The 72089-nt window shown below is 39.2% G+C and overlaps 2 protein-coding genes, 1 long non-coding RNA gene, 1 other non-coding gene and 1 pseudogene across 4 annotated transcripts; 3 read left to right on the top strand and 2 right to left on the bottom strand.

Moving 5' to 3' along the window:
- Positions 1 to 20236: 20236 nt before the first annotated feature.
- Positions 20237 to 20343, top strand: LOC126789709 (small nucleolar RNA R71). Its single transcript, XR_007671621.1, has one exon. It is a non-coding gene; the product is annotated as a small nucleolar RNA R71 (small nucleolar RNA).
- Positions 20344 to 39495: 19152 nt separating this feature from the next.
- On the top strand, positions 39496 to 41072 carry LOC126787214 (aluminum-activated malate transporter 2-like). Its single transcript, XM_050513130.1, has 4 exons — positions 39496 to 39796; positions 40462 to 40605; positions 40705 to 40977; positions 41026 to 41072. The coding sequence occupies exons 1-4, from the start codon at positions 39496 to 39498 to the stop codon at positions 41070 to 41072; spliced, it is 765 nt and encodes a 254-aa protein (XP_050369087.1).
- Positions 41073 to 41077: 5 nt separating this feature from the next.
- LOC126786451 (uncharacterized) lies at positions 41078 to 42002 on the top strand. Its single transcript, XR_007671194.1, has 3 exons — positions 41078 to 41195; positions 41413 to 41556; positions 41645 to 42002. It is a non-coding gene; the product is annotated as an uncharacterized LOC126786451 (long non-coding RNA).
- Positions 42003 to 47768: 5766 nt separating this feature from the next.
- Positions 47769 to 50027, bottom strand: LOC126787213 (aluminum-activated malate transporter 2-like). Its single transcript, XM_050513129.1, has 6 exons — positions 49745 to 50027; positions 49530 to 49670; positions 49153 to 49425; positions 48916 to 49025; positions 48601 to 48744; positions 47769 to 48239 (listed from the first exon to the last, which is right to left on the bottom strand). Exons 1-6 carry the CDS (start codon positions 50025 to 50027, stop codon positions 47769 to 47771), a joined length of 1422 nt encoding a protein of 473 aa, XP_050369086.1.
- Positions 50028 to 56301: 6274 nt separating this feature from the next.
- On the bottom strand, positions 56302 to 67016 carry LOC126787212 (aluminum-activated malate transporter 2-like; annotated as a pseudogene).
- Positions 67017 to 72089: the final 5073 nt, after the last annotated feature.

The following is a 72089-nucleotide window of genomic DNA, read 5'->3' as shown; positions in this document are numbered from 1 at the left end:
ACTGTCTGAGCTCGTCGTTCAACCTACAGGGAGGAGTGCGGCTACTACGTTTGGTCCCTCTTATATGCTCTTTATTCACATTCTTCAATTGATCCTTTCTCCATTTCTTCTTTACTTCCTCCAGTTGGCTTATTTCATTTCAACATTCGAAGATGGATATTCTGACTCCAAGTTGCAGTCTTTGATGAGGTTAATGACAACTCTTAATTCATTCATGTGTTGATCCATAACCTTAACCTGTTAGAATAAGTAAGTGTTGATAAATTTACATAAGCAATATGAATTCTCCTATATAATTACTATATATTATAGAACATATATTGGACAGTCCAAATAAGAGATGTAGTACCTTTTCCTCATGAAATTTCTCTTTAGTATAACCATCACTGCAACACTTCATCTTTTCCTCCACCAGAACTTTTAAAAGCGGTACTGGGGGAAACTTGTTAATTAACTTGAAAGTACAAATGAATCCAATGGCCTCCATCAACTGCTTCTTTTCAACAAGATAGTGGATAAACTCTCCTATATGTATAACAAACATGGTGGATACATCAAATTGAACTAAGTAACTTTTTTAATTAGAATGGAAAAGTAGCTTAAATATGGTAATTGTCAGATAAGAATTAAGAAATGATATATCAGATGAAAATGAATAAAATCGTCAACAAGAAAAAAAAACATATTTCAATATGAAAAGGAAAAAAACATAAGCAACAATACTATGCAGGAAAACAAAGATGGAACTTTGGTGAGTTAAAATATGCTGACATAGTACTTTCCATTATTAAGCCAAGTAGAAGACCAAGTATCAAACCAATTAGAAATTCATTGAGGCATCCAGACCACATATACAAAATTTTGTTCCTACTTCATTTGTCAAACAATAGATACAGATAATATCCTGAATATGTTAGTGGCACTGAGAGATTAATCAACCAATCTCGCCACCCTTACAATGCCACTTCTTTGATTAAACCATTTGATTTTTGACACCATTAATTAATACACACTTCAGTGTAATCACTCCTCAATTCATCATGAATAGACAAGGCCTATAACCAAGAGCTTAAAACAATAATATGATAGCCATATTATGAAATTCACTTTTCCCTTAGCCAAATTATTCTGAACCTTAAAGCAATACTCAAAGAAATCAAATTTGAGGCTTAGTAAGGAACAGAGTCCAATTCGTAGTATATGAACACCAATTTTCAATTACAGGGAAAAACCAACATTCACAATCCACATATCAATATAGAACTGAACCTTTACAACGTAAGATTACTCTAACTTCATCATGACAAAACCACTGCAACTGTAGTCTATTCCAAATCAAATTAACCTTTAAAATCTCAAATTACGGGAGGCTCCTTGATGGATTATATAACCAGACATTGCTCCTCTGACTCTCCCTTAATTATACTGCTTTGTAATTGAATTGAGAGAGTTTGGACTTTGGACTTACCTCACTATGGAGAACGTCGTTGTGCTGGTGGCGACAGAAGGAAGAGCCTAGGTGGCAGCGACAGCGGTGGGGCGAAGTGGTCGGGGTTGGGGTTGCGTTGTCTGTGTGAGAGCCTGAGAGGGATTGAGAGGGACTCAAAACAATGACTCCAATGAGGAAAGGAGGCAAAAGGCTGGTCGGCTTAGGTCGAAAAACAATTTGAGGACAAAAATACCCTCCCGTGTCCTCTTTAATTGCGTGTCCAACTGGACACGCACGTGTCCTTTTCGTATTGAAACGTGTCCGAGACGTGTCCAATTGTAGTTCGCGTGTCCGGCGCGTATTGAGGCGTGTCCGTGTCGGACACGCGATACGCCATTGCAATGGCGTGTTCGTGCAACATAGGTCTTAGCCTATTTAGGTTTCCTTATTGGAGTAGATTATGCTTTATGTAATAGATATGAATCATTGATTCATCGTAATGCCTATATATAGGCTCCATTGTCAATCAATAAAGGGTTCGGTTATGTTCCATTATATTGTTATTATTCTCGTTCCATTATCCTGCAACACGTTTTCATGCAATTTGTTATAAAGTGTCTGAGCGACGAGGCCACCACCAGAAAAATAAATCTTAACCCTAAAATCCTTAGCTCCGGCAACCTTTTTGCACTTTTTTCAACGCCGATAAATTGTTGTCGGATAAGCAAAAAACAACCCAAATCGCAGTTGCTATGGGCACCTAGAAATCTAATTTGGGCACCCCCTCCTTTTCTCCTACCGCAAAGGTCGACCCCCCTGTGTAGCCCCGCCGTTGTTAAAGCGATCACCATTCCAGATTTTCACGACTCCAAAATTTTGAGCATAAAAATTCAAATTGCAAACTCATGAAATACACTAAAACAATCTCAATGAATAGAAATCATTTTAAATGCCACAACGGATCATTACTGAGTTCACAATAAAACTCAGACAAACCAATTATTACAAACCAAATTTATAATTCAACATTACATCAAATGGAAATATAATAATACTCACAAATTCTCACAATAATCCACAAATAAATCCTCACAACAAGCTGTGAATAAATAACTTCAAGTCTTCTGAGCGGTCCGTCACTTCCCGCTAATCCACACCTGCGTTGTTATCCCCTACACCATCGAATTGGTGCACCGGGATTGTAAACACAAACCCGATAAGCTTTACAGCTCGTATGAGTAAAAACATCAATAAAACTCGTATATCACCATATACAAAAATCCACAAAAACATCAATTATAAATACACTCATGAGTCAATGGACGGCACATCTCGTTGTCCATAAATAATAAAATGAAAGTACTCATGAGAAATTGGGCAACCCCTATGTTTACCCAAATGCATTTACAACGAAATCATGACAGTAAATAATATAGCAAACTATATATATGTACTAATTTACCATTAATACGAATATATATATATTCCACTATATCAAATACATGTCACGTTTCTTCCTTTAATCTTTTGCATAATTTTGAATCTCCGCAAGGGTAGATTCGTAAATAAGTGAGATTTTACTCACCTTATCAACTCGAGCGTAATTCCACAATTTCCGAAGGTAATTCATTTCCTTGATTTATCGATCACCTTGAAAAGATAAGAAAAGAATTTAGAATCGTTTCGTAAACCTTAAATGCCGAAACAGTAATAATAAGTTACTGTTCAGCAATTTCTGATTTTACGAAATTACTATTTACGTATTTACTATTCACGTATTTCTGTACAAATACACATCAATTACGTATCCATATACATATACATATTGTTCACGTATTTATGTATGTATGAATACTATTCAATGTAAATACTATCTCAGTAAATATTAATTACTGATTTACTCTTATGAAATTACTTTTTACATTTACTAAAAGTAATTTATATTTACATTTACCGTACGTAAAATAAATTTTACAAATTTACTGTGTCGAATCACTATTCACGCGTTGCCGCACGTGGCGGCGCGTGGGGTACACACGTCACCTCCAGTAGGCCGTGCGTGGGGCCCACGCGCCGAGCCTAAGGCCGGCGCGTAGCACGCCAACGCCGCCCCCAAAACCTTCCTCTCCTCCTTTTCCTTCCCACGGCCTCACGCCGTCTCCTACCTCCTCCACGTACCCACATGCGCTGCCTAAGGCGGCGGCATCTCCCCCAAATCCCTCCGCCTCCTATCTCCTCCAAATCGAAACCAAACAACCACAAATCAACAACCAAGCATCACAACAACCTAATTAAGCTAACCCTCACCTCAATCGAACTTGGAAACCACCGGAGATGGGCTTTCATACGGCGGAGGAAAACACAGCAACTTGGAGGCATTGGTGGAGATCTGGCGCGACGTGAGAAGGTGCGTCGACCTCGGGGTCGCCTGCGGGGGGTGCTGCGACGCCTCTTAGGCCAGCGGTGAGGGCCACGTCTCCCTGAGATGGGAGATCGGTGGTGAAGCCGAGAGGGAGAGAGGAGAGATAGGGTGAGAGGGAGAGGGAGAGGGAGGCGGAGAGAGAAGAGAGAGAGAAGGGGTTTCCAGAAATGGAAACCCTAATCACAAAAATGTCCTTTTTATACTCGTTTCCAAAATCGGAAACTAACTTCCGACGTTAATAACTTTCACGTCCGAAGTACGATTGAAACGCATGACATGTCCACATACTCGTATCAACGAGCTCTACAACTTTCGTGAAGGAAGTTTTCGCAACCGAATGACAGAATAAAAGTCGATATTCACGTCGCAGAAACGTAACATTTTTCTAAATAAACGTTCCGAGAACGTTTCCGTTCTTGTTTCGAAATGTCGCAAACAACTAAATTTCACTTTAAATGAATTTCACAACTTTATAGAAATTAAATCAACCAAATATCGTTCCGAAAAATCGGGTTAGTACAATCTACCCCCCTTAAAGGAATTTCGTCCCGAAATTCAAGTTCACTTAAGAAACAACTGTGGATATCTTGTCTTCATGTCCGACTCTAGCTCCCAAGATGCATCACCCTCATCATGGTGACTCCACAATACCTTGACTAGCTCTACTTCTTTCCTCCGAAGCTTCTTTGTGGATCTATCCAGAATACGAACCGGCTCAACAACAAAGGTTGCATTTTCCTTCACTTCAATGGTGCTATGATCGATCACATGTGACTCATCTGGTACATACTTCCTCAACATGGAAATGTGGAAGACGTTGTGAACGCCCGACATGCTAGTAGGCAAGGCTAGTCGATATGCTAGTTCTCCCACCTTCTCAAGGATCTCAAAGGGCACAATCTCGGAGCCAACTTTCCTTTCTTGCCAAATCTCACTACACCCCTCATAGGTGAAACTTTTAAGAACACATGATCGCCGATCTCAAATTCCACATGTCTCCTCTTGAAGTCTGCATAGCTCTTCTGCCTACTCTGGGCGGTCCTGATTCTATCTCGAATGATCGAGATCTTCTCTGTGGTTTCCTGAACCACATCTGGACCCATCAGTGCTACATCGCCTACTTCGGCCCAACAGATCGGTGATCGACATGGTCTACCATAAAGAGCCTCATAAGGTGCCATACTGATGCTAGAATGGTAACTGTTGTTGTAGGCGAACTCAATCAATCTCAAATGATCTTCCCAGCTACCTTTGAAATCCAACACACAAGCTCTCAACATATCTTCCATCACCTGATTCACCATTTCCGTCTGTCCATCAGTCTGAGGATGAAAAGCAGTACTCATATCCAAGGTAGTACCCATCGCCTTCTGTAAACCACCCCAGAACTTCGAAGTGAAACGTGCATCTCGATCAGAAACAATAGAAACTGGAGCTCCATGAAGTCTCACTACCTCATCCACATATAGTTTCCCTAACACGTCCACTGAGTACTTCATTGATACTGGAAGAAAATGAGCCGACTTCGTCAACCGATCGACAATCACCCATATAGCATCGTGACCCTTCTTGGATCTAGGCAGTGGAGTCACAAAATCCATAGATATCTGCTCCCACTTCCAAAGAGGAATAGTCAATGGCTTCAACATGCCAGCTGGTCGTTTATGTTCTGCTTTCACTTGCTGACACGTAAGGCACTTCGATACAAACTCCGCTACATCTTTCTTCATACCGTTCCACCAGAATCGCCTGCATAGGTCCTTCTACATCTTGGTGTTCCTTGGATGGACGGTATAACGTGATCGATGTGTTGTGCGAAGGACCACCTCCTTGAGATCATCACAATCCGGGATACACAATCTTGCCCCAAACCTCAACCCTCCATCGGGTCCAACTCTCCACTCGGAAGGACAGTCATCAAGCGTATCCACTACAAGATCTGCCAACTTAGCTTGTGAGAAATTATCTTGCGCCTGACCATGTATGATCCTTGTGATCAATGTGGGTTGCACCGTGACGCTACCGAGAAAGACTCTTGGTTCTCCTCCCAATGGTACCAAGTCAAACTTTGATGCAGTTTCGAGCATGAACCATTCCTGAACCATAAGTGAAGCCACCACACCTCTCGGTTTTCCGCTCAAAGCATCGGCCACCACATTTTCCTTTCCCGGGTAATACTCCAATGTGAAGTCATAATCCTTGAGGAGTTCCATCCATCTCATCTGCCTCATATTCAGTTCCTTCTGTGAGAATAAGTACTTCAAACTCTCATGATCTGAAAAGAGTTGAAACTTCTCACCATACAAGTAATGTCTCCAAATCTTCAGGGCAAATAGAACTGCCGCAAGCTCTAGGTCGTGAGTGGGGTAGTTCTTCTCATGAATGTTCAATTGTCTAGAGCCGTATGCAATGACTCCTCCATGCTGCATCAACACACAACCCAAACCTTGGAGCGAAGCATCATTGTAAATGACATAACCGCCTCCACCAGAGGGAATCGTCAACACTGGAGCTGTGGTCAAACTGGTCTTTAGTTTGTTGAATGCCTCTTCACAAGCTTCCGTCCACACAAACGGAATATTTTTCTTGGTCAACTTGGTCAATGAAGATGCAATACTAGAAAACCCTTCGAAATAACAACGAAATCATGACAGTAAATAATATAGCAAACTATATATATGTACTTATTTACCATTAATACAAATATATATATATATATATTCCACTATATCAAATACATGTCATGTTTCATCCTTTAATCTTTTGCATAATCTTGAATCTCCGCAAGGGTAGATTCGTAAATAAGTGAGATTTTACTCACCTTATCAACTCGAGCGTAATTCCACAATTTCCGAATGTAATTCCTTTCCTTGATTTATCGATCACCTTGAAAAGATAAGAAAAGAATTTAGAATCGTTTCGTAAACCTTAAATGCCGAAATAGTAATAATAAGTTACTGTTCAGCAATTTCTGGTTTTACGAAATTACTATTCGTGTATTTACTATTCGCGTATTTCTGTAGAAATACACATCAATTACGTATCCATGTACGTATACATACTGTTTATGTATTTCTATACGTATGAATATTATTCAATGTAAATACTATCTCAGTAAATATTAATTACTGATTTACCCTTCTGAAATTACTTTTTATATTTACTGAAAGTAATTTATATTTACATTTACCGTACGTAAAATAAATTTTACAAATTTACTGTCTGAGCCTAAGGCCGGCGCGTAGCATGCCATCGCCACCCCCAAAACCTTCCTCTCCTCCTCCTTTTCCTTCCCATGACCTCACGCCGTCTCCTACCTCCTCCACGCACCCACACGCGCCGCCTAAGTCCACGTCCGACGTCCGATTCAAACGCTTGACATGTCCACGAACTTGTATCAACGAGCTCTACAACTTTTGTGAAGGAAGTTTTCACAAACGAACGATGGAATAAAGGTCGATATTCACGTCGCGGAAACGTAATGTTTTTCTAAATAAACGTTCCGAGAACGTTTCCGTTCTTGTTTCGAAATGTCGCAAACAACTAAATTTCACTTTAAATGAATTTCACAACTTTAGAGAAATTAAATCAACCAAACATCGTTCCGAAAAATCGGGTTATTACAAAGATCGACCAACGCCACTACTCATAGCATCCCAACGTCGTTATGCCTTGGTTTTCTACATTTCAACCCTGATCCCGGCGCCACTCTCCTCTTTGACGTTGCCGATCGCATCGCCTTGTTGTGCGCCTCTTTGAACGACCCGCGCAACTCCGATGACGTTCCCCAACATATCTAACAGATTCGGGCGTCGAAACCCCAGGACTCGGCAGCCTCGAAGGTCGCTGTCACCACCTCCTTCCCAAATTTGACGCGAAGTAATGACCTAGATGGCTTGACTTGGCTAAAGGATTTGGACCCAACCATATCTATTGGACATGCTCGCCCAACAACCCCATTTGGGCCTCAGCCCTTCTGAGCCTACTACCCTATGGCCCTAAGCCCAATTTCTTCACTCGTTAATGTGGTCTATTTAGTAGACCAACAAGTATGTTTTTCCTAAAGTTGCTACTTTTGAACATCTATATAAATTATTGAGCACTATTAGCCATCTTCATGTCTTCTTTTTTACCATTCTTACAGCGCCAATGAGACCAAAGAGGGATATGATTCCCCTCTTTGTTGATATTTTTCGTGTGACGGTTCTGGGAGAGTCCCGTTATTATTTAAAGGGAAGAAATTGATTTCGTGTAGTCACCTGCGTGCACCATTGTTTTGGGTGCGATCATGAAAATTGCCGATATGCATCGATTATTTTGTGTGAATATACATCACAATCATTCCTTAATGTCTGACAAAGATATTCCTTTCCATTCTCAACATATGTATTCAGATGAAAATTATTGATATGTATGACCTTTAAAACTTAGCAAGGCACGAAGATATATAAAACACAATCTCCGCACGATATCTGTAAAACAACTACTTGTCCCAGAGAACAGTGTGGGTGGTTATACAATCAACAAGACACTCGACTTCGCTGCGGGACATCATCAAAATAAATTAAGAGAGTCAGCGACATGGGGAACAATTCCAAGCAATACCTCATAGGACATTGTCAAAAAGAGGATTGAAAACAAATAGTACAATCCTATCGAATGTATCACAAGGAAATAGAACTACATTCTTCAACTTAAGAGCTGGAAAAATATGGTATTGGAGCAGTTAAATACCAACCAGTTAGGGTGGTAAAAACCATCCAATTAGTGCGGGTGGTGACCAATAATAATAAAATTGTTTGAGCTATAAAACGACTTGAAGAAAACCGGAAAAGATAACCAGAAAACCATGTCCAAATAACTCAAAACCGATTGAAAACTTTGGCAGGAAAACGCTTCAATAAAGAATGTTGGAAATATGCTGGAAAAACAATGAGAAAACGACGAAGAATCACCGGAAAACTCACTAGAAAAACCAACGGCACCGGTGACCGGAAAATCCTGTGCCGTTAGTTGGAATCTGGCCGATTAAGGGACCGGACTTTATATCCGACAGTAAGTGCCGGCAGAAACTGGGCAATGGTGCCGAAAAAGACGGAAATAAGCCAGAAAGCGGCCAAAACGGCCAGAAACTTCAGCAAAACATTCTGAAAACGTGCCGTAAACACCATGGTTCATAATGATGTCAGATTTTAACATTCCGAGATTCGTTTTCCAAATAGTAAGTGTCAAATTCATAATGTAGTGCTATTGGGGGGTCCCATGTAATATAAAAGCGGTCAATTTAAGAACCACAATGAGTTGTAAACGTTGACCATTCATGCCAGGTTTAAAGGAAATAAAATTCTGACGAGGTCATCTTGTTAACAAGGAATACGAGAAATTTTATTGAATATGCCAATCTTTAATACATGAAAATGAAACTTCAAATTCCAAAAAACGACCTAAGTTAAAGTCGAGTAATAAACATGAAAATGCCAACATCATACTTGAAAAATATTAAACATAAAACATAGTCAAATAGATTAACTAATCAAAAATTCATAACAAACAAATCTTGCGTATGAGATGGGCTCCACCTTAGCCTGAGACTCAAAAGCTGTTATCTGGAGATTGGAAGAATGTTATGTTTCCATCTCAAATGTTCCCTCAATAGATAATAGATATTGTAGCCAAAAAATGGCTTGTGTTTCTTGGATGTGGAGCATGCATCAAGGTCAACTCCGGTAAAACAACTTCATAGATGGTTTTTGAATCACTAGAAGTGTATCATAAAGAATTTGCTATTTTTTGAATCTTTTGTCAGCAAATAGTGTTGCTTAAGAGTAATGAATTTCAACGCAAATAAATGAGTACGTAGACCTTGGGATCATCGTTTATATTCATGAGTTTAAGAAATCTCAAACATTTAAATAACATTCGCGATGACGACGCATCCAAAAGAAACAAGGGTTGTTTAGGTTTCGAATAATCGAAACTATTCAAATATGTAACCGGAATTAGAGAGTTCACCTCCAAAATCTTTGATGATTTCGTATTGCATGTCTTTTGGGATCGTCGTTGAATATTTAGTTCCTCATGTTCATTCACATAACAATCCAGCAGAGGCTCGGACTTAGTAATGGGTACTAACCTACTGGTCTTTGCATAGGGATATGTAATGATGTTGCATGCAGCAACACTTATTCATTTCAGACCCACAACTAATCAAGCGTTTAGTGCGTACCAGATAGTGACGGGATACGATCCCAATGCTCTTTTTCATTAAACGCCTACTTGGTTAAGTTGTTTATGTGCCTCTATTTTAGTATCTCAAATGGGTATACATGAGATGATTAAGTATTTTGGTTGGTTATGAATCACTAACACTTGTCCGCTATTTCCAATCTATAACCGTGGATCTCTATCTTGCGATATTAGCAGACAGCCACTTTGATGAGACATACTTCCCGTCATTAGGGGGAGGTATGAAATGCTCTCATTCCGATTTTAATGCCAGAAATTGACATGGTGTGGCACTATGTCTCATTAAGATCTTGCACTACTCAAAGTGAGCAAAAGTGCAACGAATTATCAACCTCCAGAAAGTCAAAGATTCGATGCTCAATGAATTTACCGATATTGCGAAAGTGATAAGATTGCACATAAATGCCGTGATGTGCCAGTAAGATTGGAACTCTCAGAATATAGGAGAATTTCATATGACCTGGTCCTAGCAATGTTGGCACCATCACTAACAGTGGGAAGGAAGCCAGCAATGGCACCATTGTACGCTGTGGTGTTTTCGGCACCTGTGGTATTGCACCACAAAACAAGGGCGGTAAATGCAAAGATTGACTAGTAAGGGTCATAGCTTCGGTCTTAGCTCATACGTAGATGAGGGGGAGACTATTATTCTCTGGAATAAAAAACTAGAAAGAAGCGAGGTGCGTAGGCACAAGTATTTTGCTCATCATCAAGAGATATTCTCTGAACATGTCTATCAACTAAGTTTTTGTGGGACACTACATACTCCTTTTGTTGATATCAGAGAACAACAAAATTCTCTCAATTGATCCTATAAGCGTGCGCGTGTGTTAATGGATTGATCTCCCATGATTGATGATGTATTCACATATGCTCTTATTCTGTTGTAAAGAATCAACAATGAGCAATTTGACTGAAGTTGAAAGAATCAATACAGACTGAACTAGACTTTTTATGTTAGTCATTGTTCGTAATTGTAATAAGAAAGATGAAGTCATGCGATTTGCAAGACCTATGGCGCAAAGATTGTCTTATGATCCTAGTATTGACTATGATGAGTTATATTCTCTCGTTATGGACATAATTGTTTTCTGCTATTTGATCAGTAGTAGTGTCCATGAAAACTGATTTGTAGCATATGATAGTGGTCATATCATATCTGTAAAAGGATCTTGACACAGATATGAAAGTGCCTGAATGACCTTAATTGCTTGATTAAATGCTTCCAGACTACAGAGAGCTTTTGCAGTAAGATTGCGATGTTCGAGTGAACGTAGTACAATCGGTTGCAAGAACTTATACCCATACGTGTCCATATGAAAGACAATTCTGGATTTTCTATTCCGTGTAAGTTAAGATAATGAAGAGTTTCAATGAGTTATAAATTCATATATGTAAGTGTTGTTGGGACACTATTACTTTCATTATGATGTAATTAACTATGCACCTATGCATTGTCATTGGACTTGAGTTGTTCCATTGACATGGGTCTAGTTCTAGGGTCTCCACACCAACGCCGCCAACAGCTCATACACACTAGCGTACGCATTAGTATTGTTGTTGACACTAGTAGCGTAGATGAAACGTATAATTCTGTTTCGGATCAAAATCAGTCATTCATTGGTCCATTCTCCCATTCCATTGTGAAAGACACATTAAATGTGACAAATCAGAATATGTCCAATTTCGAAGGTTAACTTCAATGAGACCTACAAGATAGCTCAATAAATGAAATATGGTGAATTTAGTACCGTTGGAAAAGTCTATGTGTCTACTTTCAAGAAACACTAAGCATTTGTTCATAGCTATCGTATCGAGTGAATTATGGCCATTTTAGCAAAGTAGGACAGTTCTGTCGGGGAATTTGCAAGTCAGTCAACTTCGACAGAACACTGTTGATGAGTGCTCGATTACTCGACATCAATATTTAACCCTGAACACATCATAGTAGTATAAAGCAAGAGGGTATCGTTCACAAACCGGGGATCCAGCCAGGGCTGAGGATCACAATACTTACACGAATTCATAAAGGGTTTTAAAGTTTGATATAGATTTTGGATTGAATCATAAGAACAGTAAATAAAACCTAAACTAATATATACATGTGATCAACCAACCAACACATAAACAATCACCAAAACAACTCACACAAAGGAAATCGAAACAAGCTCTATGTCTTTCTTATAGCATCATGCCGAGACTATGCAATAAACAACCAAGGATGGATCATGCATTTAGGGTTCTAAGCAGTAACCTAAACACATAGACACTTAACACATTCAATCACAACCAAGCAGCCATAATCGAAATTCTAACATGTTCATCTTAATCATGTAATTCCAAAGCCATGCACATTGAATTCATCAAGTATGTCACTTACTTAACCAACAACCATGCAATTCGAAAATCACATGAACAAGAATAAACATGTTCTTAGCATAAGTCTTTAATCCAACAACCTAAATATCATACTACAAGAATAGTCATAACACCTAGGAATCGAAAATTGTTCAAGCACACATTCGGCAGAAAACCAAAACAGAAAATCATAAAACCAAAACATAATTTTCGAATCCTCTATATAAATTGAATCAAGTAGCTATTTCATAGACAAAATTGATACAAGACTACACTAAACAAATCGCAAGCTTCATCCAAGCACAAGAATAAAACCAAAACCGAAATTAAACAAGAGTGAATCATGGTTACACTTTATAAATCAAGCAATCCACAAGTGTAGCCGAGACTTCTATGGATGAAACCTTCTTCACAAGCGTGTTTGAAGGCTATTGATAGGTGGGGAATGATGGAATCGGTTTTAGGATTTCTTGGAATGGTGAAGGATGAATTCGGCAGAGCTTATGGCTGTGTTTTTGTGTAGGGTTGATGATCTTGCTGAATGGAGAGGCCGGCCTCTATATATAGAGGTGTAGGAAGCCTTCTTGCGTGCCTAAAGGAAATAGAATCCAATTGGGAAACTGAAATCCTCTTTGTTATGGATTTGATTTATGTACTCCATATCCAACTTGATGTAGGAAACCAAGTCCAATAGGGAGATCTCTTTAAGGCTGCACGGCAATCTCTTGGTCCAACTAGGAGTAGCTAGGCCGGCCTCCTCTTCTCCTTTCTTCAACTCGAATATGATTTCCTTGTTCAACTAGGAATGCAACTCGGCAACTCTCCTTTCTTTCCAAATATGATTTGTCGTTCCTGAAAAGAAATCGTCGATTAAGGAATAGGAAAGTAGAGTCCTAGTTGAGTAAGGAATCCTAGTTCAATCAGGAGTTCTAACACTTAGCACAATTTCATCATCAAATCATCTAAAATCGAAATAGCTTTACCTAGAACATACATGTGACAAATATGAACCTAAAACAACTAAATAAGAAGTAACAAAGCATAAGAATAGGGCACATATACATTAAGAACGTCACACTTTGTGTTCCTATCAACAACCCCACACTTAGACTTTGCTAGTCCCTTAGCAAACACTAAGAGTAGAAATCAAAACATAAAACAAAATCAAAGCAACTATAACTAACGACACAACATTCTAATGCCTTCAACATTTTGTCTCAGAGATCCTCAAACTCATAGCATCAAGAATAACACTCAATCGAAATAGATAAGATGAATTCAATGGTTAATAAACATGAGATTTTGTTTAACAAGTAAGACATGGCAGAAACAAAGATGATTTTAAGCTCGACATGTTCAAGACAAGTTCAAATTCAACTCACAAGGGATATGCACTCCAAATCTTTTCTCTAAAGAACATGGCATATGCTTAAAAGCTTTTCACACACAAGAGTTATGAACATAGTGAAAATCGAAAACCTCATGAAAGATACCAATCATATGCACAAATGAACCCAAACCATAAGCTTACTCATGAAACAAACTCCACAAATCAAGAGCTACTCATTTTAAGAATCATGCGGATCTTTAGAAAAGGGATAGTTAGGCTCGGCATGGGTATTATTTTCAAGGTAAAAGGAATCACAAAGGTCATCCTCAAGACTTAGCAGAGCAAAACATCCACCTTATGTCGCCATACTCCATAAAACAAGGGTCAAATATCATCATGTTGGACCTATTCTTCACTTTAAACATCGTGAAAACGAACAAAGGCTAAAGTATAACATTATTGAGCCTTCAACAAATACATCAAAACTCCAAATTCACATGAACAAGTATGTATGCCGAGATCTTTTTATCATTCTTTCATTTTTCTTCTTTTCTTTTCTTTTCTTGCCGTGTACATGTCTTTTTCTTTCTTTCTCTCTCACGGCATCTCTCAATTTTTCTTTCTTTTCATTCTCTTTTCAAGGCATAACATACATACAATAGCGTAACCCCACACTTGAATCAAATCATCACTCCATATTACATCCAAGAATCGGTTCTGCCAAGCCTCAAAGACAAGGTAGAGATATAACTATACTAAGCAAGGATATAACATGTTGGTAATGAAAGAAAAGGCTTAACGTATGCTCAAAGGGGTTAAAACTAAGGTGTCCCAAGCAGGGCTCAAATAGGGATATACGGCTTTGTGGCTTAGAGTGGTGGAAATCCTAAAAAGATCCAACAATCCTTTTCAAAATCAGAGTATATTATGACATAAAGCTTCGAAAGTTTCACAAAGTAAGTTCTAGCATTCTCTAGTTCATTGCAATTCTATGGCATATGAATTGATCAAAATAAATGTAATGAGGTTATAAAGCCAAGAAACGATAGAATAGCTCTCCAACGAAAGGCACATATATATGGCTCGAATCTCACATAGGTTACATGAATTCAAACAAGTAAGGAACATGCTCATTCTGTACCTAAGTTTCAAAATCCTCATCTACTACATGTTCGTACAAAATCTACACATCGATTAACCATCAAATAACAATGAAGTTCATTCCAATATCGTGATCATCTTTCAACCATAATTTCAAAGATCAACTCATCCTAGACAGTTAAAGGCATACCTAGGACTCAAAACAAAAACAAAACAACTAAACAACTTGAAAATCGAAAAAACAGAACTAAAATAACACTAAAATTTCGAAAATCAAAACACAAAATTGAAACACATAAGCATCAAACACTAGAATTCAACGAATGATGAATACCCCACCCCACACTTAAAACTTACATTGCCCTCAATGTACAATATGATAAGCAACGAAAATTAGAAAGAGTTAAGGGGTAAGAAAATGCAAACACTCGTTGATGGCTCCTTCATTGGCTTAAGTTTAGAGTCTATAGCCTAGACTATCTTCAAATCATCACTTGCTTGCCGTAGGAGCAAGGAGAGACGTCTCCTCCACATTGTGTTCCACGAAATTGTCATAGTACGGCTTCAAGCGATGTCCATTGACCGTGAATTCCTTTCCATGCACCATACTTTTGATCTGAATAGCACCAGAAGGAAAAACATTAGTAACAACAACCGGTCCAAGCCACCTAGAACGGAGCTTGCCCGGAAACAATCTAAGTCGAGAATTAAACAAAAGAACTTTCTGCCCAACGACAAAGTGTTTCTTCCTAATCATGCGGTCATGGAATGTCTTAGTCTTCTCCTTGTAAACCATGGCCGAATCATAGGCCTCATTTCGGATCTCTTCAAGTTCATGCAGTTGCAACTTCCTATGTAATCCGGCCTCATCAATATCCATGTTAAAATTCTTCACAGCCCACCATGCACGATGCTCAAGCTCCACGGGAAGGTGGCACGCCTTGCCATAGACTAGTCGAAATGGTGACATGCCTAAGGGAGTCTTGTATGCCGTCCTATAGGCCCAAAGAGCATCATCCAATCGTTGAGACCAATCCTTGCGTGATGGTCCAACAGACTTCTCCAAAATTCTCTTGATCTCACGATTAGATAACTCCACTTGTCCACTTGTTTGAGGGTGATAAGGCGTAGCAACCTTATGCTTGATTCCATACTTCTTCAACAACGCCTCAATGGTCCGGTTGCAAAAGTGAGATCCTCCATCACTAATGATAACTCTCGGCATACCAAACCTAGAGAAAATGTTAGAACGAAGGAAATCTGCAACAACTCGAGAATCATTAGTCCGGGTGGCCTTTGCTTCCACCCATTTCGAAACATAGTCAACACAAACGAGTATGTATAAGTAACCATTTGAGCTAGGAAAAGGTCCCATGAAATCAATACCCCAACAATCAAAAATTTCGACATATATAATCGGTGTCATAGGCATTTGATCTCTAGATCCTAAGTTTCCCATGCGTTGGCATCTATCACAAGTCATGCAAAAATGATATGCATCTTTAAAAATCGTAGGCCAAAAGAAACCACATTCTAACACCTTAAGAGCAGTCCTACGTGAACCAAAATGTCCTCCACAAGATTCAGAATGGCAAAAAGTAAGTATAGAATGATGTTCATGTTCAGGGACACACCTCCTAATGATTTGATCAACACAATGTTTCCACAAGTATGGTTCATCCCAAACATAATACTTAGCTAATGCCTTGAGTCTATTCTTTTGTGCATGCGATAAAGTATCCGGAAATTGCTTAGAAACAAGATAATTCACAATATCTGCATACCATGGCTCACTTACCTCAACTCGAAAGAGTTGCTCATCCGGAAAGCTCTCTTGGATGGCCAAGGGCTCGGCATCTCTCACCAAACGACTCAAATGATCCGCCACAACATTGTCACTTCCCTTCTTGTCCTTGATCTCGAGATCAAACTCTTGGAGTAGAAGAATCCATCGAATCAATCTCGGTTTGGCATCCTTCTTTGTCATTAAATACTTCAAAGCTGCATGGTCAGTGTAAACAATAACTTTAGATTGAAGTAAGTAAGAACGAAACTTATCTAGAGCAAAGATCACGGCAAGAAGTTCTTTTTCAGTTGTGGTGTAGTTTTGTTGCGCATCATTGAGTGTTCGTGAGGCATAGTAGATGGCGTAGGGCTGCTTGTCCTTCCTCTGCCCTAGCACGGCTCCAACTGCATAGTCGGAGGCATCACACATCAACTCGAATGGCAAGGACCAATCCGGCGGTGCCATGATCGGTGCTGAAGTCAGGAGCTTCTTCAAAGTCTCGAATGCATGCTTGCAATCATCATCAAAGTGAAATGGAACGTCCTTTTGAAGCAATGAACTCAGTGGTCTCGCAATCTTGGAAAAATCCTTGATAAACCTACGATAGAAACCTGCATGTCCAAGAAACGATCGAACATCCCTCACACTTGTGGGAAGGGGTAAGTGACGCACAAGATCTATTTTAGACTTATCAACCTCAATTCCTCTAGATGAAACAATATGACCTAAGACAATACCTTGCGTGACCATAAAGTGACATTTTTCCCAATTCAAAACCAAGTTAGTTTCTTCACAACGTTTAAGCACAAGTTCAACATTTTCTAAACAAGTTTCGAAATCTTCACCATAGACAGAAAAATCATCCATGAAAACTTCAATTTTAGAACCAATATACTCAGAGAAAATGTGATACATACAACGTTGAAACGTACCTGGGGCGTTGCATAACCCAAAAGGCATGCGACGATAAGCAAACGTACCAAAAGGGCATGTGAATGTAGTCTTCTCTTGATCTTCTTCCGCAACACTTATTTGGTTGTATCCACTATATCCATCAAGGAAACAATAGAAAGAGTGACCAGCTAACCTCTCAAGCATTTGATCAATGAATGGCAATGGCATGTGATCCTTCCTTGTTGTCGCATTGAGCTTCCTATAGTCAATACATACCCTATGTCCGGTCACTGTCCTTTGAGGCACCAACTCGTTGTCCTTGTTCTTCACCACCGTGATGCCTGACTTCTTTGGCACAACTTGAATAGGTGAGATCCACCTACTATCCGAGATGGGGTAGATCACTCCACAATCGTGCAACTTAGTGATTTCATCCTTTACAACTTGCATCATTGGTGGATGAAGGCGTCTCTGACCTTCCTTAGTTGGTTTGGCACCATCTTCTAGCAAGATTCGATGCACACACATGGTAGGGCTGATCCCCTTGATGTCGGCTAGGGTCCATCCTATTGCCGTCTTGTGTCTCTTCAATACTTCAATCAATCTCTCTTCTTGCTCCTCATTTAGTGCAGATGAAATGATCACGGGCAATGTATCCTCTTCTCCTAGAAACGCATACTTCAAGTGGTCCGGAAGAACCTTAAGATCAAGCTTCGGAGCTTGCACCACAGAAGGAAGATTCTTGTTAGTAGTTAAGAGAATTGGACTAGGAGAGACAAAACTTACCTCACTTGCAACCTCAAGGGAGGTCACGGTTTCATGAATGAAAGTTGGCACGGCATCCTTAGCTCCTAGCACCGAAATGTTCGAGCTATCACTTGTAAATCCGGCCCCTTGGGCAATGGTGAGTGCCAACTCGTCATTTGTCAAGGTATCTAGATAGTTATCTGCAAGGGAATCAAGTATGTCAACTGAAAAACAATCACTTAACTCCGAAAGAGGATACCTCATAGCTTCAAAGATGTTGAAGCTAATCACTTCACCATCGAACTCAAAGGTGAGTGATCCACTAAACACATCTATTTTTGTTCGTGCAGTCCTCATGAAGGGGCGGCCCAACAAGATAGGGACCTCTTTGTCATCTGCCTCCGTTGGCTCCATGTCAATGACATAGAAGTCGGCAGGAAAGATCAAACTCGAAACCTGCACAAGAACATCTTCAACATAGCCCAAAGGGACTTTGTTGGAACAATCAGCCAATCGAATCACAACATTATCACGTTTCAAATCACCTAGACCTAGGTTCTCATAGATATAGTGCGGCATTACATTAATAGATGCACCTAAGTCTAACATTATCTTGTCAAATGTCATGTTTCCGATTGCACAAGGAATAGAAAAACTCCCTGGATCCTTAAGCTTTGGTGGTAGCTTCCTTTGGAGCACGGCAGAAACCGTCTCACTCATTGTAACAACCTCCTTCTCTCGAGTCATCCTCTTATTGGTGCACAATTCTTTCAAAAACTTAGCATACTTAGGATTTTGTTGTATGCATTCAATAAGAGGCATGTTCACTTCCACCTTCTTGAAAATGTCGAGCATGGCTTGATCAGAGTCATCCTTCTTTTGCTTTGCAAACCTACTAGGGAAGGGAACACGAGGAAGATCATTAGTTGAAACCAAACCACTAGAGTTAGGATCCTTACCTTTGTCATGCACGGCATGATCATCTTTTGGCACGGCATCATTGGTTTTAGAGGAGGCAGGGTCCTTCTCTAAGTCTTTAGCATTGAAACTCTCGGCCTCTAGTCCTGTAGAAGGCACGGCCTTCTTGTGTTGCTGCCTTGGTGCATCCAAATTCCTCCCACTTCGTGTCACCATGGCCTTCACGTTCGGATTAGGCTCAGTTTGGCTCGGCAACTTCCCTCCTTCATGGATCTTGCCCATGAAATCGATCACTTGTCCCATCTGCTTCTTAAGCTCGGTTATGTCTTTAGAATGAGCTTGTTGTCCTGTAACTAAAGCTTGAGTAGCAGAGTTTAGATTTTGTTGCCCTTGAGCAAGAGACTTCAAAAGTTCATCATAGTTAGGTGAAGATGTATTATTCGAACCATGAACATTAGAGTTAAAGGGAGCAGAACCTTGAGGTACCTGAGGCCTCACAAACAAACCTGAAGGACGAGGTCCTTGACCTTGAGCATTGGATGGTTGAGCATTGTTGCTCCAACGAAAATTTGGATGATCTCTAAGTCCAGGGTTGTATGTGTTCGAGTATGGATCGTACCTAGGCCTTTGTTGCCCCATGAAGTTCAACTCTTCTTCAGTCATTGCACCATTTGGACAATTGTCAGTAGTGTGATCCTTGAAAGAACAAATGCCGCATGCTTGAGGGTTGATGCTCGAACCATTGAATGCCTTGACTAGCACGTCAAGCTTCCTTTCGAGAGTAGCCATCTGGTTCCTTGCATCAACATCATACACCCCACGGCTCTTGCTTCCTCTCTTCTCCTTGGAACTAAATTGGCGATTGTTGTCAGCCAAGTCATCGATCAGGTGTAAGCTTCTTGACCGGTTTTGTTCATGAATGTGCAGCCACATGCCGAGTCCACCATGCTCTTATTGGTGGTGTCGAGTCCTTCATAGAAGAATTGCACCAAGTCATCCAACGAAATACCATGGTGAGGGCACTTCCTTTGTAGTTCCTGAAATTCTTCCCAAGCCTCATATAGTGAATCACCATCTTTTTGAGTGAAGTTCTGAATCTCCCTCCTAAGTCTTTTCGTGAGTTGAGCAGGGAAGAATTGCTTCAAAAACCTCCTAGTCATTTCGTCCCATGTAGTGATGATTCCTGCAGGCAAGGAATACAACCAACGTTTAGCATCATCCTTAAGGGTAAATGGAAACAAAAGCAACCTCAAGCCTTCTTGAGACAGGTGATGAATCGATTGGAGCTTGCAAATGTCCAAGAACTCCCTAAGGTGAACATTATGGTCTTCCATTGAAGAACCAGAGTACTTAGGCAGCTGCCCAAGCAATTGAACGGGAATGGAGAAGTTAGCTTCATCAGGTGGAGTGAAAGCAATGCATGAAGGTGATTCCGGGGTGGTAGGAATGAATGCATTCTTGAGTGCCATTGGAGCACCAACAGGAATTATATCACGGCCCGCAATTGTGTCTAAGTCTGACTTGAAGACGAAGGGGAAGGAAAGATCCTCCTCTTCTTCTGATCTAGGTGAAGAGTTTAAGTTTGAATTGCTTGGAGATGTTTCGAAATGCAAAGGTCTACTTATGAAAGAGTTGTTCAAATCTCTAAGTGCTTGAATTCGATCCTTGAGCTCTCGTGTCTTCTTAGAAAATTCGGACATGCATAGTACCTGTTTATATGAAAGGTAACGAGTTAGCCTTGAAGAATACATAATGGATACATAAAATTCGTGTCTTCCCTTAGTCATACACGCACACTTAAGGGGAAGAGCACGGCAACTATGTCAAGTTTACAAGAGTTAGTTCTTTACGTTTTCACAAGTTCATACAATTCACAAGTTCTTTGTGCCAATTCAATGCTTGAATGATCGATTGATTCTAAGTTGTAAATCAAGGTGGACGTGCGGCCTAAGTATGGATGCCTAGACACAAGATCAAGTCTTTGTTTCAGAAGGCCTTTAGCTCAATCAGAGATAGTGAACATGGTAGGACTCATTTGTTGAACTACGGAGAGCGAACTCCCTATCGACTCCATCACCGAGATGTATGTCAGTCAGTAGTTCTCTGAGATCCAATTTTGGTCCCATGCACCAGAGTAATAAAAGAGCGTGCCCCTTACTCAGCTAGACTTAACCTCATGTGTTAGACAAATCTCCAAGTGTTAATAAAAGCCGCCCTCGACCTCATGCAAACTCGAGAGCTAGCATGAAGGGTTAAGGCTAATATTAACAAAAGGGACTTTACCTATTCCGTTCGATTTACAACCTACAACAATCATTCACTCAAGCACCAAAACAACAACCTAAGATACATTACTATATGTTACACGAAATAAGAATAAGATTGAGAATATACAAATGTACAATATAAACAATGAATTCGTAGTAAAAGTTTGGGATCCATCTCTAATGGATCCCCGGCAACGGCGCCATTTGATGAGTGCTCGATTACTCGACATCAATATTTAACCCTGAACACATCATAGTAGTATAAAGCAAGAGGGTATCGTTCACAAACCGGGGATCCAGCCATGGCTGAGGATCACAATACTTACACGAATTCATAAAGGGTTTTAAAGTTTGATATAGATTTTGGATTGAATCATAAGAACAGTAAATAAAACCTAAACTAATATATACATGTGATCAACCAACCAACACATAAACAATCACCAAAACAACTCACACAAAGGAAATCGAAACAAGCTCTATGTCTTTCTTATAGCATCATGCCGAGACTATGCAATAAACAACCAAGGATGGATCATGCATTTAGGGTTCTAAGCAGTAACCTAAACACATAGACACTTAACACATTCAATCACAACCAAGCAGCCATAATCGAAATTCTAACATGTTCATCTTAATCATGTAATTCCAAAGCCATGCACATTGAATTCATCAAGTATGTCACTTACTTAACCAACAACCATGCAATTCGAAAATCACATGAACAAGAATAAACATGTTCTTAGCATAAGTCTTTAATCCAACAACCTAAATATCATACTACAAGCATAGTCATAACACCTAGGAATCGAAAATTGTTCAAGCACACATTCGGCAGAAAACCAAAACAGAAAATCATAAAACCAAAACATAATTTTCGAATCCTCTATATAAATTGAATCAAGTAGCTATTTCATAGACAAAATTGATACAAGACTACACTAAACAAATCGCAAGCTTCATCCAAGCACAAGAATAAAACCAAAACCGAAATTAAACAAGAGTGAATCATGGTTACACTTTATAAATCAAGCAATCCACAAGTGTAGCCGAGACTTCTATGGATGAAACCTTCTTCACAAGCGTGTTTGAAGGCTATTGATAGGTGGGGAATGATGGAATCGGTTTTAGGATTTCTTGGAATGGTGAAGGATGAATTCGGCAGAGCTTATGGCTGTGTTTTTGTGTAGGGTTGATGATCTTGCTGAATGGAGAGGCCGGCCTCTATATATAGAGGTGTAGGAAGCCTTCTTGCGTGCCTAAAGGAAATAGAATCCAATTGGGAAACTGAAATCCTCTTTATTATGGATTTAATTTATGTACTCCATATCCAACTTGATGTAGGAAACCAAGTCCAATAGGGAGATCTCTTTAAGGCTGCACGGCAATCTCTTGGTCCAACTAGGAGTAGCTAGGCCGGCCTCCTCTTCTCCTTTCTTCAACTCGAATATGATTTCCTTGTTCAACTAGGAATGCAACTCGGCAACTCTCCTTTCTTTCCAAATATGATTTGTCGTTCCTGAAAAGAAATCGTCGATTAAGGAATAGGAAAGAATGAAATAGGAAAGTAGAGTCCTAGTTGAGTAAGGAATCCTAGTTCAATCAGGAGTTCTAACACTTAGCACAATTTCATCATCAAATCATCTAAAATCGAAATAGCTTTACCTAGAACATACATGTGACAAATATGAACCTAAAACAACTAAATAAGAAGTAACAAAGCATAAGAATAGGGCACATATACATTAAGAACGTCACACTTTGTGTTCCTATCAACTGTGAACTGCTCCGGTCGAATTAAGTTGTGAACTTTATGTCACTGGAAAGCCACGGGTGTCTATCTTCCAGAACAGTTTATGGTTTACTCATACCTATTATGACGAAGAGGTTAGGGTCGTTTAAGTTAGTGAATGTCATTCTACCCGAGAATCTGATTATCATTGTAAACTCTTGTTTTGAGTTGTTATGCAATCTTGTTTCCTAAGATCTAAGTTTAGCTAAGTCTAGCCCGTATGATCTATGGATGTATGACTATATTAATGATTAATTATTAGCCCAAGGCTACGTTTGAGAAGTATGTAATGAACGTTGTATACGTTGGTCTTTATACTCCATGATTATGGCACTAATCAGGGGGAGTTGTTTCATAGATTTCAGGAGGAGTCTACATCACATGATGCTATCAAATGTAGATGGTGCGTTGTGCTCTTTTTCCCTTCGTTGAAGCTTTTGTTTTTCACGCAAGAGGTTTTTATTTTATTTAACAAGGTTTTTATCGAGGCAACGTTATATGCACCATGCAACCTAGGCATGCTACACAAGGGGCAGTGTTCCGGGAGAATTATTATTCTACCATTGTGTGTGTCTTTGCCTATTTTGATTTTTGTATTGTAGTAAATTAAGATTTATGTAATATATATGAATCCCTGATTTATCAATCAATAAAGAGTTCGGTTATGTTCCATTACGTTGTTATTATTCTCATTCCATTATCCTGCAACAACCTTTTCATTATTTTAATTACAATATTTCATAAATATCATCAAAGTAGTGATCAAAAAATTATAGTTTTGACATATGTTCTTATAGGAATATGTACAATTCATGTGAATATATAAGCGGCCTTGTTATAGGAAAAGCCTATATATATGTAGCCTTCTTGGCTGCGGAGATCCGCACCAATGGTTTTGGCGGTGGATTTCCATTTTTGCACCATTTTTTCGATCGAATTTCTTCATCTCTACCATCTATTATCTAGTAATTGTGTATATCATCTACGCAAAATTTTAGCCAATTTGGTAATCGTTAAGGCCCTCAAAATTGCATTTTTCTGTTAAAACATGAAAGGTTCGTGTTTGAAAAAATTCAGTCCGTCCATTTTTGTTACCTTTAATGGTCTTAACGATTACCAAATTCGCTGAAATTTTGTATAAAAGATCTATACAATATTATCCAAATACTAGACGATTGAGATGATGAAATTCAATCGAAATGTAGTGTAAAGATGGAAATTCACACTAAAACTTCTGCACATGAGAAAAATCATATATATATATATATATATTTATGGGTATTGTACCAAGTTTCCTTCACCAGACTCCTTGTAACAAATTGTTGTCTTCTTTCAATGGCCGGCACATGCAAAGGTTGAAGAGTGTTTGGGCCTAAAATAATACTCCAGTATTATCTGGACTATTTAGGCTCGTGGACCGGTTATTTGGGAATAGATTTAGGGGACTATCGCTGTATAGAATCTGAGTTGATTAAGGAAGGTGAATCTAAATCAACTAGGAGGTTCTCAAGACTTTATCCGCAAGAAAGAACAATTTGTGTTCTCTATATAAAGGGGTCGAATGTGCAGAATAACATAAGACAACGTCAAACAAACTATCGCGCAACCGCATAGTCAAGTCTCCCCACGGAGCAAAAGTCCGATTAGCTTCGGCAACCAAGTCTCCCATCGGAGCGGAGCTACCCAGATGTACGCCTCGCGCTGCATGTAGCAAAAAGTCCGATTAACTTCAGCAACTAGAGTCAAGTCCATCGAGTCGCTAGCCTAGCCTCTAGCAAACACAAAAGTCTGCACTAGTCAGCAATTCCCTACAGCAGGAGAATCCCGCTATCAACTTGAGGTGGAGTGAAACGTACCTAGCAACTCCAGTTGTGTATAGGTCATTCGAACTTCAGCGGTTTATTAGCAACTGCGGAACAATCGTTCGAGAAGAAGACAGTACGTGAGTGCAATCATCATCAACAAGCAAGAGTTGTACCTAACTCAAAGGTACTGGCACGCCAAGCAACAACAGAGAACGAAGGTTAGAACCATCTAGGGTTCAAAACCGGGGCTTGCTGATTGTTCTCTGAGGAAGATCTTTTTTCCCAGCTCGAACATTTGGCACGCCCAGTGGGACCGTGTTAAGATAGCAAGCCGGAACCCTTACTCGTGAGGATATTCCCCTTGTTCGAAACCAGAGCATTCACATTGTGTTCCTCACAACACAGCGACTTGCAGAGGTTTAACAGCGGTTGAGGCATTACTGAAGTTTGGAGTGATGGCGACACCGGAAGACATGCAACTAGCTTTCAAGGAGTTGACAAAGGTAGTTAAGTCGTTGGAGGAGTCATTCGGCAATCGAATGACCGCGGTTGAGAGAACGTTGGATAATGTGTCGCAACTACAGTCGACACAGGGTCAGCGTCTGGCTGAGAGCAACGACAGATTGAAAAAGCTGGTTCTAGGTGCTAACGAGCACGCGAACAATGCTCGCTTAGAGTTTGCGGGCCAGGATGAGCGATTCAAGCAAATCGAAGAGGCGTTGGGAATCCAACGGACTGTCACCGGGCTTTACGAGAGCTAGAACCATGACAAGCCTAATGCCACCAAAAAGGCTAGGTCCAACAAAAACGATACGACCGGTAACGACGACGGCGGTGAAGAGGACGAGGCCAGAGATGATGAGGCTGACAAATCAGAGGTTGAGCTTGTCAAACTCACAAGGAAGAAGAAGACGAAGGCTACAAAGGGAAAGTTCACGTTTGGAAGTGCTAGACGGTCGAACACACCCGAGGTTGAAGCTTTACAAAAAGCATTGGCACTTCTTCAACCAGGCAGAAGATAAGAGCGTCAACAACAGTTCCGTCGCGAGCGACGAGAGGAGCATCGAGAAGAGCCTGAGCAAGAAATAGAAGAGGGTCAGACCCTTACCAAAGAGTAGGTTCAGAAGATGATCCAAGAGAGTGTGAGGACCATTCATGGTCATGCTGCCGCAAACATATCCTATACAAGTCCATTCCCAGAATGGGTGACAGCATGTCCTTGGCCCTCGAGTTATCGACCGATCAAGTTCCAGACTTTCTCAGGAGAGGGTTCCGAGAATGCAGCTGAGCATATCTCGCGTTTCCACAGCGATTGCGGGCCATATGCATCTGATCCAGTCTTCAAGATGAGGGCTTTCGGTTCATCTATGTCAGGACCGGCGCTATCTTGGTTCTCCAAGTTAGCGCCAAGGTCCATTTCAGATTGGTCCATGCTCGAGACAATGTTCAAAACGACTTTTGGCAGTGTTGAGCCTGAAGTGGATTTGTCATCTTTGACTTCCATGTATCAACAGCCAATGGAGTTGGTAGTGGAGTTCCTGAAGAGGTTCAAGGTTCAGCAAGCAAAGTGCAGAACACCGCTCGCGGAACAGGATGTCATTCGCATTGCTATAAAGGGTTTGGAGACCCGTCAGCGGGCCAAACATCATGATGCCTACTTTTCTAGCATGGCGGACTTAATGAACAAGGTATGCTCCTACCAAGTGTTCCTCAGGGAGATGGAAGACAGTGCCTCAGTTCCAAAAGGTCCACCTGTATCCTATCACCCTGGAACTTTGAAACCACGTTATGTAGTTTCATCTGAACTAAGAGGGTTTCCACTATCTACTCGCATGTAGATCCTTTCTACACACCGTATCCATACGAAGAGCAGTGGGTCGAAGAGGTAGATGATGAAGTGGTTGCAGTAGAGATAGCCGACAGACAAGCATTGAAGTCTAAGGCTCTGAAGATGTCCAGGGACCCTGTCAAGATTTCTACAGCAGCATTCACCAAGCCCGAGTATGACTTATATACCTACAACGCTCACAAGGCTCCAAAAATTTTGGATGAATTGTTCGCGAGTGGAAGAGTGAAGGATGACACTGAAATGCCTATCGCAGCGCAGATCGAAGGGAAGAAGTACTGCAGGTTTCACAACTTGTTCAATCACCACACAGCTGATTGTGTTAAGCTCAAGGATCAGTTGAAGACCTGGATTAACAAAGGCATGCTTGGGGTAGACACTGAAAGAGCTGCAGCTTGGGTCGATATTGATCCCTTCCCTACAGTGTCAATGGTGGAGGTTACGCCATTGACAACACCGTTGAAGACTCATCGCCTTTTCAAGTTTGCTGAGTACACTTATGATGCGTCATTGGCTCATGAGATCTTGGACAAGCTTATTGCTGAGGGTGAAACCATTTATGCCATGGACTGAGTTCCTGACTGTGGAAGAAGTTAAAGGTAAACGGTATTGTAAGTTTCATAATGTTTGGACTCATGATACTCGAATTTGTATACAGCTCAAAGACCATGTACAACACTGGTTAGATGAGGGAGTGTTGTCACTTGCTTCAGATCCCGAGCCGGGTATGAAGACAACAGCGAAGGGAATGCTCGTGGCGAAGGATGTTGCAAGAGCCAAGCAATCTGACCCGGGTAAACAAAGAAGCGTTGTTCAGAACAAGGAACAGAATGTGGCAAAGGAAAAAACTTACGTCTTTTGCAATCGATGCAAGAAAGAGTGTTCCATAAACTGTGACAATGCTGGTAGACACGAGGAATCGCAAAGACATCGGAGGCCTCGCTCGCCGACAAATCTATCCGAGAGGGAGAACCCCAAGAAAGCTAGAGTTCAGATAGACACTTATGCTCAAGTGTTGAAAAGGCACCTAGGAACAAGAAGGAGCTTCAGAGTTTGCTTGGGGAAATAAACTTCCTTCGACGCTTTATTTTTAATTCCGCTGGCAAAACCGCAGTCTTTTCGCCTTTGCTGAAGCTTAAAGCGGATCAAGAGTTTCAGTGGGGACCTGCGCAACAAGCAGTTTTTGATAAAATCAAGGAATACCTTACTCTTCTTAGACCCCCACGGCCAGGCATACCGTTGAAGCTATACATCTCAGCTTCCCTCTACTCAATAGCAGGACTCTTAGCACAAGATGGTGATGGAGAGGGGGCAAGAAGATTGAGCATGCGGTTTATTACCTGAGTCGAACCTTATTAGACGCTGAAACTAGATACTCGCCAATTGAGAGGTTGTGTTTAGCTTTGTACTTTGCTGGTACTAAGCTCCGCCATTACATGTTGTCCTTCACTACAGTGGTGGTGGCACAAACCAATTTACTGAAGTATATGCTTACCAGACTTATGCTTAGGGGTCGGATTGGAAAGTGGATCTTGGCGTTATCAGAGTTTTCTTTATAATATACACCCTTAAAGGTGCTCACAGGACAAGCAGTGTCTGACTTTTTGTTGCATCATCCTATTATGGAGGACATCGAAGACCAGAACTTAGTTGTTTGCTTTGTTCACACTCAGCCTTGGGTTCTGTATTTTGATGGCAGTAGCACAGATCATTTATCAGGAACGGGTGTTGCATTGGTTAACTCCTCTGGAGCAAAACATTTTTATTCCTTTCAATTAGAATGGAAGTGCACTAATAATCAGGCAGAATATGAGGCAATCATCATTGGCCTGGAGCTTTTGCTTGATCTGGAAGTAATTGAGGTGGAGGTATTAGGTGACTCACTCCTAGTCATTTACCAGCTCAAAGGTATCTACAAGTGCAACAATTTTACATTACTCCATTTTTGGTAGCGAGCATCGGAGTTGTTAGACCAATTTGCAGACGTGGTGCTTGATTATATTCCTAGGGAATGAAATTTCCCTGCCAATGAATTAGCACAGTTGGCTACGGGCATTCGCTTGGAAGATGGCGTTCGCGAAAGGATTCTGAAGGTTCAGAGACGCACATTACCTTCCTTTATGGCAAGGAAAGAAGTTAACGATGAATGGTTGGTTGCTGTTATCGACACTATTGACGTAGATTAGCGACAACCGATTATCCAGTACCACACTGATTCTTCTGCATCGGTGGACAAGAGGATTAGATATTTTGCTACTAACTACGTCCTTCGAGGCGGTGAACTATTGCGCATGGCAGAAGATTGCTTGTACCTGCGATGCATCTATGGAGCTGAGGCTAAGAGGTGCTTACGAGAGGTTCATTGTGGCAATTGTGGTTCTCACCAAGCTGGTCCAAAGATGAGATGACTCATTCGCCGCTATGGTTTCTATTGGCCTACCATGCTCAAGGAATGCATCAGTTTTGCGCAAGGTTGCATCGAATGTCAAATACATGGACCAGTCCAGCATGTGCCAGACGTTCCTCTGTAACCAATAATTAAACCTTGGCCGGGTCGCGGTTGGGCTTTAGACTTTATTGGGGAGATTCATCCAAATTTTTCCTTACAACACAAACACATCTTACTGGCCACAGATTTCTTCACCAAGTGGGTCGAGGCTATACCAGTCAGGACGAGATCTTCAGAGGTGATCACTGACTTTATCTTCAAATATATTATCACCAGGTATGGCATTCCAGAGTGTTTGGTAGCAGACAGGGGGGGCAGGTTTCATGGCTGAAAAGACTCAGAAGTTCTTAGCTGGCTATGAGATCAAATTTCTGCATTCCAGTCCTTATTATGCTCAAGCGAATGGCCATGCAGAAGCTAGCAACCGCGTCATTATGTCTATACTCAAACGAATGTTGGATGCAAATCCGTGATCTTGGCATACAGAGTTGGATCACACGTTATGGGCTTATAGAACTTCCAAACGAACTTCAACTGGTACTACACCTTATGCCTTGATGTATGGACATGATGCAGTACTTCCTATTGAGATTAATGTTCAGTCGCTGACGGTTCGCGAGCAGCACCAGTTGATTGGCGAGTACTATGTCCAGGCTATGTATCAAGAGCATGAGGATTTGGATTCTCGACGGATGGAAGCTCTCGACAGCCTTATGGCAGAAAAGCAGAAGATAGCACGGCTATATGACAAACGCACGAGAGGACGCAGCTTTGGAGTTGGGGACTTAGTGTGGAAAGCTTGTTTGCCCTACGGCGAGCGAGTTGATGGTCGTGGTAAATGGTCTGCTAAATGGGAAGGTCTTTTTGTGATTGATCGAGTAATGGGCAAGGGCGCTTACTATCTTCGAAACACTGATGGGAATGTTCAGAGGAATCCCATGAATGGTCGCCATCTTAAGAAGTACTTTCCTAGTATTTGGGAGTATGAAGATCCACCGGCAGCGGTGCAATCCCAATAACTGGTGTTTGGACTTCGTGTTTCCTTGGTTTCCATCCTTTCAACCAAGTAAACACGGGGCAATACTATGGATAATCAGTACTTGTACTTAACGGTCGGGAGCCCAGAAAACTTTTGAGGCTCGCGAGTAGCACTTATCGTCGCGAGTGTTATTTATGATCGCGAACCCAGAAAATTTTGGAAACTAAAATTTCGAGTTTCTGAAATTTTATGAGTTTCTTAATCATGCTCCGGCATTTTCGTAAACACATTGGACCAATACTTGTGGTCCAGAATTGGTTGTAACTTTTGTTACGCAGCAATGAAACAATACAAGTGTTTTTGAAATAAGTTGTGTTTTATTTATATGGCTTTGTGGCCATAAACTTTATACAAGACCTATACTATTACAGGTGAGCTTTAACAAGCTCTGATACCATCTATGCTAGGTGGAAAGGTCTTCGCGATTCCTCCTGTTTATTTCCCCACCACGAGAAACTCGAGATTAAGCTGCACCGTTTGAAGCCCAATTGAGACCAGCTTGGTGCCAAACATAGGTTCTAATTGGAAGACTGGTGGTAGCATGAGGGATCCAGAACCTTAATTTGTACACTTCTCCCCGGGTTCCTTCAAAGAAGAGAGATTGGAGGATATTGCACATAGGAGATGTAACAGCTCGCATCACGTATCAAAAGAGGTACGTGACGAGCATGAAGCACCTATTGGCTCTGGTCCTAAAAAAGGCTGCCTGCTTCCTGATGCTCGGCGATTAAACAATGATGAATCGGCCGCAGGAAGGGCTGCCATTTCCTCTCTCACTTGTAATCCTTCACCAGGAACAGCTCTTAAGGCAGGGCAAATCCCTAGTGCTGAACTACAAAGAAGGGAGGATGTGAGGATTTATTGCATCAATAGTGGTCAAACTAAAACGATTTGAGGGTTTCCCGATATTGATTGCTCCTGTTTTCGAAAGTTTGCATGCAAACTTGGACGGTGGTGAGTTAAGATGGGCTTTGTCCTTGGGCCTTTACTTGGGTTTTTGTCGGGTTAAGGAGACTTAAGTAGGGTGAGCGGACAGAGATAAATTGTAATTCTTACTACTAAGATACTTTGATGTTCAAATTACATTCTATGTCTGACATGGCGGATATCTAGGAGAAGTTTTCCAGTGTCACTGGCTTTATCGCAAATCAGATTGTTGATCCTCCTTTCCTCCGCCTCAGAAGCTGCCAGTTGCCTCTTGCGCTCTTGTACTTGGGGTATGGTACTTCTTATCTCTTCCTCCACAGCCTTAAGCTCTCTAGCTTGCTCAGCTTCAAGCTCTGCTATTTGTTGCCGCAATGCACTAATTTGTTGCGAACAGCTGGTCTTGGCATGCTGAAGCTTGGCCTTTAGTTGGGCAAAGTTTTGCGAAATGAAGTTTCTAGAATCAGCGTTGCGCTGCGACAGACTCTGAGATTGGTTCCTCAAAGTTTGGCATTCTACCATGAGGCATAGAATGGTGTTTAGTGCATGTTCAGCCTTCGCTACTAGGCTGGGATCATGTGAGTGCAGCTTGAGGTAGCGAAGGGCATCTTGGACCTTAGCCAGGCGCTGGATTAGTTAAATCCTCAGCAAATACCTCTACAAGTTGTGCCCGGGCCTGAACAAGTTCTTGAGACTCTAAGGGCGTCAAGGGGCTGGAAGGACCTAGCATATCATCTAGAACGTCTTCCAGGGATGGACTAGAATGATGCCCTAATGGATCAACAACTGGTATCGATCCAGAGGCTCCAGTAGTTAGCATGATTGGCGGGCTGGAAGTAGTCGCGATTGCTACAACCCTCAGAGGGTGAAGAACATTTAACCATACAGTTAAGTGTTTATAAAGGGGAACAGAAACATATAAACCAAGAGGTGGTTAAGGGTTTTACCCCGTCAGATTGAGAAGAATGAACATTGTTTCCTGAAGGGGGTTCTGGTGCAGCATTATCGCTCGCTGAGTCCATATTCGCGAGGGAAGGCTCCACATTTTCACTTTCGCGGTGAGCGCTGATCACACCTTCTTCATCTCCTGCCTCATTCTCCAGACTTTGAGTTGAAGAGGAGTGGGAGAGTACTGCTGTGGGGTTGATTGATGTTTGGGGCTCCAAGGTTCGAGTGCTCGCCAATGTGTTGAGGGGAGTAGCTTGAATTAGCTCTCTATACGCAATCACAGCCTGTTGGATGGCAGTCGCGACTCCCATAGTAGGTGACTGGGCTTCCGCATGAGCCTGTGTAGTACATCATTGATTCACAAACGACCAATATAAGATAAAGGAACTACATCTTAGCAAACAACAAAGTGTTGCTTGGGGCACAACAGTGTGTTTAATTACTTACAGGAGCGTCTGCCATCGTGGTTACGGCAGCATGAGGGGTAGGCAGAGGTGATGAAATTGGGTTCTCGCGAACCTACAAATCAAATAAGAATCAGTCAAAGTGGTTCATGAGTGAATAGCCAGTTGGAAAAAATAGGGTGTCTCGCGAACCTACTTCAATTGCTGTCTCTGGGTTGCTGGTCCCAATTATTGGCTCAGGGTTGACCTGGTCAGCGGATGCACGCGGCATTGCCTCAATCGCGAGTGGGGCAGATGTGCTTGTGGTAGCTATTCTTCTCATCTGAATCAACTGGTGATCACAGACGTTGGTTAGTGGCAGAGGTTGCAACAGCCTTTAAGATTGTTATTCAAATATGGGTGAAAACTTACAGAATTGAAGTCTATGGCGTCAGGATCATCCTCGTCGTTGTCAGATTCCATTGTCCTCCCTTGTTTGCGGCCTTGGGAGGAGGAAGCACCAACTGTGTTCTCAAAAACCTACAACATGAACCGGTTAGCGGTTTTTAATCAATGTTGGAATAGAACTGTGGGAGTTCTAAGGAGAGTTAGGATTTTACCCTTGAGGGGACAATTCTTGCGGCATTCGGAATTACTGTCCGCAGCAAATCCTCGTCACCAGGAACCTCAGGATCTTCCTGCAAGTATCTTCTGAGCCCAGCCTGGAAGATGTGTTGGAAGATGACTCGCGATCATTGTTCCCACCGGCCAGAATTGATCTTTCTCCACCATTGGGGATTAGACTTGTCAACACGGAAGCAGCAAAAGATACTCCCACTTGCTATCACAAGAAATGGTGTGGTGCCCAGGAATGGTGGCAGTGGCGGGAACCATGGGGCGTCGCCTTGAGGAAAACAAGTTCAGACTCTCAATGGGAGGGAATGGAACCATTTGAGCCATGCCGAGTTGCCTCGCGAATAGATGGGGGGCATAGAGTTCCACTCCAGTGCAGGGGTGTCGGGGTAAGTACGCCATCGAAACAGCTTGTTCAAACAGATGACGGCTCTCCTCGTCATAGCGTCTCAGGATTAGAAAACCTCCACGGAGGGCATTAGGGTGAGTGCGGTCTAGGAGCAGCCGGGCTGAGTCAAGTACATAGGCATCTAGGGTGTAGAAGTACTCGAAGCACACTGCATAGCGAAGAGTGAAATTGGGCTCCAAACCAACAAATGCTTCTCCCAACACTTTAGTTAGACGGAAGTCCCTTGCGTTTTCGTTTCGCAATTGCACAAAGTAGACCTGGATCCAGAGGTCTAGAATCCACATAGGCCCCGAAAGCTTATGATAATTGAGAGGTTCCATAGTAAGCGAGCGCACCATACAGTAGAGTTCTGCCAGAACTATTTGTGCTAGGCCCACAGTGTGGCCATTGTAGAGGAGGGTCGCGAGTTGCAGGTGGCGCCCGGTCATCTTCTTGGAGTTGGAGCAGAACATAAACTTTGATAGCCAAAATTCTAAGAAGGCGATTCCAGCATTGGCAGGAGCCATATGATTGATAAATGCCAATCTCGCGGGTGGCGGTAACCAGGCATTCAACATCAAGATAATCCTGATCTCTATAAGGCCTGGTACCAACTGGTAGACCTAAGATAGTATATATGTCTAGCAGAGATATACCCATTGGACCAAATTGAAAGTCGAAGGTATTACTTGCGGAATTCCAGAAGCAAGCAGCGGTCATCTGTTGCCTCCATCTTGGGTGAGGTTGAAGGTAAGATCGATACATTCCAAGATTCCCACTGCTTCCCAGATGTTTCGATCGATCAAGCGACGACCTTCATACCATGTTCGCATGGCTGTGGAAACAATGGGCCATGCTCCAATAGGGGACCCGTGATGATTGTGCAATTTCCATCCATTGAAAGTGGCTGGGGTGTTCCTAGAGGCAAGCGGAGGAACTCGTGAGCGGTGGTGATAGTCGTCGTGGATGTGCTCGGGGATTATGGTAAGAGAAGGGCCCAAGAACACAGTGCTGTCGTCATTCACTCCAATGGTGGTGTGATTGGTGGGTTCATTGTTTGGGTAGCCAAGAAGAGGCCTTGCACCTTCCTGGGCATCACGGTGATTGGGTCGCGGTGCCATTGTTGTTGGAGATTAAGAATTTCGAAATAGGGCTTTCTGGGTTTTCTGATGATGGAGCAATCGGGTTGGATGAACTGGTAGAGTTCGGGATCGTGATTGATATAGGAACTGAAGGGGTTTCCGAAATCAAAACCGATTGAGTTCTGGGAAGAGTCGCGTCTACTCGATTGAAACTGGTTTGAGTTTCTGAAACAGTTAGTGTTTCTTGCGTACCTCAGCTCGAAAGGTTGTAGTGGTTTAAGGTGAAGTCGCGCGTCAGTTGGCAACAGAGGAACGTAAGTGTTTCGAATTATTTTAAAAAAGATAACAGTTTGGGGTTTTTCTTCTAGCCCTTTTCAATTTCGCGGGGTCTTCAATTTCAAGGCCTGGGGGGCAATGTTTTGGCCTAAAATAATACTCCGGTATTATCTAGACTATTTAGGCTCATGGACCGGTTATTTGGGGAAAATTTATCATAGAGCAAGATTACCTGCCGTATTGGAATAGATTTAGGGGACTATCGCTGTATAGAATCTGAGTTGATTAAGAAAGGTGAATCTAAATCAACTAGGAGGTTCTCAATACTTGATCCGCAAGAAAGAACAATTTGTGTTCTCTATATAAAGGGGTCGAATGTGCAGAATAACAGAAGACAACGTCAAACAAACTATCGCGCACCGCATAGTCAAGTCTCCCCACGGAGCAAAAGTCCGATTAGCTTTGGAAACCAAGTCTCCCATCGGAGCGGAGCTACCCAGATGTACGCCTCGCGCTGCATGTAGCAACAAGTCCGATTAACTTCGGCAACTAGATTCAAGTCCATCGAGTCGCTAGCCTAGCTTCTAGCAAACACAAAAGTCTGCACTAGTCAGCAATTCCCTACAGCAGGAGAGTCCCGCTATCAACGACACATTATAAGCTCTGCTTTTTCCCAAACGGTCTAAAGTAAGATCGACCATCTACTTGAGGTGGAGTGAAAGGTACCTAGGAACTCCGATTGTGTATAGGTCATTCGAACTTCAACGGTTTATCAGCAACTGCGGAACAATCGTTCGAGGAGAAGACAGTACGTGAGCGCAATCATCATCAACAAGCAAGAGTTGTACCTAACTCAAAGGTACTGGCACATCAAGCAACAATAGAGAACGAAGGTTAGAACTATCTAGGGTTCAAAACCGGGACTTGCTGATTGTTCTCTGAGAAATATCTTTTTTCCCAGCTCGAACAAAGAGGAACCTTCTTCCTTGTTTTAACACTCCTAAACGAATATTCCGGTGCTGCTCTTTGTCCTCAACAGTTGATGGCCAGGCTCTGATAGTCAACTTATCTCGTCTATCTGTTAGATTTGAAAGCCATGACTAGGTGACGTGGGTTGCAATTAATAAATGTACACGTACTTATCTGTTATAAGTAAGGTTCTAATTTGATAACTGAGCTTCCCTATGTGGTTGACTATTCCACCGCACTATCCGTACTGTTTGCTTGCATGTGCGGCATATTCCTTTATTCATCACTAAGATCCGTCTCTCTCGCTCTCTCTCTCTCCCTCTCATCTTCTACTACTTTATTTTTTATTTTTTTTATCAGACATCCTTACTTCTCTTCCTTTCAGCTCTCCAGAAATTAAGTTGATTAAAGTCATTAAACGGTTTTACTTTGTCGAAGACTTTTGGAAGGCTAGTGCTACTAACAGTAAGCGAAGTTTGAACGAAAGACCTGCCTTGCAAATCTGAAACGTGGAGTTGGAGGGGTCCTACGTACTTTATAAAGCATCTTTCGTTTTCTTATAAGGACATCATCTCTAAACAATTTGAACTTATGGCATCAGGTCAATTTTCCAATTCCAAATGTTCTGCACTTGGAAAGAAGTCCATTTTAAAAATGGTAAAAAGGCCAATTTACATCTTAAATTTGGTTATAATTGTCAATTTACATATTGAATTTGCATTTGAGTCAATTTACTTCCTAAATTTGGTAAAAATTGCTGATTTGCACCATATCCGTTAAATTTAATGTTTTCCATCCAATTTTAAATCACATGTCATGCATTTGAGGGGCATATTGTCATTATATATTTATTCATATTTAATAATGAAATAAATTAATAAAATTACTTAAGATGAACACTTGTTACAATTTTTTTCCGAAACATGTTATTGATTTATATATTTATTATTTTACGTGATACAGTATGTTAAAAGATATTAGAAAAATATAAATAAATACATTGAAAATTAAAAATAAATATGTGTTCTGGAGAATTTCTATTCTATCATTGTGTGTCTTAGCCTTATTAGGTTTCCTGTTAGAGATAGATTCACATCTTTATAATAGATTAGGACTCCGAATCCTACGGGATTGTAGTTATGTAATGCCTATATATATGCCCTATTATCAATAATTAAATGGTTACATTATGTTCTATTATGTCGTTATTATTCTCGTTTCGTTCATCCTTCAATAATGTGTATATATATATATATACACACAACACACTATATTTGAATGGGTGGGTATGTTGAATATATAATTCGAAGTAGGGTTAAGTATGTAGAAAAAAAATGTAAATAAATAATTTGATTAAAAAATAATCCTCATTTTAAAGAATATTTGTATTTGTTTTTAAGAAAAATATAAATAGAAAATGACAACATTACCCCTCATGTGCATGACATTTGACGCAAAATTGAATTAAAACAGTTAAATTTAACGGATGGAGTGCAAATCGGCAATTTTTACCAAGTTTAGGAGGTAGATTGACTTAAATACAAGTTTGGGGTGGAAATTGACAATTTTAACTAAATTTAAAGTGTATTTTAACAATTTTGTCTTTTTAAAATTTGGTTTAATACTTAACATTTCAAACAATGATTTCATAATTAGGGTCGGTTGGCATTAGGTAATTTAATTATATTTATTTACTTGTAGCATGAATTCTTTAATTTACAACTGCAAGTGGTGGTCGAATCAATGAAGAGTAGATGCATGCATGTGATTTAGATGTGTTTTCCAAAAGTTTAATTAGCTTTGTAGACTGTGTTGGTTATGTATGTATATTAGATTACATGAAAAAATGTGATTGGATGGGTTTCGTCAAGTACTTTTTCTTATTGATACTTTGTATTTTGCAACATTGTTTTGGTTGAAAATGACGGAAAATTTTATAGTGCGTTGTTGTATGGCATACAACAACAACATTTACCACACATTCACACCACCACATCACGTACATCAATCTCTTCCATTTTTATCCACTGTTTGATCATGTTGTATGACATACACACGTTGTGTAACAAACGAAACCGAAAATGACCGCGACCGCAAAATATACATTGTGCATGGTAGCTAACTAGAGTTGCTATCACTCTCAATGGGACTGTTGTTGCCGTCAACCAAACGTCAAGCTACGTCCGCAATTATTATAGTCAATGAAATTTAAGTACGGGTAAATATCATAGCAGATGATAATGACAACAGACCTAAAGACACACTAGCAGTATTGTATCATCCAGCCATTATCGATCGGTACCACTCTACCACCGGTATTTTACAATGCAAACTTGGCATTTTACGACGAATTCAGTTGCTTTATGGTATATGTTGCGCCATTGGAATGATTGGATGAATATTTATGTTGTTGTGGTGCGAGGAAACTCCGGCTCTAGGTATGTGCTCGATCGGTACATGCCTACAAAGTTGTTATCCGATCCATAGTTCCGTTTTTTTTTCCAAACCAAAAGAATACACGTCGTGTATACCATATAGTTAGACTCAGGGTGTAGAGTTAATATTACAGAAACTTATAATCAAGGGGTTTACCGAATTTAGGAACAAAAATTTATCGTTTTAGTGTTTTTTTTGTTGTTGAAATAATTCCTCGTTTTAGTTGATCCAAAGATCCCAATAACTATCGCACTCTTTGCACATTTCTAAGACTCATTTTCTTCCCTTTTTTTTTTAGCATGAATCCTTTTCTTCCCTTGAGACCACTTCCAACAGAATTCAATCGTCCTCAATAATTTCTCAAGTTCATTTCTATACAACAGGAGCTTTCTAATTCATTTTGTGATCCCATTCCTTATACGAATAAGGAAAAAGATGACCGTACTGAAATATTAAAAAGTTCACTGAAAATAATTGTTTTTATTACAATATTGAAGGACTAGCAGAAAATTCGTTCAAAAATCTTCAATTTCATTGGGTTGGCCGAGCTGCCGTTAGGTCACCAAATTAAATATCAACATATTTTAACCATGTGTCATTTAAAGTCCGCAAATGAAAATTTTTGATAGTTTGGGTTAAAAATGAAAAAGAACATTATTCAGGAGCATATTGATTAATTTCATCATTTGATAACCGAAGTTGCATGTTGTATGATAGTTTGACTATCCTAGTTTATGGTACGTTACCGTACGAATCAGCCCTCACTTTTAATTAGATTGCATGTGCGGCGATTCCATTTTGTTACGTCTCTGTTTTCTTTAAATAAAAATAAAACAACCTCTCTTTCATCCCCTTGATCATGCAGCTCTTCCCGTCACCTCTATATATTGGAAAATTCTCCGCATATCGTTTTACGCAGAGCAGTGACAGCACCACTTTAATTACTTGAGCTAGCTAGATCTGCTCGATCTTCTTCTTCAACTTCTTCTCTGCTCCTCCTTTGTGCTGTTTTGCTTGATTGACAGAAATGACTTATGCAGATAATGATGGTTTGGCGAACGGTGGCTCCGGTGCAGGGCCTTTGGGCCGTGTTCTGCGGTGGATGAAGGCCGCGCCGCTGAAGTTGTGGGATAAAGTAGTGGAGGTCGCGACGAAGGCGAAGAAGCTTGGAAAGGATGATCCGAGAAGGATTGTTCATTCCGGCAAAGTAGGGTTGGCTCTCACCTTGGTTTGTCTGTTTTATTACTTTCGACCGATTCATGAAGGCTTTGGTGTCAATGCAATGTGGGCGATCCTGACCGTGGCCCTTATCTTTGAGTACACAGTTGGTAGGCACTCTGTAATGTTAGAAGGCCGCCTCATGCATAATTAAAAGGCATTTGTTCAAAGAAATTAAATGCCTATGCATGTATAGTGTCAATCATTAAAGGTGGTTGTGCTTCAGTTGTTTGAAATAATCTAGTGATGATCATTGATAACTTAATTGATGGACTACCAAGGTCTACCTAAAATGAGGAATATATACAATAAAAAAAAGTATATATATAGGCCTTCTTGGCTGCCACGGTCCGCACCAATGATTTTGGTGCGGATTTTTATTTTTGCACTATTTTTCGATCGAATTTTTTTTATTTATACTGTCTAGTATCTATATGGTACTGTCTGCAACATTTCAGCCAAAATAGTGATCGTTAAGATCCTTAAAATTGTGTTTTATATTAAAAACATGAACGGTTCATATTTGACATAATTCGGTCCGTCCAATTGTTTTTCGATTTTTAAGACCTTAAGGATTACCAAATTGACTGAAATTTTGCAGAGATTATTTACTTAATATTATCTACATAGTAGACGGTGGTGATGAAGAAATTCGATGGAAAAATAGTGCACAAATGGAAATCCGCACCGCACCTGAGAAAGATCATATATATATATATATATAAGTTATATTGCGTCTTGGTACCTCTTACAAATTTTTTTTTTCATTCTCCAGGAGCAACCCTAGAAAGGGGTTTAAATAGGATGGTGGCAACAATAATAGCTGGTCCTCTAGCTGTTGGAGCTCATCACATAACAACCCTTTGGGGAGGAGAAGTCGCGGAGCCCATATTGATTGGATTTTTCGTCTTTGTTGTAGGTGTGTTCCATGCATGCACGTACATATACTTCTAATTAAATGAGAGTTTGAAGCACAAGCACACAAATTAGTGGCTAACGTGATATGTTTAATTTGCAGCTGCAATAATGACCTTCCTGAGATTCTTCCCTTTGTTAAAGGCAAGGCACGACTACTTCCTGGTGATATTCATATTGACCTACAGCTTGGTTTCGGTATCCGGCTACCGCGACTATGAAATTCTAGAGATGGCACATATAAGGATATCAACGGTTGCCGTAGGAGGCTGTACTTCTATTATGATCTGTATATTCATTTGTCCTGTGTGGATTGGAGTTGATCTTCACAATTTGGTTGTGAGTAACATAGACAAGCTTGGGAATTCTATGGAAGGTATGTATATATGCTACCATCAATTTGTTATACTACCTCATTCTTCAGCTGTATACGTTATATATGATTACGACAATCGACTAAGCACTACGTAATTTACAGGATTTGGATCTGAATATTTTGACAGACAAGAGAATGGGTTGCCATTAAGTGATAACAAATCTTTGCGTAAGCAATATATAAGTGTTCTTACATCAAAAGGCCCGGAGGACTTTATGGTAAGTGTACGTATAAATGTAGATGAGGAATATTGAAATCTTGCATGTGTATCTTGAAAGGATTATTTCATCGAATTAAACCAATTTATTCAATTAGAAGACAAGAAGATATATTAAGAAATTCAAAAGACACTTGTGCTGAAGCTTAATTATTATCGATCATTCTGGTTAGAGGGTAGTTCACTGCTGATAGCCAATAGTTGCTTTAATATTGCAGGCTAACTTGGCATGGTGGGAACCAGGTCATGGGAAGTTCAAGTTCCGCCACCCATGGAAAAAGTATTTGAATGTTGGAGCTGCAAGTAGGTAATGTGCCTATAAAATTGAGGCTCTTAATACTTACCTGAACAATGAAGTTCAGGTATATATACTAACCAAAACCTTCTTTACACCATTTTCTCACTCATATTGTTGATTTGTAAATCTAACTAGCTAGTGACATTATCCAGGCCCCTGCTGAAATCCGAGACCAAATTCAGGAACCATGCAAAAATATTTGCATTGAAACCGGGAAAGCTTTGAAGGAATTAGCTGCAGCACTTAAGAAAATGACTCTATCATCATCAGCTGACCACCACATTACAGTCTCAAAAGCAGCAGCTGAGAGTCTCATGTCGTTGCTGAGAGGAGGCATATGGAAAGATCCGAATGTGATCGAAATGGTACCATCAGCTGCGGTGGCGTTGCTTCTTATTGAAGTTGTAACCAGTGTTGAGAAGATTGGTGAAGCACTTCATGAACTAGCATCCGCTGCAGATTTCAAGACTGATAAAGGACAAGTACTACCGGAGCCAGTGGTTTCTGAAGAATCAGATCAATCACATTTTGCTATCACGATTCACAATTCAACTGAGACGTTACCAGGAAATGGTAGTTCAGATGGCATTACTAGTGCTAATCGTAATGTTTAAGATGTAAAGTGCTTTAAGGTGCTCTCGTTAGTTAGCACTTAAGCACACATTTCTTTTTTCTACCGAGTATATAACTCTGAAATAAATTCACTTTGAAGCGACAATTCCCTAGATACACATGTCGTAATCTTTTTTTATTTAGGAAAATGTTTAGGCGCCACAATATGACGTCAGATTCGGCGCCACAATCATACGTGGCATGCCACATAATATTGTCACGTCAGTAATTAAAATAGTTATAATATTTCATTTTAAATAAAAAGACAATCTTATCCATGTTAATCCAATGGCTCTAGATTATTATAAAAATATAATTTTTTTTCTTTACGATAATACTGTCAAAATGTAATTAATTTTTTTTTTCATATTTACAAAATTATGCTTATATACATATATATTTGTGTGTGTGTAAAACATATTTTTAAGATAGTGAAAAATATGGACGTGTGTGCAAACAATATTTTAATAAAACTATTTCGTCCTAAGTAATTAATATATGACAAAAAGATGAAAACATGGTAACACACAATATTAATCTTAATTAATATATGGTCTTAATATATAATATATACATGGACAAAAATAATTTGTTACCTTACCGGTCCCATAAAATCTAATAAATTGTCATAAGATAATAATCTTGTTTTCATCACTTGTAAGGTAACTTTTTGAACGAATATCGTAAAATAATTTTCTAAATAAATGTAATAAGGTAACTAAATCGTCTGGAATGTAAATTTCTATTTACTAAATATGGTATCCGAATTATGTCCATGAAAATATTTCATTTTTTATCAAATCAAAATATTTCTTAATTTAATAATCATAATGAATAAAAATTAAACAATGATAAGATTGTCTTTTTATTTAAAAAAACATTTTATGACTATTTTAATTACTGACGTGGCGATGTTATGTGGCATGTCACATAAGATTGTAGCACCAAATGTGGCACCCTAGCAGTGCTCTTTTTTTATTTAACAATCAAATTAATTAAAAAATGACCATTAATAAGACAAGCTACAATATATCAGCAAATTACCATTACCTAATAAGCTCAAGTTCTTTTCACCTGCGTATTAAGACCAGATTAATTTCCTATATATCTAAATATAATATTTTATTACTCATGGTACAAGCCTGAGAACTTAATTATGGATGTGATGATGACATGATGTAAGGAAACTGCTACTGTTGACTATAAGTCTAGCTGCTACTGTTGACTGAGAAACTAAGTGCTATTGTGGTTTTTGTTTAACAAAATTCAAAATTTCAAAAATTCTCAAAATATATGCAATATGGTACTTAAATGAAAGCCCATGACATAAGGAACACCTTTATATATTGGCTCACTTCCAAATTGCCGGCGGTTTGGCCGGAAAACTTAAATTTGCAGGAAAAAACTTAAAAACTGAGGTGAGAAAAAATTGTTAGATCTATGAGTGACATTTGGTAATTTTCTCGAAAGTAAGGGTATTTTTAGATATTTTTGTATTAATTAATTAATCATTTTTGTTTTACTTATTCTTTGAGCTTATGTCTTAATTTGTATAAGAAATATGAAAAATGAGTTTTTAGTTAATTCAAATGTAGTAATTTATAGAGGGTGGTTTTGTTTATTAATCTTTTATAAAACATGCAGATGATCATCATGAATGATTTGTCTGAAAATAACGAACTTGTTATGTTGTGGATTGATGACTCTTTTTCTAGTGGATCCATAAAAAATGTGTTTGGGTATTTGATAGGAAGAAAAAGGCAAGTTCAAACCCTCAATCTTTCATCTATATATACATGGCTTCATCTTTCAAATAAGATGACTTCTCATTAGCATTCAAGAGCCAAAACTCTACCAAAACACCATCATAAATTTCCCTCACAAATTAGCCAAGCCGTCCACCCGAAAACAATCATCATCTCCACCGAGTTTTACTTATTGTAGCCGTACATCTAAGGTTCCTACAACGTGTGATTCTCGCAACTCATCTCCATGACTTCGTCTATTTGTGTTAATTTATAATTCTTTGTCTATGAAGATTGTAAGTTGTTGTTTATGTGGAAATATTGGTTTTGTGTTTGTTTTAGAATTTTCAGATTGTATTTGATATGTTTTTGATACTTTACCGAATTAATGTTTCCTATAATTAATGAGTTTGTATTTCTCTTGTTGTGTTCTATTCATCTTTCTTATACTTTTAGATAATTTTCAGATATGTGCATATGAATTTAGTGCTTGGATGCAGTCCATAAGATTGTGTTTGAGTGCTAGATTCATCATCCATATTGACACAAATCGAATCATGCCCTAAGTAGGTTCGGTTTGTGTTGATTAAAAGTGGTAAAAATTCTGGAAATTTGCATATGAAACCATAACAACATGTGAGTTTTTGAGCCTATATGTACTTTCTTCATGAGATGTAATATGAAATTCCCTGGTTGTTCATGAACCTCAATGTTCTTTGCATATTCAAAAACTATGTGTCATAGCTTTTAATGGACTCTAGAATTTACTAGAACTCACTTTTGTGATTGTTGAAACTTTTAAGTCATAAAATGCTCTAATTTTGAAAAGAATTTGTGAATCATTTCTAGGAATACCACCACTTTAACCGAACAGCTATGTATCCCTTTATGTGCCATGTTTGAGACCCCTTAGTTGAACTTCATTTAAGCCTACATTGAGCATTTTCTTCATCACCTATGTTATCTCCTTGCTTAGTATAGTTACCTCTACCTTGTCCTATAGACTTGGCAGAATTCTTGTTGAGATGATGTTATGATGATGCATGAAATAAGTGTGGGGTAGAAGACATTTGAAAAAAACAATAAAGAAGCTTCTAAGTAAGCATTGTCAAAAAAAAAAGAAAAAAAAAGAATGATGAACTCGACAAGAAAAGAAAAAAAAATGTTATGTGGTCTTCCATTTGTGATTTGGAATTGAGTTGTAATTGAAGCTCTAAAAATTTTACTTGACCTTTGTCCATGTTCACTTTGTGGTTAGAATGATGATTGTGCACAACTTGTTATATTCGGCTCTTGATGATGTGTGGTGTTATAAGGATGATGTTTACGCTGCTAACTCTATATGATTACCTTTGTGATTCCTTGATATTCCATGTCTTTAGCTAAGCATAAACATTTACCTTATCTAATGATCTTAATGATTCTTAAAATAAGCAAATCTTGGTTTGTGGAGATGATCACAAGAGTTGAGCATATGGTTTTGGTCCATTTGTGCACTTAGTTGTTAAATGTGGTTTTCGTCTGTTATTAACAAAGTGCTTTCATTTTTTGAAATATGCAAGTTATTTGATGCCTTAATATTATTTCTCTTGCATATACTTGTGTGTGAATGATAACCATGAATCTGAGTGAAAAGAAGAGAGTATGTCTTGTGAGGAGGATTAGATTGACTAAACATGTTAAATGGTTATTGTCTCGTATCTGACTTATTCATATTATGAAGCATGTTTATGAAACTTGGAATTTATGTGCTTACATTCAAATACTTAAACTTAAAAACTATGTGTTATGAGATTCTGAGGCAATCATTTAAGGGTAATAGTGTTTTATTTAGTTTTATTTACCAAGGGACTAGCAAAAGCCAAGTGTGGGGTAGTTGATATGAGCACTTTGTGCAACGTTCTTAACATGTTTCTATCTCAATTTGTACTTTCCTTAGCCCTTATTGTTGTACTATTGAGTCATTGAGTCGTAGTAAGAGTCTTGGGCGGTATTTGATGAATTTTTGTGCTTACATGAGTTAAAAACGCATAATTGGTCTAGACTCCTAGTTTGACTAAGAATCCTTGTTAGATTTCGAAACTAATTATCTCTTACTTATGATTTTATTTTCTTATTTTCAGATTGGATTGAAGAGATAATTAAAGAAAAAGAGATGGAGCCAAGTCATGCAACAATTAAATAAAAGATGATCATTAAAGGTAAAAAACATGACATGATTTAGGGAATAAAACATGGCATGATTTAGGGAGATAAAACATGACATTATTATAGGAAGAAAGAGGCAAGTTCAAACCCTCGATCTTTCATCTATATATACATGGCTTCATCTCTCAAATAAGACGACTTCTCATTAGCATTCAAGAGCCAAAACTCTACCAAAACACCACTATAAACTTTCCTCACAAATTAGCTAAGTCGTCCACCCCAAAACCATCATCATCTCCACTGAATTTCACTTATTGCAGCTGTACCTCTAAGGTTCCTACAACGTGTGATTCTCGCAACTCATTCCATGGCTTCGTCTATTTGTGTTAATCTACAATTCTTTGTCTATGAAGATTGTAAGTTGTTGTTTATGTGGAAATATTGGTTTTGTATTTGTTTTAAAATTTTCAGATTGTATTTGATATGTTTTTGATACTTTACCGAATTGATGGTTTCCTATAATTAATGAGTTTGTATTTCTATTGTTGTGTTCTAATCATCTTTCTCATACTTTTAGATAATTTTCAGATATGTGCATATGAATTTAGTGCTTGGATGAAGTCCATAAGATTGTGTTTGAGTGCTAGATTCATCAACTATATTGACACAAATCGAATCATGCCCTAAGTAGGTTCGGTTTGTGTTCATTAAAAGTGGTAAAAATTCTGAAAATTTACATGTGAAACCATAGACATTTTAATTAACGCTCTATCAGTATTTGGAGCAGAAAGTTAGGTGATTGTAATAATTAGCTAACTAAGTTTGGTTCGGAGATTTGAAAATGGCCATTAATTTGAGACTCAAGTTTAACCTGGTCACGGTTATGTCTAAGCGTCCATATACTCCGTATTTTTAATTTTCCACAACTCTTAAAGGTCAGGAAGACCTAGTGATAATGAATTTGCACACCACAGAATTATGGTCTAATAATGTTTTGCTTCTTGGATATTAAGAGTCGACAGAATTGAATGGCACAGCTTACTGTTCAAGATAAATTTCTGCGTATTTGGATTTCAGACCATAGGGAGGACACAATGCATGTTCGGTTCTCATAGCATTTTCATATTGAAGAGAAAGGACGATGCTAGGACAACATTTGGAAATCACTAGCTTGTTACATAGATAAGAAAAATATTCAAAAACAATATAGAGGTGGTGTACAAATTGAGGAGAGTAAATTTCATTACCTTCGTGTATGTAATAAAACTAGCTAGAACTAAAAACTGAAAAAAAAAAAAAAAACTCGGTCCCTGCGCGCAGGCCTCTAGTCTTTTCTGCTTTGCCAGACTGCGTTATTTTAGAACATTAACTAATTATATTGAAATGATCAATCTCCAATTGAGCTTTAACTTATAATGAAGCTAAATTAATTTACAAACTTTTATTGAGTTTATTCTTCAACTCCAGAACGTTGAGCGCTTGATGCCGTAGATAATGTAAACATAACTAGATGCATTATAGGCAAAAAGAAAGAGGTAGAAACCCATCTCAATCATGGTGATTCTACTCCACTTAGCATTCTCAACTTCTGGGACTGTAACAGGGACACAAAACACATATTTTGTTATGTCTCCATGTTGGATAAAACATGCATGTTATTTGTATACATCTAAACTCTTGGGACATAAACACATGTTTTGTTTTGTTTCCATATTGGATAAAACATGACCTATTCGTAAGCATCTGAACTCCTTTGTCTACCCATTCCAATCTATGCTATTTCCTTTAGTGATGGTTGAAGTTGAACAATGCTGATAACATGATGAGGTCCATCGTTTTTATCAGCACAAGGGTGCACTATGCCATGTTTATGTAACTTTGTCTGCTCAGACTGCTCTTGCTCCTTATTTGGTTCTGCACTCTTGAATCGCACATGTGAAAGCGAGGCCAGTTCTTGTATGGATTTCTCAATTTTTTCAACGTAGGAAACCACATCTGTTAGCAGTGAAGCTACAGTCACTGCTGGTATGATGTCTAGTAGATGAATGTCTTCACCCAAGTCTGGCGACTTAAGAAAGGATTTCAGGGTGTTAGCTGCAGCTCTTGATTTTGTTATGTGAGCAGAGGTTGGTCGTGTCATTACTTTCATGGAAAATGCTTGTTCTTTTAATCCCTTGCTCAACTCTGAGCTCAACTTCATGCACAGCTCCTGAACTTTGCTGTTTTTGATAGTTAACGGTTTCTGTATGAAAATTAAAAGTTAATCGATGAGTTATCCTACGGTCGATCCAAATTAGTTATTATTCGATATACTAATAGTCAATCTCGTTCACACGGTCAGTAACTGACTATGGAATTCATGCTCAACTAACATCGGATGTAAATCCAAATGTAAGGAGAATCTTTTTAAAATTAAGTTATTTTGTTTTCAACCATTGGATGTGAACATGAATTTCATGGTCAGCTACTGACATTGTGAACGAGACTGTACTAATGGTATCCTACTTTGGAAACAATATTATTTTATGAAAATGAAACAATGAATTAAATTACATAATTTGTTATAAGAAAAATCTTCATGTTGAATTTGTAATTTTGTATACCTGGATATCAGAGTTAATGTAGCCATTAAGAGTATCAAGCCGGTACGCACATTGTCGGGTAAGGCTTCCGATCTTCAGATAGTGTTTCCACGGATGGCGGAACCTAAACCGACCATGTCTAGGCTCCCATCTAGCAAAATTAACCTGCAAAACATGACCTTTAGAATTATTAATCTGTAACCAACTTATTCCTTGTCTGTGATTGAATTTTTTTTATATATAAAATTTATGTAGAGTTGTAAACTATTGAGTGATCGAGCTAGTATTTGTGATTTTTTTGTTTTTGGCCTCATACATGTCGAAGATAAGACTCACCTGACTCTCTTCACTCTGTTTCGTGTTGAGAACACTACTGTATCCTTTAAGAAGTGTCATATTAGACTCTCTTCCATGGCAAGGCTTCTTAAAGCATGAACTCCCAAATTCTGCAAGTTTCATGATTAAGTTTGTACACTTTTCTCAAGCCATCTTAATTTTGCTGCGTAGATATATATATATATATATATATATATATATATATATATATATATGTTCATCTCAAAATAAACTTACCTTCTAAGAAGCTCCCAAGTTTTTCGATGTTGGTAGCCACCGAGTTGTGTAGGTCATCACCAGCCCACACAGGACGAATGAAAACACACACAGACACAGCTGTGAAGGCACCTATAAGGATTGTAGAGACCCTCTTGTGTGCCATTTCTAGTATCTCGTCGTCTCTGTATCCGGATACGGATATCATACAAAATGTCAATATAAAAATCAGGAGTCCATAATCGTATCTTGCCTTAATCCGAGGAAAGAAGCGGAAAAATGTCACCAATGCAGCTGCAGCATGACAAAAGCAGTTTAAGACACAAATAGAAAGTTGGAGATCGATGATGATCGATCACATAATTGTGCTTTTCTCACAGGGCAGTGTGTATATTTACCAAGTAAAAAGACAAAACCACCGACGAGTATGGGATGACCTTTTTCTCCTGAAAGATTTGCCAAATGATGAACACCAAATCCCAAAGAACCTGCGAGGAATGTTGCCAAAATTCTGTTCAAACCTCTTCCAAGTGTTGCTCCTGTATCATAAAACAAAAACATTTATTTCCGAATTTTGTTCGAATTGTGTAGTAGAAAATAGAAACATACGTACCAACGGAAAACTCGAAGACAACCACAACAGTTAAAACAGCCCACATAGCTGTGGCACCAAGGCCGTCATAGAGAGGATCTAAGTAATAGAGTAAGGTCACCAATAGAACTGCTAGTCCTACTTTGAGAGAATGAACAATCCTTCTCGGATCATCTTGCCCTAGCTTCTTTAACTTCATAGGAAATTCGACAACCTTGTTCATCATCCTCCCACAAAAACCATGATCATTGTGAGCATTTCCAGCCTCACTGATATTCTTGACTCCTACTACTTGAGATGCCATAGTGTTGAGAGCGAGAACTGATGATATAGAACAGTCGATGGAAGTAGCTGAACTCTTTTATAGAGCAAAGGAAAGATGGAGAAGCTGCTTCGAAAGATAACAGTTGAGGACAATGCTACGCGTATACGTCAATAGTCTGTAACATTAAAATACATGGGTGGAAATATGAGGGTACGTTCCCCAAACAATGTGTAGCATTTTCGAGGAAACACGTCTCATGGGTTGGTTTGTTTGTATAGGGACGAGTACCAACCACACAGATGTCATAGAATCCTTTATAGTAGTACTGAACACATCTTTGAGTTTCTTGTCCCTATTTGCTATTGATTCACAGCATATATATGCGCTACCAAATCTCACCTTGGGTCAATGAGATAGAACTATGTTTCACACTGCTGTCGTACCAAGTACGATGCAGACGTGAGAAAAGGCAAAGAGAGAAAGAGAGACAGCAATTGCCTATTATGATTGATGGTGACCGGTCGGGATTTTTTAAAGAACGTCATGTATATATCTGTATTCCGAACGATATCGGAACTTGTGAATCAATTTTTTGGGAGGTTGCACATCCATGTGTACACTTGTTTTTTTTTTTCCGATATAATACACTTGTTTCTTTGGTAGTACTCGTGGACGGTAATCCATATTTTGACATATTTATATGTATAAATTTGATTTTGTCCTGAATTTGTTTTCGTGAAAGTGATTAAAAAAGTCACTTTGGAGGTAAGGTAAGCTAATAATCAAGCCTTCCTAGACTGTTTTAAAATGATAAAAAGAATTCACATAATTAAAATTCATTACTCATTTAACTTCATCAAATTTAATAAAAAATGTCACTGATTTAAAAGTAATAACCGTAATCAAGTACTACGATTATTCTCTCCTCCTCGTTTGTCAGAACTCGGGTGTTTCATATCAACAATGAATTGAATACCCAAAAACCATCGGCCGCCCCGTGGCTTTAGCTTCTCTGATCTCGCAGTCATCAAGAAGCCACCATATAATTTCACCATTAGACTCGTGACCCAGTTTTGGGGTTAGCTGGAAACTCGAGCCATACAAGTCGTCGGCATTCAGACCCTTTGCCAGAGGTCCTCCACCCTTATGTGGCGATCCTTTGTAGACGCTGCTTCACAACCAACTTCGTCGGTGGCACAACCGAAATCAGACCCATCGACATACAATATTCTTCAAACTCTATTTCTTCACCTCCGTTGGAAATTATTGGCCGGTTATTTCATTTGTTAATGTTTTAGACCCTAAATAGTTGAAGATTGTTCATGGGTCTCGATTCTGTTTTGCTAATGGTTCTATAATGGGCTACATTTGAGTTTTTATGTAGCACATGAATTTGTGACTTTTGGTTAATTAACAATGGTATGAAATAAATGAAAGCTAGGATACCCGAAAGAACTTTTGATTTGATGACTCTCTTTTCCTATTATTTATCGATAAGAGGGTGAGCATTGTTAATTAACCAATAGTCATATATAGTTGTGCATTACGATTAGTATAGCTAAGTTGTGTGATAAAATTTCTTTAAATAAGTTTTATTCTTTAGTAAATTTGATTGGAAAGTGGGTGTTGTGATGTTGTTGGACTTGGTCAAAGATATCTTTAATATTATAAAATTGAAACCCAAAAGTTTCACAAAAAAGTGAACTTATGAAAATACTCATCTATATGTCCTAGGGGTGGGCGGTTTGGCCCAAAAGACCGAGAACCGAACCGATAGGACCGATCAAATCCGAATTGGGCTGGGTTTGGAGTAAGTAGAAACCGAACCGAGAGAGATCAAACTGATTCTCAAGTAACGGGTAGGTCTCGGTTTTTTATTTTTTACGGCCCGAAAGCCCGAACCCGAACCAATTTTTTCTGACACTGCTATATGTCACAATGTTATTGGTTCATGTACATGTATAAAGAAAAACTTAAACCCTACCAAGCCCTGATCCCTTCTCTCTTTCAATTAGCACCTCCCTCTTTCATTTTTCAATCCCTTTCTCTTCTCCACTTTTCTAGTTCTCCCTTATTCATTTCCTTTCACTCTCTCATACTCAATCTTCAGTCATTAAGTGTTACTTAGTAATCCACAAAGTCGCAAACTCATATTCTAGACTTATTTGGTAATTTCAATCTCTACCTTTTGTTCATTAGTTCGTCAATTCATCTCACTTCATCTCATCATCACTTCTTCGATCTCCCGCTTAATTTTGATCGTTCAGCACTTCATGTCTTCATCAGCTCATCTCAATTCACTACATCAAAATCTAGAAAAAGATTGATTTTTACGAGAGAATAATATTTTTGCCAAAACAATTTTTGGCCCGAAAAAACTAAAAACCGGCATGAACTGAATTAGTTGGGTTTGGGTTGCTCTTGATTGTTGAAAGACCCGAATCGAAAATTTCGGGCTTTGGTTCAGTTTCACCAAAATTTTGCCCCGAACTGAACCGAGCCCCGAGCCCAACCCTAATATGTGCTACCTTGAAGAAAAAAAACATTGATATTAACTGTTACACTGACAAAAAAATAAATATGGATATCATGATTAAGGAGAAATAAAAAATTAAATAAATTAATTCAAAATATTATTTATAGAATTAACCACCCACGACTGCCCACTATTCCATAGCCATAGGGAGTGAGCATTTTCTACTACATTAAGAAGACGAGAATCACAATTATGAGCCGTGCCCACATTAACATGCCCAACAGTAAGTTACAGAAGTAGTCAAAACAATAGTTACGATGATATTGTCACAATAGCAGTCACATTTCTTAACGAAAAGGAAGAACAACAACATTGTCGATATTGGGATAATAGAGTGTTCCTTGCGGTTGGCAAATTTTAAAATAGTTTATGGCAAATGAGAAATTTAAACCCAAAATCAGGACGGAGAGAAAATCAACCACTACGTGGACTGTGAAGTAAAGAAATTAAACATTTGGAGATCCCCAACCGCACCCATGTGTATGACCATTAATGGAAATCAACCACCATGTGTAAGACTACTACGTGGCCTTTCAAGAATCTGATACTGTTCTCTCCAACAAGCATCATCAGTTCTTTGTCGGAAAATAAAAAAACAAGCATTATTAGTTTGTAATTTGTAATTGAATAACAGTAATCAAAGCCAAAAAGGAACCAAACTGACTCAACTACTACGTGGACTGAGGTGGACCATATATGCATGGCATATTTGCAGCATATAAGAAAAATGACAATTTCATACTAATTTAATCATTTAATTATTAATTTTAATGACAAAATTTAAAATGTAATAATTTCAACACATAATAAATTAATATTTGTCCAATTAGTACAAAAAAAATAATTTTAAGACGATTTAATCTTTATTTATCTATTTATAGAGAAAATTGATGAAAAATAACACTTTACCGGAACCTTGTTGGACTCCGATCACCCGTTAGCGGACTCCGGTCAATGTCGCCGGACTCCGGCAACCGATCACCGAAAAAAATTACCGACACCCAGTGACCCCAATAACAAATTACTAACACCTAGTAACCCTTAAATAACAAATTACTGACACCCAGTAACCCGAATAAAAAATTATTGACACCTAGTAACTCCTAATAACAAATTAATCACTTAATAACCCTCTAAATAACAAATTACTGACACTCAGTAACCCTAATAATAAATTATTGACACCTAGTAACCTCCAATAACAAATTATTGACACATAATAACCTCTCAAATAACACATTACTAACATCTAGTAACTCAAATAACAAATTACTAACATCCAATAATCATGTTACTAACATCTAGTAAAATGATTACTGACCCTAGCAATTAACCATGACAATCGTGGTTTTCTCTCATAGATAAGAGCAGACCCCCACTTGTAACTGGGATAATTCCAAAGCACATAGTGCATTGCAGTCTTATGCTTCACCCTTACTGGCGAAGAGAGCCACCACTTTGTAATCAAATACAAGCTCCCACACCCAGTAAGCCAATAATGACTTAGTACCCCTCAGTAATAAGGGAAATTGAAGTTCAACTATTACTCACGAAAACATATTTGCTATATATTCGCTGATAAGGAGGATTTGTTCTCCCACAGTAGAGATGGTAATTGGGAGGGTATGATTAGGGGATTGAAAAACCATACCCATACTCAAGCTAGGAAGCACGGAAACGTGCTTATACCCACATTTCCCGCTTCCGAAGCGGAACCACTCCGGAAACGCTCGGAAACGCGCCGGAAATGTCCGGAAACACTCAGAAACGTGCCGGAAACGCCCGGAAAAGCCCGGAAACGTGTTTCCAGAAAAATGAGTTTTGGAAACGCGAGTTTCCAAAAAATAAAGGTTTTTTTATGTTTTTTTTATTTGAGATTTTGAGTTACTTAAACTAAAAATTTGTTATTATATTTATTTTTTTGTATAATTTATATATATTTATAATTTTTTTATTTCGACGTTTCCAAAACGTACCCGCTTCCTAAAATTTTTTTAAAACACGCTTCCGCGTTTCCAAACGTTTCATTTCCACGTACCTGTATCTGATTCCGTGCAGTCTAGTACTCAAGTCTGTTTGCATCTCTGTACCTGCCTCAATCCCCGTAATAGGATACTGGGTATTCCTTGTACCCATACCCTTAGGGGATCAAGTTTTTACACCCGCCCCAATACCCGTTAATAACAATTTATTTTAATATAAAAAATTCGAATAAAGTACAAAAAATATAAAAAGACCAGAATAAAAATGAAATATCATGATAAAATTAGTTCCTTGTGTCAAAAATTATTGTACGTGCAAATATGTCACAAACTATATTTTGATATTTTATTTATTTATTTAATTTGTCTATTAATTTATTTGAGTGATGATATATTAATTAATTATATTAAATATATAATACATTGTTGGGTGGGTACGGGGATAAAGATTGAAACACCATTCCCGCCCCTTATCCGTTTCCGCTATCCGAATAGCGGGGATCCGCGTACCTGTTATCTGATTATACCCGAAATACTGTTCTATTAGAGTCGAATAACCGTGGAAACCATGCCCACTAGGTATTTTTATCATCCCTATCCCACAGGCACGTTTCATGCAAAGGTAGAAACGTAATCAATTTAAAGCAAAGTGAGGCCCTCAGATTTGAGTATATGTGTTCGACATAATTCTATATGCCAAACTAGCATAAAGTCAATACAGTTTGTAGCTCCAATCAAGCCCTCAGATTCAACTATAACTTTCTCCAAACATAATCGCACCTCGAGTCGACGAAGCTGGTCCTCCTATTCAAATGATAATCCCTCCCTCATTCTGGTTTCTTCAGCATCTTCACCAATCACCGTCGAATTTCCACAATAGCAAAATGACGACCTCACCAAATCCAGATGAGTTGCCGATCAACAAAACAAATTCCAAATATGATACCGCCACCTGTCATTATAGCCTCCGCCTTGGTCGAGGTACTCTTCCTCTGCTCGGGCTCTTCGCCACCGCCGCTGTGGGTGGACGAGCCGTGTTAGAACTTGACAGCACCTAGTCGTGATTAAGACCTCGTTGACATTGGGATTCGGTTCTTGTTGGCGTCGGGTTCAGACCTCGCTCGTCGGCGTTGGTGTTTGAATCTAGTCGGCGTTGCGAGAGAGAGAGAGAGAGAGAGAGAGAGAGAGAGAGAGAGAGAGAGATGAGTTAGATTGTGAGACTGAGAGGCAAAGGAGAGGAAGCAGTTAATTGAAAGTGAGGGCGTAAACGTCTTTTCTGGATTAGTCAACTTTTTAGCATTTTTTGTGCAAATGATCATTTCCACTTGATTATAATCATAATTAGTAATAATCGCACATTAAAATACGCACATAATCAACCGTACGTACGAATTGAACAATTTTTTTTTTGATTATGAGTAGTTCATTAATAGTAAGTAGTTTTTTAATAGAGACAAACCCAAAGCCAGAAAGGCCCAATACAAAGAAGATAGATAAGTTCATATCCACTACCTCCATAAGAGATAGGGATCGACTGAAACCTGATACATGCAAAAAGACTTCCGACCGAGAGCAGCTGGAATCAGACAAGGCTAGCATGAGGCCAGGGGAGCCCATCGTTGCGCAGAACAAGAGTCAAGGATGGTAAACTGATATTAACGTGCAATGTTATCTCATGAGGAAATTTATTGATAGTAAGTTAGTAACCATCAGAAATTCAGATAACTTACCAGCTGATATTAACGTACGCACATGATCGAATACATACGTTCTCAGATTCCGGTAAACTGCATTATTATACCCCGATCGTAATAACATGGTGTGGCTCATTATTCACTGATTTTTCTTGGTCCCCTGTGACTGTAGGCTTAACATCCTTAAAATATGCTTGAATGACTAATTTATGCACAGCCTCAGTAATTCTTTTCGTACATGTGATAAAGGCTTGGTCACCTGGTTGCTGACAAAGGCTTGATCTTATAACAGCTTTAAGTTCTTTGCACTACAACAAAATGGAGCAATAGCAATATTATGGTCACATATCATGTGTTGCCAATAGAGGTGTTGCAATCAAAAAAACATGCCACATCTAAACACATGTAACTTATTCTCTATAAAATATTGTAAAAAGCCACATTTGTTGAGATATGTTGTTGGAGAGGAGAAATCCTACAACTAAGAAGTGACAAAAAAAATAAAGTTTATAAGTGGGTGGATAATACCCAATTGTACCGAGGCCTTTTGTGATTAAAACCCAACACCTGTGAGGTGGCTAAGTTGAGACAATATCGGTACAGTTGGTCTATAGGCCACGCTTGTCGCTATTTAACATGGTATCTGAGCAGGTCCCTCTCCAGTCGCGCCTCCAATTTATTGTGGGCCCGAGTTTGGTGCCACTTTGTCATGGGCCCAAGATGGGTGTCATTATCATGTCATCGGAGAGTTTCCGATTGGATGGTCACCACGTGTCATTGGTTACTGGACCTTAGTTTATTTCGTCCCAGTATGTGAGATGTTAATCTGTCACGTGCAGACCTAAAAATTAGGTTGCACGTGAGGGGGTGTGTTGGAGAAGAGAGATCTTACATCTAAGAAGTGACAAAAAAATAAAGCTTATAAGTGAGTGGATAATACCCAATTGTACCGAGACCTTTTGTGATTAAAACCCAACACATGTGAGGTGGGTAAGTTGAGACAATATCGGTACAGTTGGTCCATGAACCACGTTTGTCGCTGTTTAACATGTGTGGCATGTTTTTGGGATTGCAACACCTCTATTGACAACACATAATATGTGGCTATAGTGTTGATATTCCCCCATTTTGTTGTAGTGTCGGCAGCGTCTTTTGACATAGCAATGTGAGGCTCGTCTGAGAATGATTTGGTCATATTTCTCATTGAAGTTGCTAACTCCTTCAATGCTGTCCCACATCCTGAACTTATAACTACTCTTGGCCCTTCTATAATTCTCTTAACTGCCTGTGGTGCCTATAATTAATTAAGAATTAACAGTCACAGATATAAGCCAGATTATATATGATTGTACTGTGTATAATAACAGGGTAAATTGATAAAAAGTGCATGGTTATGATATATACTTGGGTTTCAGATGTATGGTAGTTGTTAAGAGCTTCAATTTTGAATGCACATTGGCGAATTAGGGTTCCAAGTTTCAGGTATTGTTCCCAGGGAGGACGAAACCTGAATCTCCCATGGCGCGGTTCCCATCTTGCCAAATTAGCATGGAGAATATCAAGAAGGCCGGTTAACCTAATTTAGCTTAATACAACGCAATATTTGTGGCAGTTGTACGTATTCTCAATCAGCTTGATGATTTGTTCTTACCATGGTGTTTTCACTGCCTTTCGATGTAAGAACACTTTTATATCCCTCAAGAGAAGATGAGTTTTCTGTGGTTTGCCCATCCTCAGGCAAATTAAAGTATTCATCTCCGAATCCTGTAATTATATATGCATGCAAGAACGTACGTAAATTTTAGTTAATGACTTCAAAGTTTCTTCGTAGTAATTTAAACGATTAAAATAAGAAGGTATATTGAGTCATAAATGAATATATCCGTCTTCATATACGAACATATAGTGAAGCTAGATTTTGATTATATACATAGTGCACACAGTGGCAAATCGATCTTACAAATATTAAGACCGAAACATCAATCATAAGTTGAAAAATAAAAGACACTAATATTGTATTAATAAAAAAACTCTTATTCAACAGCTTCAAAAGATTCCAAAATTCAGTTTAAGATAAAACATAAATGTTTCAATTCAAAACTTCAAAGAGATGAATAAAATACAATATATAGTAGTTATCCATCAAAACAAAGCTCGTCGTTTTTGCATATCTAAAAAATCATCAATTATTGAATCAATGGTGAATTTTTCTACAATGTCTTTCTCAATATACATCATCGCGTCGGTAAGAAAATCACTATCCATTCGGTTACGAAGGCTTGTTTTGACTATATGCATAGCAAAAATCGATATACATATATACACATAGAGTTTGTGGCTACTTTAACTCTAAACCCAATTACATAAGGATTATAATTTTATTTTTACTAATATTATATTACTTGTTTTCCTATCTCTTCAGCCTCTGCCGACTCATGCAGACCCCCTGCAGCCCCTGCCCCTACAGACCCCCGCAACCCCTACCCCTCCACAGGTTCTCCTCTGCATTCGCTCCGTAAAAACATTTTTTTACCCCGCATCAAAGCATTCAAGATTGCTCCCCCCGCATATTTACCCATGAAACGCGAACTTCAAAAGGAAAGTCTTCGCTCAAGAGAAGCTACTCCCGTCTTCTCCACACGTTCAAATGTAAATTTTTCATTAACGTTCCCACTTTTGAACATATAGATATATTATTCGGGCGCTATTAGCTTTCTTCTTGTCTTCATTCCGACCTTTCTTATAACGCCGATGAGACTATAGAGGAATGAGTTTCCCCTCTTGGTCGATGTTTTTTTTGTGTGACGGTCCTGGGGGAGTCACGATTGTTTTGAATGGGAAGTTAATCGATTTTCGTGCGGTCGTTTGAGTGCACCGTTGTTTTGGGTGCGATCGTGAGTATCGCCGTTAGCATCGATTTTTCTTGTGACCGTATACGTCACCCCTTCTAATTCCTATTATACTTGAATCTAATCAATTCCATATTTGTTTTTATAGATGTCATCACCATCTCGACCGGAATATGGCCTTCTTGATCTAGAAGGCAAGGAATACCATCGCTGGGTTTTCGACATGGAGCTCGCTTTCGAGAGCCGATGGTTCGAAGACATGTTTGCCGACCCTCCTACTGATTTCCCACCCATGGCCAAGCTCTCATCTTCATGAGACGTCACATCCATGCCACTCTTAAGAGGTAATACTTGAACGTAAAAGATTCTAAATAATTATGGGACAAACTACGCTTGCGGTACAACAACGTTCATGATAAGCTTCTCCCTGAATTGACCGTTAGATGGAATAACATCCGTCTATTGGACTATAAGAGAATGGATGATTTCAATCAGGATATGCTATGCCTACAGTCCAATCTTGGCACCGTTGGTGTCATCAAGACCTACCTAGATCTTCTCAATATGACATTGGACACGTTTCCAATCAACTATGAGGTTCAAGTTCATACGTACCGCACTCATATAGAAGAAGGGAAGATCCGGTCTTTCGCCGACTTAATGGCGCTCTTGGCTAAGAAGGAGGGGCATTCTGAGATCCTCCTCAACAATAACAATAGACTTGTTGGCACTAAAAAGATTTCTACGCCACAATCTATAGGAAAGCTCATAAGGAAAATAATCAATCAAGGAACGCTCCATACTAGTATCAAAACAATAACTCTCCTGGTGGGAGGCAACAAGGATGATCTTGACCCAAGTCCAATATTTGGACTCGTGATGGTAGCGGTGCCGCACCCTCCCGGGGAGGCCGTGTGCCTCCTCATGCCTCCACTTCTGGTAATGCCAAGTCTCCATGCTTCAAATGTGGCTCATTCAAGCACTTTAATCGCGATTTCCGCGCTAGCAAAGAGATGTTCAAGGCATACTCCGCCTACAAAAAGTTTCTACAACCCGAATCAAATCATGTGGATGAGGACCCTGAGATCGAGACTCACCACATCTCCATGAAGCCCGAGCCCCTTGCTTCTAAGGCTAAGCCTCCGGCCCCTACCCGCACACTTTATGTGTGTTTTTACACCGTTTTGGATGGTTTCTACTACCCTCGTTTACTGTTTGGTATTTCACTGCTTCAATACCATATTTTCCAACTCTTTAGTTGAAGAATGTAGTACTATTGCCATGTGATACATTCGATGGGATCACACTTTGTTTCTATTCCCTTCTTATAATATCCTACGACGTATTGTATAAAATTGTTCCCGTGTCGTTGACTCTCTTAATTTTCATTTTGTAGATGTCCCGCGGAGAAATCGAATGTCTAGCTGATTGCGGAACCACCCACATTATCCTACGACACATGCAGTTGTTCACAGATTTAGTGTTTTCGACTTATTCGATGACTACAATGATTGGCTCGAAATCCATCATTCAAGGAAGAGGCACCGCTTCTTTTATGTTGCCTAATGGTACGACTCTTAACGTCGTTGACGCTCTTTATGCGCCGAAGTCTCCCCGCACCTTGCTAAGTTTTAATGACATACGTGCCAATGGTTTTCACCTCGATACTTATCTTGAGAATGGAGAGGAATATCTTTGTGTTACCTTAGAGAAGATGAAGAGTCTCAGAAATGGTTTGTATCTTACTTCCATTCGAATCTTTGAATCATATGCGGTTGAATGCATATTTTGTGATTCAGACTCTTATATGTTTGGCATGCCCGACTTGGGCACTCGGGACGTGATATGATGATTATAATTGTTAAGAATTCACATGGTCATCCATTTTTCAAGTCTCGGAAGCGATTGGAGGATCACTTCACCCGTGCCTACCCGTGCACCGCACGGTGTGGCCGAGTTTGGCTCTCTCGGCAGCTCCACGGCTTTCATGCCGTCGGTGGCGGCATCCCTTCCTTCACAGGAGCTTGTGATGTGTCCCGTGCTTTCTAATGTCTCCATGGAAATTTCTGATGTTAATCGCTCGTTTTGCAAAGCTTGTTCTCTTGTTCAATTTCAAAGAAGTCATTCTTTTGATAAAGATTCGACCGAGAACATTCCATTCTTACAACGTATCCAAGGTGACATTTGTGGATCTATTCAACCAGAATGCAGACCTTTTTGATATTTTATCATATTGGTTAATGCATCGACGCGTTGGTCACACGTCGCTTTGCTATCCACAAGGAATGCTGCAGTTGCTAAGTTATTAGTTGAGATCATCAAACTTCGGGCTCACCACCCCGACTATCCTATTAAATCCATTCGTTTGGATAATGCTGGAGAATTCACCTCCAAAACTTTTGATGATTACTGCATGTCTATTGGGATCGAAGTTGAACATCTCGTTCCTCATGTTCATTCATATAACGGTCTAGCAGAGACTACTATCAAGCGTATTCAGCTTGTTGTATGGGTACTAACCTGCCAGTCTCTACGTGGGGATATGCAGTGTTTCATGCAGCGATACTTATTTGTTTCAAACCCATGGCTAACCAAGACTTTAGTGCGTACCAGATGGTAACTGGTTACGAACCCAATATTTCACACTTATGCATTTTTAGTTGCACCATCTGTATGCCTATTACGCCTCAACTGCGTACTAAGATGGGTCCTCCGAAACGATTTGGTATCTATGTTGGCTATAATTCCCCAACGATTTTCCGCTGCTTAGAACCAACCACCGGAGATCTCTTTACTGCAAGATTTGCAGATTGTCACTTTGATGAGACATGCGTCCTGTCATTCGGGGGAGATGGGAATGTTATCTTTCCAATTGAATGTTAGGAATTGACGTAGTGTGTCCCCACTATGTCTCATTATGATCTTCGCACTGCTCAAAGTGAGTTAGAAGTGCAACGCATTATTGACCTCTAGAAAGTCGCGGATTCGATGCCCGACGACTTTGTAGATATTGCTAAAGTGACGAGATCAAACATACATGCTGCAAATGTACCGGGCCAGTTGGATGTCCCGAAATACGAGCGTGGAAGACAAGCTCCTGGACCTACCAACGTTGGCACTGCCCCTGACAGTGGGACGGAGGTCGGTGGCGGGACCACTGTACGCCGTGGTGTTGCAGGCGCCCCTTATGGAGACAATGCCGAGATGGCCCGGCATGGAGCAGCTTCGGCCTCAGCTCCTCAAAGGAAAAGGGGGAGACATATTACCTCTAGGGATTCAAAGCCTAGAAAGAAGCGATTGACCAAGGCACAACGCGTCATCAATGATGAATCACCATCGTATGAAGTTGTCTCTGATTACAACTATGTCCATGAAACAACTCAAGTGTTACCATGGGACGCTATGAAACCTTGTTTTTTGCAAGAGAACAATGAAATCTCAGTGAACTACACAAATGAGCAATCGGTCCGAAACCGAGCCACTACATGCATTGATGACGTTTTCACTTATTCCGTCGCACATAAGATCATATCTGAAGACGACGTTGCACCTCGCTCTGTAGCTGAATGCGAACGCAGAGCATATTGGCCAAAGTGAAAGGAAGCAATCCAGCCAGAACTTGACTCATTAGCGAAGAGAGAAGTCTTCAGAAAGGTTGAATTGACTCATAGAGATGTCATACCAGTTAGACATAAATGGGTCTTCGTTCGTAAGCGTAATGAGATGAACGAGATCGTGCGGTATAAACCAACACTGGTGGTGCAAAGATTCTCACAACAACCTGGCATTGACTATGAATAAACTTATTCTCCTGTTATGGACAGTATTACCTTCCGCTACCTCATTAGTCTGGTAGTGTCCGAAAGACTAAACATGCAGCTTATGGATGTTGTCACAGCTTATCTCTATAGGGATCTTGACGCAGAGATATACATGAAAGCTCCAGATGGACTACCTTTACCTCCATCAAGTGCCTCCAGCCCACGGAGTGCTCATGCAGTTAGATTACGTCGTTCGTAGTACGGGTTGAAGCATTCCGGAAGAATGTGGTACAATCAGTTGCATCGATACTTGGTGAGAAGAGGTTATAAGAATGATGAACTATGCCCATGCGTGTTCATACGAAAGACAAATTACGGATTCATCATCGTTGCGGTTTACGATGATGACATGAATATAATTGGTACTCTTGATGAGATTGAAGAGACCATGTCTTATTTAAAGTCAGAATTTTCAGATGAAGGACCTAGGGAGGACGAAATTCTGTCTCGGCCTTGAGCTTGTGCATAGGGCCGACGACATCTTAGTCCACCAGTCGAATTACATGCAGAAGATGTTTCGACGTTTTCAATATGGATCTATGCAGTCCATTGTCTACTCCCATGGTCGTTCGAAGTCTAGATATCAAGAATGATCCATTCCGTCCTAACGAGGATAATGAAATAGTTCTTGGTCCTGAAGTTCCATATCTTAGTGCAATTGGGGCACTATTGTATCTTGCTCAATGCACTAGACCGGACATATCTTTCGCAGTGAACTTATTAGGTAGATTTAGCTCCGAGCCTACGTACGTCATTGGAATGGAATCAAGCATTTGTTTCGGTACTTGAAAGGTTCCCTTGATATGGGATTGTTCTACCCCTATTGTAGAGAGAACACCGCCACTGTATCTCCTCACACCACCGCCGTCGTCAACCCCGGCCTTGCCGGCTGCCATGGCGTGGAGACCGTGCACGGTGGCGAGAGCAGCAACCGGTCCAGTGCAGCTTCTTCCAAATAACTTGTTAGTTGGTTATGCCGACACAGGGTACCTCTCTGACCCTCATAAGGCTCGTTCTCAAACCGGTTATGTGTTTACCATTGGGAATACGACAATATCTTGGAAAACCACGAAGCAAACTCTTATTGCTATTTCTTCGAATCATGCGGTGATTATTGCTCTCCATGAAGCAGTTAAAGAATGTGTTTGGCTACGATCACTCATTCGTCATATTCGTGATTCTTGTAGATTAGTCTCTACAACTGATCAACCTATGCGCATTTATGAAGAGAATTCTGCTTGCATAGAGCAGACAAAGTTAGGTTTCATCAATAGAGACAACACCAAGCATATTTCGCCCAAGTTCTTCTACAACGTTCAATAACAGAAGTTCTTAAATGTTCAGACCAATCAAGTGAGTTCAGAATCCAATGTTGCGGATTTGTTCACCAAGTCTTTGCCTAAATCTACTTTTGTGAAACATGTGAAGAGCATTGACATGCGTCGTTTATCATAACTTTAGAGTTTGGTAGACTTCAGGAGGAGTCTACATCACATGTTAAGATCTTTAAGTAGTTGGTGCGCTGTGCTATTTTTCCCTTCGATCAAGCTTTTGTTTTACCCAAGAGGTTTTTGTTTTGATTAGCAAGGTTTTTACCAAGGCAACGTTGTGCATCATGCAATCTAAGCATGCGACACAAGGGGGAGTGTTCCGAGAGAATTACTATTTTACCATTGTGTGTGTCCTAGCTTAATAGGTTTCTGTTAGGAGATAGATTAACATCTCTGTAATAAATTAGGACTCTGAATCCTACGAGATTGTAGTTTTGTAATGCCTATATATAAGCCCCCATATAATTCAATAATACACAATTATTTCATCATGCATCACCTATATAATATTTGAATTGTAAAAATCTGAGGTGGGTCCCGACCCGGATGGGCCTGTAAGTGGCTCCGCCCTTGAGTGCACATGATTCCTGACTTCGTGTATCTGTATACTTACGTGATTGTTTTTCTTGGATCAAATACGTGAAAATTAAAACAGAAAATTTCTAATGGAAAGATGCATGGTATGGAACTACGGACCTTTTAAAAATTGGCAAGCTTAGCTTTTCCATGTTAGTAGCAATCCGATTGTGAAGCTCCACCCCAATCCACACTGGACGAATGAAAACACAAACAGCAACAGCAGTACAGCCTTCAATGGTGATGGTAGTTACCCTCTCGAATCCCATGTGTATAACCTCATCGTCACGATAGCCGGATACGGATATCAGGCAGAATGTCACATTGAATATCAGCCCATAATCGTGTCTAGCCTTAATTAAGATACAAAATTATAGCATACATAGGATTTATAAATTAATTTCCATATCGATAAGTACGTACGTACCTTTATGAAGACAAAGAGAGCAAATAAGTATAGGCCCTCCATCATGTCCAGACAGAGTTGCTAATCGATGAGCTCCAACCTGAAGAGCACCAGCTACTAGAGTTGCCATCATTCTATTCAAACCTCGTCCTATCGTCTCCCCTGATCGAGAAGATTTCAAATGATACAAGACGTATGTGCGGGTTCGTTTGAAATTAAATTAAAACCTTAGATAAATAACGTTGATGTACGTGGATGTGGTACAAACTTACCAACAGAAAATTCAAAAACGACCACAATTGTCAGAATAGCCCACGTAGCAGCAAGACCAAAACCGTCAGTGGTTCAATGTAGAATAACATGGACACCAATGTAAGAGCCGGTGCCACTTTGAAAGAATGAACAATCCTTCTTGGATCATCTTGGCCCAGTTTCTTTAACATCAAGCTTAACTTATGTCAGTACAAAATAGTTGGCAATTCCTTAATGACCAAAACACATATGGTCAAACCCCAAAGAAGATAAGTCAATATTAAAAGTCCACGCACTTGGCCCAAGTTGGCCCATGGTCCTTAGGTAAAACATGCACATGCATCTCATGGTTTTTAAAGAGGATTGCAAAAATGTCTTGTATCTTTGCTAGGATATCGAGCATGTTTTGTATTCTGTTTCTGGATTGTCACTGAGTCATTGTACTTGTCTAAGTTTCTTAGACTCGTGTCTTAGAATCTAACCTTATGAAAGGTTTCCGTGCACCTCAAGCTTGTAAGTTCAGCCAAGCAATTCATCTGTCTTGGTGTTTCAGTTTGGTCTTGGATGAGAGTTCCCTTTCAATTCAGTCTCAAATACGTTGAGATCCTAAATCCATAATATACTGATCTATGCTCTTTGTTAGATCATGTTTAGAGATAGGGTCAAGTCGCTATTGACCATTTGTCTTGTGTTGGCTTGGTCATCACGTAAAAAATAAAATGATCTTAATTGGTTTTGTCTTATTGTTAACGGTGTTTAGCAAATTCTATTACATGTCATTTTCATAACCTTGGGAACTATTGAAATTGGATTTAGTGTGCTGGCAGTTGAAGGTTACCAAAGGGCTGTATATCCTCCGTTTATGGAGCTTGTGGCTACATGTTTGGTGGTGGAGAAAATTGATAATTTGCATTTTCTTTTAACCCAAGTATTTTTGCATGTTCCTAATGCCTTGAGTCTTCTTTTGTTTATTGTAAATCTCAAGGGTTAAACACACAACAAAACATCTTTTACATATTATTCATGTCATTACATACCATGGCGGATTGGTAGTGCAACTGGCTCACGAGAAGTCTTTCCAAGTAGGGCTAGTTATCAATTAATTGGTATATGTTTGTTTAGCTTCAATGTAGATTTCATTGTGTAAACACTTGAGAGACATGTGAGGTAGCTAGGGCAATCTAGAGATCGACTAGGTAGTGTCTTAGATAAGATACAAGGATGACTTGATATTCTGATGTTGTTACAAACTTGTAAATGGTGTATTAGTATATAGTGAAAATCTTTGTCCCTAAAGTGTTAGAGGCACGCCGTTTTTCTCTATGAATTCAGGATTTATGCGAGTAAAAAACATCAGTGTTGTGCGATTGTTTACAGCTTTCATTTCATTATTCGTTGAACTATATCCCTGAATAGCTTCATGCTACCACACTTGTGATATTCCTCAACACAAATTACCACGAAAAAGTTGTCATAATCCTATCACCCCCTCTAGGACCATCAATTAACTATCCTCCCCCCTAACCCCTCGAAGAGTCCAGCATCTTTAACCTGAGCATGGTCCTTATAAGAAGATGCCATGGATGTCAGTGCTGTAGCTAATGGAATTAATCTAGCTGCCGAATAGAGAGAAGACATCTCTCTACCTAGTACAGTACATGGTCGGTGAGAAATTAGAAAGAGTGGTTTGAGTCTGAGAGAGAGCAACGTAGTCTTATATTTATCAGTTAGAGCTAGCAGAATAGTAGGGCAAAATTCAACTTATAAAATATGTTCACATGCCTTGTGGGGGAAAATTCTACAGTACTGGTGGGTATTAGATATTGAGGTTTTTTGAATATTTTTGACCATTGGATCTATTTTATATCTAACGGTCCTAAATATTTAGAGAAAGGGAGGAACTGGATGACCGGGTCACCAATTCGTGATTAAAAGAACAAAGAACCAAATTGTGTTCGCTGCGAGGAGGAAGAAGAGAAGCAGAAGTTCTCAGTAGAAGGAGGAGAAAAAGATAGAAACCAAAATGATCCTTATATAGTTTGGTGCCGCAACACTTCTCCCATTTGGATCAAACCTTGTTATCGATCATCTCCATCGGCTGCTTCTCCTTTATTTGCGTCCCCCAATTTCGCCACCGCTGTCATTGTCATCTCCTGCCCCATCGGGTTTGAGTCCTGAACGGCACCACTAACGGAGGTGCCGTCCGATTAAGGTAACCACACCTTTTATTTTGAATCTCTAGGGTACCGGTGGGGTTCCTTTGAGAGGTGAAACCTATGAACTATTTTATAAAATTAAGGTAACAACACCAGCGCAGTGAGTTCATTATTTCACTCATGTTTTAGCAATTTGGCATAGTATGTGTTTATATGTGTGTCTGTCTTGTACTTTCCATCAAAAATAAGAAATTTGGGAGCTAGACTGAACCTATGAACTGTTTTATCCCTGGGACTAGATCACTCTCACCAAGTTGCAATTGTTAAGAGAAAACTTGATTGGTGGTTGCTTTGTGAACTGCACTATTTTAGTGAGCCAAAAGCAGAAGGTCATTGTAACCAACAGTCATGGTGAAAAGCTTGCCGGCTTATTAAATGAAACCGGTTCAAAGGCGATAGTGATCTTTTGCCATGGAGCTCGAGCCTCCAAGGTTGGGATTTAACCATTTTGTGATTGTTTTTTTGTCTTTCTCATGCTTATTTTTTCCAGATTGACTAGGAATGACTAGATGTATTTGACCCATTTGAGTTGTTTTCTCATAGAATTTAATGATTGCCACATTGATGAATTTCAGTATAATGTAGTACCTCATTTCATTCTGTTTGGGTAAACTTTTATAGCTTGTATTTCTTGATTTTCTAGGCTCATTTTATTATTGAGAACCTTGTTGTTGCATTGGAAAAGGCTAAGTTAGTGGTATTTGATTCATGTAAACATCTTGACCTTAGCTGGTTTTGTGATAATTCAGTGTACACCTCTTTGATAGATCTCTTACTCGTAGTTGTATCAAAAAACAAATTGTCACATGAGGAGAGAAACTGATTGAGTTGTGTTCTTTTGGTTTTCAGAGAGAGTGATGGGACCTTTCAGTTTGATCACATGATTAGAGAAGCTGATGGCGTTTAATGTTGTAATCTAACACTTCTCTGGAACAAACCACGTGGTCAGTGCAATTTGGGCATAGTAAAGGTATGTAGATGTCTTTGTTACTTGATACATCCATAACTGATGATTATGGATGAAACAATATTTAGAGTACTGTATTGCTACACAATGTTACTTCAGGTGGTGGTGATGTGCTTATGTATGCTTCTAAGTATCACAATATTTCTATAGTTGTCAAAGCTTCTGCACGCTATGAGACTAACTATGTAATAAACACGATCAATGACATAGTAGAAACTCAGATTGTGTACAATCACTTCATCCCACTTCGATTTTATAGGCAAGTATGAAAGTTGTGTGTAAATGAAATGGTCATACTTGTACATTATGTCAGTGATGAATCTTTCTATATATTGTAATTTATATTCTTTTGTATTGTTGCTTTCGCATATTTATTTATTATTTGCATTGCAGAACTATTAGTCTTGCAATGCCATCGGCCGAGGTTCTTGCAGCTATAGCCAAATGGAGAGAGGCACAAGCTAAGAAGGATAGGTTAGCCTATAAAAAGTGTTAAGTAGATGTTTTCTTCATATAATTCTTATTTTTTCGTAGAATGAATTATGTATTTGGTGATTGTGATGACATGATGTGTTAATTTTAAATACATTAATGTGTAGGGAAGTTGAGTTAGAAGAAGATGCAGAAATCTTTACAAAGCGCCCACAACATGATGTTGTTGATGAAGTTGATTCAAATATTGAAGATGAATCTTTTGAAAAGGTATGTCTACTTGAGCATACTGTTGGTTTTCTTTATATTTTTGTATTTTTGTATTTTTATATTTTTGTAATAATAATTCGTTTATGTTATTAATAATATAATAAAATTGCAGATGTTAGAGGAAGACTTAGATGAACCTGAACAAGAGGTGACACATAATAGTTCGCAGTATAATGGTATCAAATATGATAAGTTGTTATCAGAAGATCTTATAGGCGTTGAGTTTGTAACTATTGAAGAGGCAGAGGATTTTTACTATGCTTATGCTAAATCAATGGGTTTTGATGTTAGAAGAGATGACAAGAGAACAAGTTCAAGAACTGGGAGAATCACTATCCGCAGTTGGGTTTGTTCAGCCGAGGGGCAAAGACGACAAAACAATATGGACAATAGAAAGAGAGTCCGCATGCCAAAGAAATTGACTAGGTTCGGTTGCCCATGTATGTTCAAGATAAGGTTCTTAGATATTGTGTAGTCCGAAAAAGTTCAAAGATATTGTCTCCAGATATTGTCTAAAGCGCAAATTGCTGCAGTCAATGAAATGGGATTTGGCACCTTGTTGGAATTAGCATGCACTACAATACGTCATGAATTGTGTAGCTGGTTGATAGAGAAATTTGATGAACAAAATCATACAATTGAGTTCCATTTCAACATATCATGAGTGTACCAGAAGGTGGAACGAGTGTTGAGTTTAGTGGTTCCACCGAGAACTCTTTTACAAAGTTTTTTATTGGAGATTCTGACAGTATATCAATGCCATTAGTAATTCAGAAGTTAGATGAAGCGGGTACATCAGATGACAATTTCAGAGTAGGTTTTATGTTGTTGGTGTTGGGTACGTTACTTTGTCCAGGTACGTCAACAAGTATTGATCCGAAGTATATTCAACCATTAAGTGATCCAAAGAAGATTAAATCTTTCAATTGGGCAAGCTATGCTTTCGACTTTTTGGTGGACAGTGTCCGATCTTACAAGGCAAAGAAGTCAAGGTACATGTGTGGCTGTGTCCTTTTTTTCTAGTTGTATTATTTCAACAGTATCGCGTATGGGAGAGTCCTTACATACTGTTCAAAGCCAACTGTTACAGTTTGGGGGGAGAAGGTAACATCAAAATTAATGAAGCATATTTCACGAAAAAAGGAAAATATTAATCTAGTTCCCGAAGTAGATTATGTGCCAAGGCATGAGCATCAAGTTGGAGATATGACTGCTTTGAGGAATGATATAGAATCTCTAAAGAATGTTAATTGTAATCTTCAGAAGTCAGTTGATGAGCTTAAAGGAGTTGTAAGAGAGTTTAGGGATGAATCGACTAAAGCATATGATGAGCTCAAAAACGCTTTCAGTAGTCCCTTAATTACAAAATCTTTGGGGGAACTACAAGAGGGATTTTTTAAGGCAGTCAATGAACTTAAAATCAGTGTGAGGGAGCTTACTGAAAAGGTGGCACAAAATCATACTGACAAAGTCAGAGAAGATGGATATGATTTTGAACAAAATGAGCATACATTCGAGTCACCATGTGTGAATGAAGATGTGCCTCCTTTTTCATCTAAGATATTGAGCGATGACAACTTTGACGGCCCACAACGCAAGGTACTTTTTGGATTCCTTAGATTGTAGTTTATATACTTTTTTTTATGAGTTAAATTGCATGCTAATTATTTATGTTTTAAACTTACAGGTTAGAGAACTAGAGAAAAAAAACATTGTATTGAAGCAGAAGTCCACATCAAGTGATATGAGTCCTAAGAATCTCCGCCGCACTATCGAAAGGAAGCCTGGTCACCAAATATCAAGTCCATTTATGAACTTAGATGATTTGGATGAGGTGTGTAGAAAATTGGAATCTATGCTTATGGAGAAAAGCCAAAAGAGCTGCAAAATATTGGTCACTGCATGCTAATTATTTATGTTTTAAACTCACAGGTCAGGGAACTAAAGAAAAAAAACATTGTAGTGAAGCAGGAGTCCACATCAAGCGATATGAACTTAGATGATTTGGATGAGGTGGGTAGAAAATTGGAATTCATGACTGCAAAGCTTATGGATGAAAGGCCAAAAGAGTCGGTAAATATTGGTCCTTTCACAGGGTGTCAAGATCTCTATGATGACGATAGATATTTGATTGGATTTGTATTTCTGGAGCTAGAAAATCTAGAGTAAGTGGGCCTCAATTGATGCATGATCAATATCTAAAACTGTTTCTATCAATCTAAGTAATCTAACACAATCTTATATTTTTTTATATGCAGTTATATAGTATTCAAAACTGATGAGGAAGACCTTTCTCGTTCGAACATAAAATGCTTAGAGCCAGAAAAACTTGTTATATCTCCGGTATGACTATACTTACATTATGTCAACAATAGATATAAGAGTTTACTTAACTCTTGTATTTTTTTTATACACAGATTATAAATTCAGCGTTCAGTCTTCTTAGAGATTACAATTCTTCTACATGGTATTACACTACATACTTTGTGGTATGATCTATACTTTGTGATTTCACAAGTGTACATTTTTTCTTTTGACATATCCCTTATAATTACTAAGGTTAGTATGTTCATACAGACAGTGGCTATTAAGATTACCGAGAATGGAGGTGCTCAATTGTCAGATTTTGCTGTTAACTTAAAGAAGAAGTATAATAGGACACTAAAGTATACAAAAAGCTTAAATGATGTTGAAAAGGTATTGTAAAATAATTTTTTACATAAACATGCCAAATAATGATACTGTGCTAACACTTTATTTCTTGTAGAT

Source organism: Argentina anserina, chromosome 3 (assembly GCF_933775445.1).
Source record: "Argentina anserina chromosome 3, drPotAnse1.1, whole genome shotgun sequence".
Taxonomy (NCBI): Eukaryota; Viridiplantae; Streptophyta; class Magnoliopsida; order Rosales; family Rosaceae; genus Argentina; species Argentina anserina.
This window is presented reverse-complemented; position numbering and strand designations above follow the sequence as displayed.

Bases quoted from the DNA above. Each gene is read 5' to 3' on its own strand.
- LOC126787213 (XM_050513129.1), bottom strand. From the start codon at position 50,027: ATGGCATCTCAAGTAGTAGGAGTCAAGAATATCAGTGAGGCTGGAAAT. The intron at 49,671-49,744 runs GTACGTATGTTT...TTTATGATACAG, and splicing joins TGTCTTCGAGTTTTCCGTTG to GAGCAACACTTGGAAGAGGT. The intron at 49,026-49,152 runs GTAAGTTTATTT...TGAAACTTGCAG, and splicing joins ACTTGGGAGCTTCTTAGAAG to AATTTGGGAGTTCATGCTTT.
- LOC126787214 (XM_050513130.1), top strand. From the start codon at position 39,496: ATGACTTATGCAGATAATGATGGTTTGGCGAACGGTGGCTCCGGTGCA. The intron at 40,606-40,704 runs GTGTGTTCCATG...TTTAATTTGCAG, and splicing joins ATTTTTCGTCTTTGTTGTAG to CTGCAATAATGACCTTCCTG. The intron at 40,978-41,025 runs GTATGTATATAT...CTCATTCTTCAG, and splicing joins GCTTGGGAATTCTATGGAAG to CTGTATACGTTATATATGAT.